This window comes from Phyllobates terribilis, unplaced genomic scaffold (genome assembly GCF_046119375.1).
Source record: "Phyllobates terribilis strain yellow unplaced genomic scaffold, ASM4611937v1 Scaffold_3__8_contigs__length_932513732, whole genome shotgun sequence".
Lineage (NCBI taxonomy): Eukaryota > Metazoa > Chordata > Amphibia > Anura > Dendrobatidae > Phyllobates > Phyllobates terribilis.
This window is the reverse complement of record NW_027362763.1, coordinates 290283881-290354215: the sequence shown is the minus strand read 5'-3', so window position 1 is coordinate 290354215 and position 70335 is coordinate 290283881. Positions and strand designations below refer to the sequence as shown.

At 44.1% G+C, this 70335-nt stretch overlaps 2 protein-coding genes and 1 long non-coding RNA gene across 5 annotated transcripts; 2 read left to right on the top strand and 1 right to left on the bottom strand.

The window, feature by feature from the left end:
- Positions 1-21016: 21016 nt before the first annotated feature.
- Positions 21017-27310, bottom strand: LOC141259248 (uncharacterized). Its single transcript, XR_012318383.1, has 2 exons — positions 26967-27310; positions 21017-21460 (listed from the first exon to the last, which is right to left on the bottom strand). It is a non-coding gene; the product is annotated as an uncharacterized lncRNA (long non-coding RNA).
- EIF5A2 (eukaryotic translation initiation factor 5A2) lies at positions 27174-37735 on the top strand. Of its 2 annotated transcripts, none has more exons than XM_073674883.1 (5): positions 27174-27327; positions 28384-28569; positions 28652-28756; positions 36237-36368; positions 36788-37735. In XM_073674883.1, the coding sequence occupies exons 2-5, from the start codon at positions 28405-28407 to the stop codon at positions 36848-36850; spliced, it is 465 nt and encodes a 154-aa protein (XP_073530984.1). In that variant the 5' UTR covers positions 27174-27327; positions 28384-28404; the 3' UTR covers positions 36851-37735. The 2 variants fall into 2 exon arrangements, with proteins under 2 accessions (XP_073530984.1, XP_073530985.1); XM_073674884.1 differs by lacking the exon at positions 27174-27327 and adding an exon at positions 27349-27463.
- Positions 37736-52980: 15245 nt separating this feature from the next.
- On the top strand, positions 52981-58482 carry RPL22L1 (ribosomal protein L22 like 1). 2 transcript variants are annotated; one of them, XM_073674882.1, is made up of 4 exons: positions 52981-53129; positions 53673-53780; positions 55608-55729; positions 58220-58482. In XM_073674882.1, exons 1-4 carry the CDS (start codon positions 53121-53123, stop codon positions 58359-58361), a joined length of 381 nt encoding a protein of 126 aa, XP_073530983.1. In that variant the 5' UTR covers positions 52981-53120; the 3' UTR covers positions 58362-58482. The 2 variants fall into 2 exon arrangements, with proteins under 2 accessions (XP_073530983.1, XP_073530982.1); XM_073674881.1 differs by having other exon boundaries at positions 53006-53129; positions 53670-53780.
- Positions 58483-70335: the final 11853 nt, after the last annotated feature.

The window sequence follows — 70335 nt, the reverse complement described above, 5'->3', positions numbered from 1 at the left end:
TGATTTAATTTGATTTCACAGTACTGACAATTAATTTTACACATTTGCCATCGATCTGCATATATTTAATGATAGTTATGGGTTTTTGTGCACAAACTCCTTGTGTCTGGTCCAACGTTATCATCCTTATGATTTCCAAGTGTATTTCCTTCTATAATATCAAGTTGTCCAAGTCTTGAAGAAAATAAGTGAAGCAAGCACTGATGTTACCCTTGAACAACAAGATAATCTCTTGTGCTGCAATCCTATGAATACAATTTTGATTAGTCTGTTTTTTTAGGCTTAGGCCTATTACATCTCTATTTTGTATGGTGCCAGGATAGTGCCCTCTACTGTACTTTCTTGGATTTCATACAGAAGCATATAAAGGCTGTTTTCTAAATAATTTCATATGAACATGACAAAACTTTTTTATAGCTTGCTCTCTCAGACTTCTTATATCTGAAGGTTTGTGTCCCTATAGGCTTTGGTCCCATGGAGCCTATGTGCATGAAGGTCGTATGGTAATGCCTGGATTTTGCTGTGTGCATGAGCATTTATTGTGAATTTATGAGAACTGGCATTAGTAAAGGCTATGGATGGAGATCTGAAACTTTTTAGATTTGAAGATTCATCTCCGCTACCAGCCCCCTCCATTTGCCTATAACAACTTTGAACAATAATTACAAACAATAATAATTAACAAACTGTTTTCTCAGGCTTCTCTAAGAGGTTGGAAATCATTCAGTGTAAAAATTATGGAGCAGTAAGACACATATGAGAGGGGCAAATATAAGGTAATTAATGGGAACCTGTCAACTTGGAAATGCAGTTCAGCTTCTCCTGGTCAATGACCATAAATTGAACTGATTGATGTACAGGTTTTGAGAAAGAATTCAGTTATAATTATATGTAATCATTAAGAACCCTGCTCTTTCTATGCTTCAGAAGTCCAAGTTTTGGTCCTACTAACCGATAGACAATCTTCTTTGTATAAGCGTTAAAGCGTGCATACAAAAATAGCCGTCAGTCACAGACTAGGACCATCTCCTAAGCAGAGGATGGGCAGGGATTTCCCTGGAAAAAAATACATGTCACACGGAAACTTTTCCTACAAATCCACCGCATTCTTCTCCTACTCTAGAACATACTTCTGGCAGATCAGACTTCATGCTCAAGTTCCCTTTAAAAGCACCATTTATGCAAATCATCTTTAGGATACTTTTCTTCTAATCCCTATTACAATATGAAATATATGAATTAAGACACATGCTATTAAATCAACCTCTGCGCAAAAGAAATAAATGCAACATCAAAAGAAGGGCTTATACTTTCATTTTTAATTTTTCGGACATGTGTATACTAGACATTGTGAAACTTACATTCCTAACTTTTTATATTGGTACATAGGTTTGAAACTAAGAAAAAAAATAAATCATGTAATTTTTGTATTTAATTTTAAATGTGTGTATGAGATACTTATTGTGACAGGCTACATAAAGAAATGGCAATAAATGGGAATGTAGCACAAGTTTAGAGGAAAAGTAGCAAAAGTTTTTGTAACAATATGCTAATAATGTACTTAAGCATGTTTAAATGTATCAGTATCACGTTTGTTTTTTTTTATTGTTTTTTATTATTAATTCACTGAACCAAGTAAAATAAAAATATGAAACTTTTTAGGTTGTTATTTTTTGGAGTTTACAAATTTCATGTTTCCGTTCTCCATTCCAGGGATGTTACAACGGGAAAAAAGGTGGTATCTTTATTTGTGTAAAATTTTGTGAGCAAATAAACCATTCATGTAAAAGGTGCTCATCAGACCCTGACATGTATACATTATAGTTATACCTGCATTAACCGTTCAAAAAAAGCCTTTACTTCAATATTAAAATAGCAAATGAATAAAGCACAAACCAGGAAGAACTATTCAATGCAGATGGGGAATACCTGGATTCTATTACATTTGCTATTGTTTTACAGAATTGTCCTTGATGTTTTATGCCCAGTCCCAACAGATGTTTCAGTCACATTCTCGCTTGTTTGTTACAGGTAACTGTAGGTAATAATTAAAATAGCTGACACCGGGAGAGCAGGAGTCAGGGTTATTACTAAGCAGGGCTATTAATTGTAGTGATCATGCGCTGAGACAGTGATGTCTGCTCTCACCACGCAGAATATTATTTGCTGCTGTAAGCTAATATTAAACTGGTGAACTATAGACCTGACACTGATCTCTATGTGGCAGGCTTTACTTGATTTCATTGAGAAGTATCTTGATCTAGAAACAGTGGATCCAAAACAGATTCAACATTATTACTGGTCAAAAATCATAATTACCCGTTTCCTTTTCACTGGGAATAACATTAATGATGTTTCAGCATGGCTTCCTTCCATAATAGAAGTCACAACTCTGTGAATCCATTGTATAGTGAATCTAAGTAATTTCCACTAGACCCATCTGAATTAAACTGGGGTTCATTGAAACTCCTCTATGTTTTCTTGATAGCAAGAATAATGGCAGCATGCAAAAATATTACTGCCGTCAGAAATGATAGAACCCCCAACTGAATCTCTGACCTCTGTAATAACACACTAACTCCCGCCTGACCTCTAATAACAGTGTGAACAGAGCCTGAGACAAAAACAACTTGACATTCAGAAGTATAACTTGGATACAGTAGTAATAGATCAAAAACAAGAAATGAACAAAATGACCCATGTAAGTGATAGTATAAGAGGTTACTACTACATGAATTCAGCTGACCGATTGGACCCGTAGAAGCGTCGGATAGACGCGAAATGGCCATCATCCACTTTCTCTCTCCCCCTGCATGTCTCCCTTGCGCACCCTCACACCACTAAATGGACGTCCATATATTTTGAAATAGAGGACTTTTAGCTACAAGGTCTTGACTTACGGCTAGTTTGGAAGATTGTACTATATGGACATGGAATAAAAAGCAGACAGCACACTAACCAATATAATTCAACAGTGCTGTGCTGTGTGATGACAGTTTTTTCACATGGACCATTAAAAGAAAAATAAAATTTGCAGCATGCACAATTCTCTTCTGTATATCGGATGAGACTTTCCTATACAAGTCTATTGGTATGCAAAAAAAACAAAACAAAAAAAAACAAATAAAAGGATCCCATACAGATCATACCCATTGCATCTGATTTATTCTGATACTTTGCCATTATTACTCAAGAAACTGTATTTGATCATGTACATTTTAAAGGGAACCTGTCACCAGAAAAAACACTAATAACCTGCAGATATGGGCATAATCTACAAGTTAATAGATTTATTAACCTGCCAGCAACCACACTTACCCAAATGCTGCGGGGAGAAAATGAACTTTATTCTCCCCGGCAGCGCTTCAGTTTCAGTCACCGTTCTGAGAATACAGAGCAGCGGCTGTAATCACGCCTCAGACCCTAACACTCCATTGGTGCCGGCTGTCAGTCAGGGCCGATGGTGCGGCCGGGGGGTGCTGCCGGGGAGAATAAAGATCATTTTCTCCCCGCTGCGTTTGGCTACATACGGGCACCAGACAGGTTAGTAATGCTATTAACCTGAGGTTTAACCCCATATCTGCAGGTTAATAGTATCTTTTCTGCTGACAGGTTCCCTTTAAACTGTTGATGTGTAAATATGGATGTCACAGAGACTTAAAGGTGGGCACATGGATGACAATACAGATGAAAATCAGATGATTTTTCATACGCTCATCTGACCCTGGCCTAAACTTCAGTTTCTGCAAGTTTAAAAAATTATTTTATGCAACTCTTGTGAATCTTAATGTTGAAGGAATTCACTAACTTAGGCCACGGCCCCACTATCAGTATTTGGTCAGTATTTTTTCTCAGTAGTGGGAGCCAAAACCAGGAGTGGGTGATAAATGCAGAATTGGTGACTTGTTTCTATTATACCTTTTCTCTGCTTGCTCCTCACCTGGTTTTGGCTCCCACTCCTGAGAAAAAATACTGACCGAATACTGACCAAGTACTGATAGTGGGGCTGTGGCCTAACTCAACAGAATTCTGTTTGCAGCCTGGTCTTAGTAGAGCCAAGGACACTAATGCTTTGACCACAGAGGGAGTAAGCTTCTACTGTTTAAATGTTTCCTTCTGCTACAAGTATATAGAGAAGGTTGTCTTTATTACAGGGATAGCCGTGCTTTTCATGCATGTGCAGCATCTGTGGGACTATGTGTAGATCACCATCACTGAGAAGTGCATTTTCATACAACCACTGGTTCTTTCATAAACAATTGCATCCCACAGAAATATATAGTCTTGACATCAAGCACCCCCTAGTGGTGTTTGTTTGATAGAAATGGCAAGAAAAAAAAATCGTAACACATTCCAAAATCCTCATTGTTACATTGGGGGATTGGTAGCTATGAGAGATTTAATTTTTTTACATCACCCTTGGGCTATATGTATTTAAAATCAAAGTATGGGGCAATAAAACTTTTTAAGCAGGCTTTATACACAGTCAAAGAAAGCAGATCTATACCCCATTTTATTTATACCCCATGTGCTGCAGGTATCCAGACCTGCCGCATTCTCTATTCTGATGTGAATTCCACAGAACTAACAACCTCTCATATCTCTCAGGGCCTGTTAGCTCAGGGCAGGAGACCTGCGGTCGGTCTGCGCACTGCAGCTGTAACACGATCATATGAATGCACCCTTATAAAGCAAATCTTACATTTAAATAAATGGCAATCTGTGCATTCTTTTGATGTGAGACAATCTTTTAGCTCACGGCTAGAGATGAGCGAAGCCAAACTTAAAGAGGTTGTCCACTACAATACATAATGTCCCCATTGATTTAAACAGTGGAAAGAAGTGTTTTTGTAATTAATAATAGCTTCCATTGTCATAGTTCCCTTGACCCTGGCTGCAGCCGGCTCTGACATCCGGTGATGTCAAGTAAAGTTCTGGCTGCAGCCAGGCGTGACCCAGTGACGCGCACCCCCTGATAGACTGGGCTGTGGGCGGAGTTTCACCGTACGTCACAGCCCAGCATCCAGCTCACGCTTTCCCTCTCCTCTGCATTCATTGGGAAAGCGCGCACTGGATACTGGATATGTCTATACGTCTGGATACTGGTTACATCTATAAGACGCCCCCATTACTAACCCCATAGTAAAAGTTTTTAAATAAAGACACGGCAAGAATAAAATCCTTTATTTTAAATAAAAGTCCACACCATTTTTTACATATTTATTTAAAAATAAAAAACACAGTTATACTCACCTAACGCCTAGTCCATTTAAAGCCATTGTCACCTCCTATTAAAAAAAAAACAGAAAATAAAAAAGCAACCTTATACTCACCTCAACAGTGTGCTGCCTACCTGGCGCTCGAGTCCGGCACATCGCTGATCGGGTTGACAGATTACTGGGGGGGGCTGGTGAGGACCCAGTGGTCATGGTGCACATTGGCACAAATGACAAAGTTAGAGGTAGGTGGAAGGTCCTTAAAGATTATTTCAAGGAATTAGGCTGCAAGCTGAAAGCAAGGACCTCCAAGGTGGTATTCTCTGAAATACTACCAGCACCACGTGCCACGCCAGAGAGGCAACGGGAGATTAGGGAGATAAATAAGTGGCTCAAGAACTGGTGTAGGAAGGAGGGATTTGGGTTCCTGGAGAACTGGGCCGACTTCTCAGTTGGCTACAGACTCTACGCTAGGGACCGGCTGCACCTCAATGGGGAGGGTGCAGCTGTGCTGGGGGAGAAAATGGATAGAAGGTTGGAGGAGTGTTTAAACTAGGGATTGGGGGGGAGGGTATTCATTTTATAGGTGGGGAAGATAGTGCAGATAGTGACCTGGGCACAAATAAAGAAATTGGGGGTGGGGTTAGAACAGTCAATAAAGTAAGAAGGAATAGAGGTACAGAGAGATACATAAAATGCATGTACACTAATGCCAGAAGCCTCACCAACAAAATGGAGGAATTAGAATTAATTTTGTTGGAAAATAATTATGACATGGTAGGGATATCTGAGACGTGGCTGGACGAGAGCCATGACTGGGCAGTTAATTTACAGGGCTATAGTCTGTTCAGAAATGACCGCACAAACAAGCGAGGGGGGTGTGTGTGTTTATATGTAAAATCATCCTTAAAACCCATCTTGCGGGAGGATATATGTGAATCTAATGAAAATGTAGAGTCCCTGTGGGTGGAGATAAGGGGAGGGGGAAAAAATAATGAATTACTGATAGGGGTTTGTTATGGAAGCAGCGGAGAATATCCTCGTAAAGCAAATAGATGAAGCAGCGACTCAAGGAGAAGTCATTATTATGGGGGACTTCAACTACCCTGAAATACATTGGGGGACAGAAACCTGTAGTTCAAGCAAAGGTAATAGGTTTTTGACAACTATGAGAGAAAATTACCTTTCACAACTGGTTCAGGACCCAACAAGAAGGGGGGCACTGCTAGACCTAATATTAACCAATAGGCCAGACCGCATATCAAATATATGAGTTGGGGGTCACTTGGGTAATAGTGATCACAAAATAATACGTTTTCATGTAACCTTTAATAAGATGTGTAGTAGAGGGGTTACAAGGACACTAAACTTTAGGAAGGCAAATTTCCAACGGTTGAGAGATGATCTTAGTGCAATAAACTGGGACGATATCCTGAGACATAAAGCTACACAAAGCAAGGGAGACATTTATTAGCATGCTGAATAGGACCTGTGCACAATATATACCCTATGGGAATAAACATGCTAGAAATAGGAGGAGACCACTATGGCTAAATAGAGCTATAAGGGGCGCAATAAGTGACAAAAAGAAAGCATTTAGAGAACTAAAGCAAGTAGGTAGTGATGAGACATTAAATAAATATAGAAAATTAAATAAATTCTGTAAAAACCAAATCAAGGCAGCAAAGATTGAGGCAGAGAGAATCATTGCCAGAGAAAGCAAAAATAACCCCAAAATATTCTTTAACTACATAATTAGTAAAAAACTAAAAAATGATAGTGTTGCCCCCCCCTTAAAAATAGTCTGGGTGAAATGGTGGATGAGGATGAGGAAAAAGCCAATATGCTAAATGATTTTTTTTCAACCGTATTTACACAAGAAAATCGCATTCCTGTCAAACTAATCTGATCAGTTTTTATGAGGAGGCAAGTTCTGGACTGGACCAAGGAAATGCAGTGGATGTTGTGTATATGGACTTTTCAAAAGCTTTTGATACGGTTCCACACAAACGGTTGATACATAAAATGAGAACAATGGGGATAGGGGAAAATAAATGTATGTGGGTTAAGAATTGGCTCAGTGATAGGAAACAAAGGGTGGTTATTAATGGAAAACACTCAGACTGGGTCTCAGTTAACAGTGGGGTACCACAGGGGTCAGTATTGGGCCCCCTTCTTTTTAACATATTTATTAATGACCTTGTAGGGGGCATACAGAGTAATATTTCAATATTTGCAGATGACACTAAACTCTGCAGGGTAATCAATACAGAGGAGGACAATTTTATATTACAGGAGGATCTATGTAAACTAGAAGCTTGGGCTGATAAATGGCAAATGAGCTTTAATGGGGATAAATGTAAGGTAATGCACTTGGGCAGAGGAAATAAAATGTATAATTATATGCTTCATTGTAAAACAATGGGCAAAACTGTAACTGAAAAAGACATGGGTGCATTGGTGGACGACAAGCTCACGTTTAGTGGCCAGTGTCAGGCAGCTGCTGCAAAGGCAAATAAAATAATGGGATGCATTAAAAGAGGCATAGATGCTCATGAGGAGAACATAATTTTACCTCTATACAAGTCATTAGTGCGACCACACTTAGAATACTGTGTACAGTTCTGGTCTCTGGTGTATAAGAAAGACATAGCTGAACTAGAGAGAGTGAAGAGAAGAGCAATCAAGGTTATTAGAGGACTGGGGGGTCTGCAATACCAAGACAGGTTATTACACTTGGGGTTATTTATTGTGGAAAAAAGAAGGCTTAGGGGTGATCTTATTACTATGTACAAGTATATGAGGGGACAGTACAAAGACCTGTCTACTGATTTTTTTACTCTGAGGCCAGAGACGGGGACAAGGGGGCATCTTCTACGTCTGGAGGAAAGAAGGTTTAATCATAATCACAGACGGGGATTCTTTACTGTAAGAGCAGTGAGACTATGGACCTCTCTGCCGCATGATGTTGTAGTGAGTGATTCACTATTACAATTTAAGAAGGGCATGGATGCCTTTCTTGAAAAGTATAATATTACAGGTTATATATACTAGATTCCTTGATAGGGCGTTGATCCAGGGAACTAGTCTGATTGTCGTATGGAGTCGGGAAGGAATTTTTTTCCCCAATGTGGAGCTTAGTGTTTGAAACATGTTTTTTTTTTGCCTTCTTCTGGATCAACATGTTAGGCTATGGGTTGAACTAGATGGACTTAGTCTTCCTTCAACCTTAAAAACTATGTTACTATGTAATGCCCAATCCAGTTGAAGCCATTGTCACCTGCAAAAAAACAAACAAACAAAAAAAAACAACAACAATATCCCTGTCCGACGTGATGAAATAATCCATACTGTCCCACGCCGATCTCAGTTGTAGAACAGTCACATTGGCAGATATGACTGCTCTACAGAACAGCCGGCTACACACACAGGCAGTGTGTAGAACTGAGCTGCCGTGAGAGAAGTCACAGAAATTCATCAGCTGATAAGCTCCGGTGATCTCACTTACGGTACCATCGCTGCTTGAGAATTTTCTCATGTAGCGACGTTGCCGAGAATGAGATCACTGGAGCTCATCAGCTGATGAACTTGTGTGACCCCTCTCACAGCAGCTCAGAGCTATACACTGTGGGAGCGATTATGCTCCTGTCAGTGTGTAGCAAGATGTGTCTGCCGATATGACTGTTCTACAAGTGAGATCGGCGTGGGACATTCTGGATTACCTGGATTACGGCAGATAGGTGAGTATTACTTAGGTCAGGACATCCTCCTCATAGACAACTATTATGTGTCTGTACCATCAGTAAACAGTCCACCACTTATAAATCAATAGCACATGAGGCTGTCATATACTGACCGCTTCTAACATGTAATGCTCCCTAAAGAAGGGATTTGTTGTTTGTGTGTCTGTTGTTTCATAAGTGCCATTTTTATACCTCCACATTCTTTATATGAGTCAGATCCTATAACATCACACATCGGCCTTTTCCGTAGATAACATTGCATTGAATTTATCCATTGTAACATCTGCAACCTATTCAAGCTGTAATGTGACTCAATATAAACATACTTTTCCAGTGAATCAACATCTTTAAAGTGAAAAAACCTCATAGAAAAGATGGCATTTACAGCAAGGACTTGGTGCACACAAGGAGGAACTTGTATGTACAGAAACCATCCCTAGCTTATACTAGAATCGGTGTATTGAGATCGGACATTATACACTACTTGCTCCTTCCGCATTTGTCAGAGTGGCACACAAACATTTAAAGAGGACCTTTCACAGTTCAGGACAATACTCATCAGTATACCATGTGTTAGGGCGCCATCACACACTTTTTCAGCTATTTAAATGCTTGTATTATGCTATTTTTTTTCAAGCATTTTTCCATCATTTTTTATTACTTTTAATTTTTTACCTTTTGTGCATGATTTTTTACTTGTGTTTTTAAAGTCCTACTAAAAGGCATATTCCCAACAGAGTGCTTCAGGAGTGCACCGCTCTTCTGAAAGGGGGTGTGAGCTCCGTATGATTGACAGTTTGCACCAGCAGCATTGTCAAGCCTCTTCCTCTAACTGTGCTACGGTCCTAACCTGTCTCTGTCTTTCTGAGCTAAGAACTCCATCTGTACAGCTTCCCATGGTTGGGTGTCTCAGTCGGGCCCTGTCCTGCTCTGTCATTATTTACACTGACATCGTTTGACACATGGTTTGGTTTTAATACCGGAGACCGGTTAGGACCGTACTAGTGGATTCATCTTGTAGGGGTAGGATGACATTTATGCTTTTTTTTTAAATCAAAATAGTTAACTACAGTAAGTATCCTAAGGTATTTACTGTACATGTAATATTACTATTTACTTATTTACTTGCTGTAGGATATATGCTCTTTTTTTTCTTGGGTTTTGTCTGTGAAATGGCTACAGTGTGAACGTGCTCTTACACTTTGCAAGTATACCAGCTTATAGTTCAGTTCAGTTTTTTGGTTTTGCTGTAATCTCTTGTACTTCATACAAACAGGGGTATGGCTCCCCTTTCTGAGCTAAGTACCGTATTTCATTTGCATAGCTTCCCATTTTTAATGGGTTGTGTCTTCTGGTATATCTATTGAAACACTTTTAATAAAAGTTAATTTTTAAGGGGTTATTTGTTCTTTTTCTTTATTTTTTTTTGCCTGATTATACCCCATCATCTGTATCTTGCCTTTTTGGGCGTTTGTTTTTTTTAGGTGAGTATAGGTGTATTTATTTTAACAGGGGCAAACATTCAGATTGATTAGCGGTTGTCCTAGTAGTGGACAACCCCTTTAAGATTACAGTTGTCACGATTCCACCACTCATCGTGTCTTTGATGCAGTGAGTGACAGTTCATCCGTGCAATCTGGGACAAGGGCGTGCTGAGCTGTCAGTATTGTGATTGACGGCTCAGCTGTCCAATCTAGATCTGGGGCGTGCTGAGTTGTCACTGTTGTGACAGTCCAGCTGTCCAATAAGGGCCAGGGCATGCTGGGTTTCCTCGAGGTGTCTTCCGTCCTGGGTTATTACCTGGCTATTTAGATAGCTATCTGTATCTGATTGCTGCCAGTCGTAGCCTTAGATCACTGGTGTTTGTGTGCCTTGTATTTCTGTGCTCTGTTTCTGATCTATTGCTACCTGACCTTGGACCTTGCTTCTGACCATCCATTTGCCTAGCCCTTTTGTCTTGATCGGCTACCTTCCTGTAATTCTGACCTCGGACCGTGACCTGACTACGCCTCTGTCTTTGCTATTAGTTTACGACAAGCTCTCTTGATATCTGACCCCAGACCTCTTGACTACACTGCCTCCCAGCTTGTTAGTGAGTAGTGAATAGCGTAACAGTCATTTCCATCATGTCATAAGAAAGGAAACCTTTATCTAGTGCCTACTGGTAATACTTCCTTGGTGTGTCCCTCATCTACTTGGAATGTCCTTTCTTTGATATAGCCTACTTCTCTCAGGGATCAATCCCTGAATGCCAACCTTCCTCTCTCTTCACCATGTCACATTTGGTTCATGTATACCTTATTTTGGGACTTCAGCTTTTCATTTCACCTTCCAACCTGGAGACACTATCTCACTGTTGATCAAAGTAGTGCTTTGAGGACATTTCTTATGTTGTCAGAAATGTTTGTACTTTAAGGTCCCTGTCAGGGTTTCACAGAGACGACACCGGGGGGATCACACAATATCTCACCGCTGTCGTCACTCTGTAAGGATTTCGTCAGAGATTCGCGAGCACACGATCCCGACTACTCACTACGGAGGTATCGGCAAGCGACCAGTGAGCATATGGCATCACACCTCCAGATTCCAACACATGGAATATGTGTATACACCCCATATGGTTACTGTCAGCTTAACGATAGACCAATTATTATGATTCGCTGCCACCACAGGTCGAGTTTGAAATATAATACAGGCCTCGCCGGACGCCTGCATTCTGGTAGCGTATATGACTTTGGGGGAGGGAACGATTACAGAGCAAAAGAAACAAGACTATTAAATTTTATATTTAATCCAAAAGGGAGGCAGTGTTATGAAAAATATACACGATTTTACAAAAGGGGACAATACAATACATATGTAGTTACACAAAATAATAAGGATTAAAGCAGAAACTTACTATAAGATCGCTGAGAGGATTCAATATAGGTGGAGGGGAGACCCTCCGTTTGATTAGACTGTTATCAAACAGGATCCTTGCTATAATAAATATATACTCCCGGCAATGAATGTGGATCAATCTTCAGTTGGATATTTTATGCCGAAGAGGGGACCTGCCCACACGCCCCTTGTGCTGACATCATGTGAGCTGAGCTCCACCCTTCATGTTTTTATTAAAAAACTTTATCTTCTTTGATAACTCCTCACTTGTTGATCATAGAGGCCCAAAAGTGATACCACTTTGTCCATTATGAATTTACCTTGCTGTAGAGACCACACATGACATTGTTGCGGTCTGCTATTTTGTTACTTTTGTGCCACAGCCCCTCGGTGGGGCTTACAGCGATGGGAAAATATCCATATTGTTCCTTAGCTGACCCTGTCACTAAAAATATGGCTCCCATTATTATCAGAATTATGGAACTTGAGATATTCCATATTTCGTATCGGTGCCTGCCAGACTGGGGCTTCGGTAAAATTCCGTTTGACATCCTGGGAACCAAGCCTCCCTCAACAGCTAGATGTAAATTGTTGCGGGTCTGAGTCTAATTATCCCCTGCCTCTGCCAGGGGGAAATACACTCGCATTTTGATTGGGTTGGTAGCACCTTCTGTGCCAGCATTTGTTTATAAGTCACTTCTGCTGTAGGTGATAATTTGCAGAGAGATCGCTCTTTAGATTGTCAGCTCTTCTCTTGTGACAAATACTATAGGGGAGGGATGAGAGGGGCTTCAGGGAGAGATTGTTAATATTTTCTTAATATCTCCATGAAAGTCCCACAAACATTGATATGGAGCATCCTGATTACCATTTCTAAAGTCCTTTTAAAAACTGACAAAAATTGACCCAAGACCTAGTGATTAGGGAAATGTTAGCTATAGTAAACTATTTTGTTATATTACGAAATTATATAAACCAATATTTCCATATTTTATATCTGCATATCTTATAGCAAGGATGGGGAATCTTTTTTCTGAGGGTGCCATTTGGATATTTAGACCATCACTTGAGGGCTGTACAAAATTATCAACTTGAAAATTACCCTGCTATATTTGGTCAAACATTTAATTAACTCATCCTAATGTGATGGCTGGAGCTGCTTCTCTTTGGTGCATTTGCGGTATGAATGATGTTGCTACTCATAACTGCTTTTCCAAATTTGCGTCGGTCTGGAGCACAGGCGACTCTGCGCTGATGAGTTTTGTAAAGAACTCACAGCAGTAAGTCATACCGAACACAGATGTATATTACTCTGCAGGTATCCTCAAAGTGCGAAATTCATCACTGCTTACATAATGTTTATAGAACTCAAGCAGTGGGAGGTCTTCAATATACAGTGGGTACGGAAAGTATTCAGACCCCTTTAAATTTTTCACTCTTTGTTACATTGCAGCCATTTGGTAAATTCTAAAAAGTTTATTTTTTTTTCTTATTAAAGTAAACTCAGCAACCCATCTTGCCTGAAAAAAAAAGAAATGTAGAAATTTTTGCAAATTTATTAAAAAAGAAAAACTGAAATATCAAATGGTCATAAGTATTCAGACCCTTTGCTCAGACAATCATATTTAAGTCACATGCTGTCCATTTCCTTGTGATCTTCCTTGAGATGGTTCTACTCCTTCATTGGAGTCCAGCTGTGTTTAATTAAACTGATAGGACTTGATTTGGAAAGTCACACACCTTTCTATATAAGACCTCACAGTTCACAGTGCATGTCAGACCAAATGAGAATCTTGAGCTCAAAGGAACTGCCCAAGGAGCTCAGAGACAGAGTTGTGGCAAGGCACAGATCTGGCCAAGGTTACAAAAGAATTTCTGCATTACTCATGGTTACTAAGAGCACAGTGGCCTCCATAATACTTAAATGGAAGAAGTTTGGGACCAACAGAAGTCTTCCTAGACCTGGACATCCAGCCAAACTGAGCAACCGTGGGAGAAGAACCTTGGTGAGAGAGGTAAAGAAGAAACCCAAGATCACTGTGGCTGAGCTCCAGAGATGCAGTAGGAAGATGAGAGAAAGTTCCACAAAGTCAACTATCACTGCAGCCCTCCACCAGTCGGGCCTTTATGGCAGAGTGGCCCGACGGAAGCCTCTCCTCAGTGCAAGACATATGAAATCTCGAATAGAGTTTGCTCAAAAACACACGAAGGACTCCCAGACTATGAGAAATAAGATTCTCTGGTCTGATGAGACGAAGATAGAACTTGTTGGTGATAATTCTAAGTGGTATGTGTGGAGAATACCAGGCACTGCTCATCACCTGCCCAATACAATCCTAACAGTGAAACATGGTGGTGGCAGCATCATGCTATGGGGTGTTTTTCAGCTGAAGGGACAGGACAACTGGTTGCAATTGAAGGAAATATGAATGCGGCCAAGTACAGAAACATCCTGGATGAAAACCTCTTCCAGAGTGCTCTGGACCTCAGACTTGGCCAAAGGTTCACCTTCCAACAAGACAATGACCCTAAGCACACAGCTAAAATAACAAAGGAGTGGCTTCAGAACAACTCTGTGACAAATTCTTGACTGGCCCAGCCAGAGCCATGACCTAAACCCAATTGAGCATCTCTGGAGAAACCTGAAAATGGCTGTCCACCAACATTCACCATCCAACCTGATGGAACTGGAGAGGATCTGCAAGGAAGAATGGCAGAGGATCCCCAAATCCAGGTGTGAAAAACTTGTTGAATCATTCTCAAGAAGACTCGTGGCTGTACTAGCTCAAAAGGGTGCTTCTACTCAATAATGAGCAAAGGGTCTGAATACTTATGACCACGTGATATTTCAGTTTTTCTTTTTTAATAAATTTGCAAAAATTTCTACATTTCTGTTTTTTTTTCAGTCAAGATAGGGTGCAGAGTGTACTTTAATGAGCAAAAAAATTTACTTTTTAGAATTTACCAAATGGCTGCAATGAAACAAAGAGTGAAAAATTTAAAGGGGTCTGAATACTTTCCGTACCCACTGTATACATCACATAGGATATACTGGAACTCTGCTGTATATTCATCACATAGGAGACACAGAGACTGCCGTATACATCATATAGGAGACACCGAGACTGCTGTATATACATCACAGAAGACATGAGTCTGCGCTATAGACATAACAGGAGACATGGGGCTGCGGTACATATATACATCACAGGAGCCATGAGACTGTGGCAAATACATCATAGGAGACATGGGGCTGGAGTAAAGACACCACAGGAGGTATGGGGCTGTAGCACAGACATCACAGCAGACACTTTGGGGCTGCAGTATAGGCATCAGGAGGAGATGCTGCCACTGTGATCCCCAGGAATCTGCCCGGGGGCTGGAGAAAAGGTCATCGAGGGCTATTTCCTCGAGCCTGAGGTTCCCCACCCCTGTGTTACAGTATGATTACAGCAATACCAAACTTGTCTATTTTTTTATTACTTTAGTGGTGAAAAAAATCTGAAATTTAAAAAAAATATATATTTTTTTATTGAATCACCATTTTCTGAGACCTGTAGCGGCTTTATTTTTATTAGTCAATGGAATTGAACTTTGTTAGGCCTTTTTGTGAGAGGTGAGCCAATATTTTATTGATACTATTTTGGAATTTTAAATTGTTTTCTCTTTTCGGAGTTTACCAATTGGGTTAATTAATTTTATATTTTGATAGATTGGACTTTTATTGGCGTAGTGATACCACATATGTGGATTTTTTAAATATATATTTTCTTAATGGGGGAAAAGGGTAGGAATCAAATTTTAATGTATTTTAAATTTTTTCAGATTTTTTACTGTATGCTAGTCCACTTAGGAGGCTTGAACTAGTGATTATCTGATTGCTTCTGCTATATACAGCAATACAAGAGTACTGCAGTACACAGTAAAAATCACAATCTCCTTTCAAGCCCAGCCAATTGCTCCCAACTAAGGCTGTACATGTATGGGAAATGTTGGGAAGGTGTGAAACAGTTCTATGCTATGTGCAGTTACGGCAATACCAAATGTGAGGGACTTTTTAGAACATTCTCCCCTTCATATACCCCAAATATGGTAACACATTTTTCAGTGAGTTTTTGGACGTTTTTGATTAACACAATAATTCATAGGACCATAAAGGAACTGGAACATGCAACCTTTTGATAACTTAAATAATACACTACTTATTACACTGGCAGGATCTGGTAGACTATTGTACTTGGCAAACCAGTAGGCCATTTTAGGCCACTGCCTGCAATGCTCATAGAAATATACTTAAAATCTTAATCTTTATTAAAAACACAAATAACGGGCAAATTAATAGTGCAAAAGACATAAGACATCAGACTATGTGTCGCTAAATGAAAGCCAGTTACGGGATAGATCTTTCCATACAGCAGGAGCAGGACAGATATAGACACACATGCAAAAAAGGGGCCTTATTCAACCCTATATGTCCCTATGTATAATTGGTAAAGCATATCTGCACCTTAATAATCGCGGAGGTTGGTACCCTCTTAAACGCATATAGTGCCCCCACATATTGTGGATGTCCCTAATCTCCTGTCTAACCCTATTCTTGGATTAATAATAATGTAAAGCTAGAATTGATAGAACATCCAATGAATAGATATTAAATAACCAAACTGTACCGCAAATGTAAATAGCTATATGTGTATAAAGGGGGTAACCCTAAAATGCAAGGATACCCCTGATTATTGTACTTCATTTACTTATTTAACATTTGTGCATCCAAGCTCAATGCATTTCTCCCTCCTCATGGAGCGTTCCTCGGCAGCTGCTAGTGGGGTCTTGTGAAAGAAGGGGAGTCAGTGGGCATGTCAATTAGTTTGCTCCAAATGGGTTCCATCAGAAGTATACATTGCAAAAGAAAAAAATTCTGAGTGACAGACAGATGATTCCTCAATGGAAGACGTGCATTCCAGCTGCACCGCGCATGTCCGAATATATCCTAGAGAGCAGTCGTGTACTGGCACCTCAGTGTGCTATTGCGCCGGCCGGCGTGCATTTCACCTATGCGTGCCACCTATACTGGGCATGTCCGAAATAGGCCGATATCTGGAAATGATGTGTGTCCATTACAACTAGTGTCTCCACATGATATGATATTAAAGGGAACCTGTCACGTCCTAGTTGCTATGTACCCTGCCCCCATTGCTTTGCTAGTGATGCAATGTGCATCACTAACAAGCTTTTTTCATTAAAATCGGTGGTAGTATAATGATTTTATAACTTTATATATACTTTGTCCTACCTGCTCGTATTCAGTCGTAGGGGTGTGATTCTCTCATTCAGTCGCTGCTGGCGCTGCCCATGTATGTGAATACTGCTCCCGGCGAGGTTGCGTGTAGATCGGAGGTGATTTTTTGTGCTCCTCACTTTAGCCTCCGATCTAGACACTTCACTGCTGAGGAGACTAGATCGGAGTTGCTGGAGTGAGGTCCTCAAATAATCTCCTCCGATGTAGAGAGTTCAGCACTGGCAAAAACTATGTATCTTTGGTATTTCCGGAATCTTACTGACCTGAATAATCATATTGTCAGGGCATTTTACGGTAAAATGAATGCTGTAAATAAATAAAACAAAAAACAATTGCAGAATTACACTTTTTTTTTGCTATTTCGCCACACTTGGAATTTTTCTCCCACTTTCCATTACATGATATGATAAAATGCATGGTGTCATTCGAGAATACAACTTGCAAAAATCAAGCACTCACATTGCAATCTTGATGAAAAAATTAAAACGTTATGGCTCTTGGAATACAGGGACGAAAAAACGAAAGCACAAAAATTAACAATTGCCTGCTCCTTAAGGGGTTAAAATTGAAGGGTATCACATTTGGGTGAAATGTTCAGCTGGCCTTGATAGATGTGGAGTCATTATACAGTAGCATCCCACATGACTTTGGTCTAGAAGCAACTGATTACTATTTGAGATCAAGAGGAACTGATTCCCTATAATATCTTTCTCCATGAATTACTTGAATTTGTATTAACACAGAACTATTTTATCTTCAAGTTTTACCACCAGCTCAGGAGCACAGCAATGGGGAGCTCCTAGCCCCAACCTATGCTAACCTGCTCCTGGGCTGGTGGGAAGGCATGGTAATTTTTCAGGATGACAATCTAGCATGGTGGGGTCCCCATATCACTTTTTGGGGCTGCTATATATAGACTACTTCTTTTTTCTGATACGGAGATAAGTTTTCCTTCCAAAAATTAATTGAAGAGCTAAATAGAAATATGCTGGGGCAAAGATTTACGTTGGAAATCAGCCATTCTACGATTCATATTCGTCTTTCAACTAAAACATGTCATAAACCTACATCTACTAATACTCTGCTTCACTGGAACAGCCATCATCCATATACTATTAAAATAGGTATACCCAAAGGCCAATACTATCGGTCTAGAAGGAATTGTTCTTCTTTTCAAACGTTCTGTGATCAATCACGATTTCTCAGAAACAGGTTCCTCAAAAATGGATATCCTTTGAAGATTCTCAGCAACTCTTTCAAAAATGCAAGTAGACAGAATAGAATGGATCTCCTGAAACCCCAAAGGAAATTAGGAGAAGAGGGGGTTACTCAATTGGCACATTTGATGATCAGTCTTATTTCAAAGATAATTCTGCACTCTCCTCTAATTACTTTCAGAAATGGAAGATCAGTAAAATATCAGCTTGTACACAGCTTTTATGCACCTAAAAATGATGTACAATACATAGTTATATTGTGGTGCCGTGTTAGCCAGAAAAATCGATGTAAATACTTTTATGCCAAAAATGACAAAAGTATTCTCGGAGTGATACCTTTATTGGCTAACCAGAAAAAAAAAAAATATATATATATATATGCAAGCTTTCAGAGCACAGAGGCTCCTTCTTCAGGCAAGACTTTCATTTTCATTTCATTTTCATTTGTAATCTTGACTGAAGAAGGAGCCTCTGTGCTCCGAAAGCATGCATATATATATATATATATATATATATATATATATATATATATATATATATTTTCTGGTTAGCCAATAAAGGTATCACCCTAAGAATACTTTTGTCATTTTTGGCATAAAAGTATTTACATGCACCTAAAAACAAACTGAAACATGGCTGAACAAAAGGAACTGTGGTACTTTCAAATGCGGCAAATGCAAATTCTGCAGCTATGTGAGGATACCTAACACTTTTCACAGTGGGGTGACCACCAAATCAAGTAAATGCTTACATTTTGAAAATTGCCGCACCTCAGGGGTCATTTATCTATTCAAATGCACATGTCCATTAGACTATGTGGGTAAACCTAAAAGGGAGCAAAGGAGAAGAACTGAAGATTGCCTAGGGGATATAAAACAAATGTGCAACAAAACATGTGGGAGAGGTACATGGGGGGGAAACTAGATACATTTTCAGTGTAGGTGAGGTTATTACACCATCTCTAAGAGCAGGCAATTGGAATAAAAAGATCCTTTATAGGAGGCAAAATGGATTTATCGCATGACTACTGTTAATCCTGTGTCTTAATGAACAGCTCAATTTTGGTTGTTTTTTGTGAACCTACTCTGTGACAGAGGCACTTTCTGGCGGGGGGCGTCATTCCACATGCCCATCGGCGTGCCCATGACATGGTTGCCGGGCGCCAATGGGTTGCCATGATGCCCGGAGGTATGCTGAACAATTACTTTTCTTTGGCCACTACAACAAGGCAATAAAATGCAATAAGTGCATCCCAAAATGCCATCAGTAAAAACGACCGATCAGAGCACCAGAAATAACAATAACACCAGCAACACAAGTAAAAACTTTTTTTTTTTTTTTTAAATTTCCGATTTTTTTTCCAACACTTAAATAAAAGAAAACTATACATGTTTGGCATCTGCGTACTCGTACTGACCTGGAGAATCATATTGCCAGGCCACTTTTACCGTATAGTGAACATGGTATATAAAAAAAACAATTGTGGAATTGTTTTTTTTTTTTTGCAATTTCAACGCACTTTGAATTTTTCTTCAGCTTTCCAGTGCATCTCCTGATAAAATAAATGGTGTCATTCAAAAGTACAATTCGTTCAGCAAAAAAGAAGCCATCATATGGCTAAGTGTACGGAAAAATAAAAAAGCTATGGCTCTTGAAAGAAGGGAAGAAAAAAAAAGAAAAGGTAAATCGCCCGTTCATGAAAGGGTGAAAAATTCTGAAAATGCTTAAATGGCATATCGGAGATATCGCACATACAGAAGGCAGGAATTAATATCGTATTATGTGGAGACACTGGTTGTCATGGACGCACAATGTGATTTCTGGATATCGGCCTATTCCAGGCACATGCATAGGTGGAAAGGACGCCATTCGATGCGATACCTCATTTCCAGATATCGGCCTATTTCGGACATGCCCAGTATAGGTGGCACACATAGGTGGAATGCACGCCGGCCGGCGCAATAGCACACTGAGGTGCCAGTACACGACTGCTCTCTAGGATATATTCGAACATGCGTGGTGCAGCTGGAACGCACGCCTTCCATTGAGGAATCATCTGTCTGTCACTTAGAAGTTTTTTCTATTGTAATGTATACTTCTGATGGGACCCATTTGGAGCAAACTAATTGACGTGCCCACTGACTCCCCTTCTTTCACAAGACCCCACTAGCAGCTCCCGAGGAACCCTCCATGAGGAGGGAGAAATGCGTTGAGCTAGGATGCACAAATGTAAGATAAGTAAATGAAGTACAATAATCAGGGGTATCCTTGCATTTTAGGGTTACCTCTATTATACACATATAGCTATTTACATTTGGGGTACAGTTTGATTAATATCTATTCATTGGATGTTCCAGAATTTCTAGCTTTATATTACATGAATCCAGGGATAAGGTAAGACAGGAGATTAGGAACAGCCACAATGCGTGGGGGCGTCATATGCGTTTAAGCGGGTGCCAACCTCCGCGATTAGTCAGGGGCAGATATGCTTTACCAATTATACAGTTGAAACCAGAAGTTTCCATACACTATATAAAAAGATACATATGCATGTTTTTCTCCATATCTGACATGAAATCAGAATAAACTTTTCCCGTTTTAGGTCCATTAGGATTACCATAATTTTTAATATTTGCCAAATGGCAGAATAATGAGAGAGAATGTTTTAAGGAATTTTTATTACTTATTACAAAGTCAAAAGTTTACATACACTAAGATTACTATGCCTTTAAACAATTCTGGACTGCCCATATGATAATGTCATGTGTTTGGAAGCTTCTGATAGTTTTTTTGGCAACATCAGAGTTAATTAGACACACCTGTGGTGTATTTTAATGCACTGAAACACACTGCTTCTTTATGTAGCATCATGGGAAAGTCTAAAGAAATCAGCCAACATATCAGGAAGAGAATTGTGGACTTGCACTAGTCTGGCAAACCTTGGGTACAATTTCAAGATACCTGAAGGTGCCTCGTTCATCTGTACAAAAAATTATACGCAAGTACAAACAAGATGGGAATGTCCAGCCATCATATCACTCAGGAAGGAGAGGGGTTCTGTGTCCCAGAGATGAACGTGCTTTGGTCCGACATATGCATATCAACCTAAAGACAAAAGCAAAAGACCTTGTGAAGATGATGGCGGAAGCTGGTAGGATTGTGTCAATAACCACAGTGAAATGAGTACTGTACCAACATGGGCTGAAAGGCCCTCTGCCAGGAAGAAGCCATTACTCCAAAAGAAACATAAAAAATCTAGATTAATGTTTGCAAATGCACACAGGAACAAAGACCTTCATTTTTAGAGATGTCCTGTGGTCTGATGAAACTAAAATTGAACTTTTTGGGCATAATGATCATTGTTACGTTTGGAGGAAAACGGGAGAAGCTTGGAAGCCTAAGAACACCATCCCAACTCTGTTAAACACGGGGGTGGCAGCTGCAGGGGGGACTGGTGCACTTCACAAAATAGATGGCATCATGAGAAAAGAAGATTATGTGGTAATACTGAAGCAACATCTCAAGACATCAGTCAGGAAGTTAAAGCTTGGGAAATAGGTCTTTCAAATGGATAAACCTGGATCAGTTACACCAGTTTTGTCAGGAGGAATGGGCCCAAATTTCAACCAACTATTGTGAGAGGCAGGGGCGTACATAGAAATCATGGGGCCCCATAGCAGAAGCTTTAAATGCCCCCCCCCCAAAAAAAATAAACAAATATTTGTCTGTGTCACAGAAGAGCAGATCTCACAACTTTCCAGCCTTTACATAGTCATTTTCCTCCGGCTGAAGATTCCTCTTTCATAGCCTCATAAAGTATGATGCCAATAAAAGTGCTCCCCAAACACAGTATGATACCCCTATGGTGCATTCCTCAACATTAGCCTCCACATGCACAGTATGATGACCCTACTATACCCCACTTCAACTCCCAAAGCAAAGTATGGTGACCCTAACACATTATAATCCCCCAACTGTGACTCCCACACAGCATAATGGCCCACACTAGCCCTCCAAACAGTATGATGGCCCCCACACAAACCTTCACACGGGATAATTGCTTTCATACAGTATAATGGCCCCCCACATAGCCCTCAAAATATTATAATGGCTCCACATAGTATTCCATATAGTATTATACGCCACCCATAATCCTCCGTATAGTATAATGTGCCCCCATAATCCTCCATATAGTATAATGCGCCCCCCCATAATCCTCTATATAGTATAATTAACTTCCCATGGTCCTCCATAGAATATAATGCACTCCCCATAGTCCTACATACAGTATATTACACACCCCATAGGGTAAAATCCAGCCCCCATATAGTATAATGCACCCCACAGTCCTGCAATATTATGGGAACTATGTACTCACTGATTTAAAAATACCGTATATTTTAAATAAGCCGACCCGAATATAAGCCGAGGCCCCTAATTTTACCACAAAAAACTGGGAAAACGTATTGACTCAAGTATAAGCCTAGGACTGATTTAAAAATACCATATATTTTAAATAAGCCGACCCGAGTATAAGCCGAGGCCCCTAATTTTACCACAAAAAACTGGGAAAAAGTATTGACTCGAATATAAGCCTAGGGTGGGAAATGCAGCAGCTACTGGTAAATTTCCCCATCCTGGTATGTATGGCACCCCTCATCCCCCAATCCTGGTACGTATGGCCTCCTCATCCCTCAATCCTGGTACGTATGGGACCCCTAATCCTGGTACGTATGGCATCACTCATCCCCCAATCCTGGTACATATGGCATCCTCATCCCCCAATCCTGGTACGTATGGGACCCCTCATCCTCTAACCCTGGTATGTATGGCATCCCTTATTCCCCCAATCCTGATAAGTATGGCACCACCCATCCCCCAATCCTGGTACGTATGGCACTCCTCATCCCCCAATCCTGGTATGCATAGCCTTCTCATCCCCCAATCCTGGTATGTGTGGGCCCCCTCATCCCCCAATCCTGGTATATGTGGCCTCCTCATCCCCCAATCCTGGTATGCGTGGCCCCCTCATCCCGGTAATGCGTGGCCCCCTTATCCCCCAATCCTGGTATGCGTACCCCCCTCATCCCCCAATTCTGGTATGTGTGGCTCCCTCATCTCCCAATCCTGGTGTGTGTGGGCCCCCTCATCCCCCAATCCTGGTATGCGTGGCCCCCTCACCCCCAATCCTGATATGCGTGACCCCCTCATCCCCCAATCCTGGTATGTGTGGCCTCATTCCCCAATCCTGGTATGTGTGGCCTCCTCATCCCCCAATCCTGGTATGCGTGGCCCCCTCATCCCCCAATCCTGGTATGCGTGGCCTCCTCATTCCCCAATCCTGGTATGTGTGGCCTCCTCATCCCCCAATCCTAGTATGTGTGGGCCCTGGTATGTCTGCGTACTGTGTGTGCATGTCTGCGCACTGTGTGTGCGTACTGTGTGTGCATGTCTGCCTACTGTGTGTGTGTGCGTATGTCTGCGTACTGTGTGTGCATGTCTGCGTGCATGCGTATGTCTACGAACTGTGTGTGCATGACTGTATACTGTGTGTGCGTGCATGTCTGCGTACTGTGTGTGTGCGCAAGTCTGCGTACTGAGTGTGTGCGCATGTCTGCATACTGTGTGTGCGCATGTCTGCGTACTATGTGCGCTCGTCTGCGTACTGTGTGTGCGCATGTCTGCCTACTGTGTATGTCTGCGTACTGTGTGCATGTCTGCCTGCTGTGCGTGTCTGCGTACTGTGTGTGCATTTCTGCGTACATGTCTGCATACTGTGTGTGTGCATGTCTGCGTACTATGTGCATGTCTGCCTACTGTGCGTGCTTATGTCTGCATACTGTTTGCATGTCTGCGCATGCGTATGTCTGCGTACTGTGTGTGCATGTCTGCGTGCATGCATATGTCTGCATACTGTGTGTGCATGACTGCATACTGTGTGCGCGTGCATGTCTGCGTACTGTGTGCGCATGTCTGCATACTGTGTGTGCATGTCTGCCTACTGTGCGTGCGTATGTCTGCATACTGTGTGTGCATGTGTCTGTGTACTGTGTGCATGTCTGCGTTCTGTGTGTGTGTGTGCATGTCTGCATACTTTGTGTGTGCGTGCATGTTTGCATATGTGAAGGATGAGAGCACAGGCTGGGCCCTGTGTTGTATACCCATATTTCTCTCCTGTATCTGTGCATCATTAATGGTGGTATGTATTAAAGGGACCCACTGAGACTCTTCGCCAGGGGCCCACGAAAACCTGGAGCCGGCCCTGGTTGAAAGCAATGATGGAGGAGGGAGCGTCATGTGACACTCCCTTTCTCATCATTCCTCCTCTGCGTCTGACCCAGTGGCATGATGATGCGCCACACTGTGTCAGACAGTGGTGCTGGCAGCGGCGGAGGTGATGAGAGAGACGCACTGCAGAGACTGAAGCAGCGTGTTACGAGGAGCGGTCAGTATGTATTTATTTTTAAACCAGTGTGTACTGATAATACTGGAGGACTGGGGCTGCATTTTACCCTATGGTGGGGGCCGCATTTTTACCCTATGGAGGAGGCTGCATTTTACCCTCTGGGGGCTGCATTATACTACGTACAGGACTATGGGGAGTGCATTATACTTCGTACAGGACCATGGGGAGTGTCTTATACTGTGTGGAGGACCATGGGGAGTGTCTTATACTGTGTGGAGGGCCATGGGGAGTGTCTTACACTGGGTGCAGGACCATGGGGAGTGCATTATAATGCGTGGAGGACGATAGAGAGTGCATTATACTGCATGGAGGAACATGGGGAGTGCATTATACTGCGTACAGGACCATGGGGAGTGCATTATACTGTGTGGAGGACCATAGGGAGTGCATTATACTGTGTGGAGGACCATGGCGAGTGTCTTATACTGTGTGGAGGACCATGGCGAGTGCCTTATACTGTGTAGAGGACCATGGCGAGTGTCTTATAATGTGCGGAGGGCCATGGCGAGTGTCTTATAATGTGCGGAGGGCCATGGCGAGTGTCTTATAATGTGCGGAGGGCCATGGCGAGTGTCTTATACTGTGTGGAGGACAATGGGGAGTGCATTATACTGTGTGGAGGACCATGGTGAGTATCTTATACTGTGTGGAGGACCATGGGGAGTGCATTATACTGTGTGGAGGACCATGGCGAGTGCATTATACTGTGTGGCGGACCATAGGGAGTACATTATACTGTGTGGAGGACCATAGGGAGTGCATTATACTATGTGGAGGACCATAGGGAGTGCATTATACTGTGTTGAGGACCATGGGGAGTGCATTATACTGTGTTGAGGACCATGGGGAGTGCATTATACTGTGCTGAGGACCATCGGGAGTGCATTATACTGTGTTGAGGACCATGGGGAGTGCATTATACTGTGTTGAGGACCATGAAGAGTGCATTATACTGTGTGGAGGACCATAGGGAGTGTATTATACTATGTGGAGGACCATGGCGAGTGCATTATACTTTGTGGAGGACCATGGCGAGTGTCTTATACTGTGCAGAAGAACATTGCGTCTATTACTGTGTGGAAGATCATGGGGAGTGCATTATACTGTCTGGAGGACCATGGGGAATGCATTATACTGTCTGGAGGATCATGGGGAGCGCATTATACTCTGTGGAGTGTGAAGGTTTGTGTGGGGGCCATTATACTGTATGTATGTCCATTATACTGCATGGAGAGCTGTGTGGGGATCATACTGTGTTGGGGTCACCATACTTTGCCCTGGGAGTTCAGGTTGGATATAGTAGGGTCACTATACCGTGCATGTGGAGGAATTCACCATGGGGGTATCATACTGTGTTTGGGGGGCACTTTTGTTTGCATAGTACTTTATGGGGCAATCAAATAGGAATCTAGGACTTCAGCAGGAATAAAATTACTATGTAAAGGATGGAGAGTTGTGAGATATGTTCTTCTATGACCCAGACATTTAAAACATTTTTTTTGGGGGGGGGGGGCAATTAGAACTTCTGCTATGGGGCCCCATGATCCCTATGTATGCCCATGGTTTCAGCGGTGTGTGCACTCGCATTCTCGGGCTCACGTGAGGTTGTTATGACACGCGAGTCCTGCGCCCAATCAGCGCTGGCGTCACTGTCTCCGCATTCGAACGTATAAGTAATCAACAGGAAGTCGGAGCTCAGCCGCAGCGCTCACCTCCTCTTGATTACTTACAGGACGCTGATTGGGCGCAGGGCTCCAGAATCATTACAGCCACACGTGATCCCAGGGAGCACGAGTGCTGACACTGCTGGACTGGCGCTGGAGGGGAGTATAAGAGGTTTTATTCTCACAGGGGCAGATCGAGAATGGGATGTCCTAGTAATGGAGAACCCCTGTAATACCTCAACCCACAGAAAGAGCCTAGGAAGCCCTAGTGGCCAGTGTGAAAACTGCAAGCTTTCTAGTTTTTATATAGATAGGTAATAAACTTGCCAAAACAAATACATGGACCACAAACCACATGACTTAAATAAAAGGCCATTTTCTGATAATCACTATCCCTTTAAGAAGGAGGTTCAGGACCCCTGCGATAAAGACTGGTGGGGTCTTGCGCGGGATAGACGGCACGTTGTTTCTGCGGGACCACCTGTTGAGGAGTGCTTGGCTAAGCTGCGGCCAGGCCAGTGAGGGGTGCACTCCACACTGCTGTAGCCCATGCCGCCCTCCTCGCTGGCCGCCCTGTTCCATCCTCTCCTGCGCGTAGCCACCACGCCATAGCGCTGACGCATTGCGTGCCCAGGCCGCGTGTATTCCTCCGCGCCGGATTTTCATGGTAAGGCTCCACCCACCCCAGGAGCGAGTCCAAGAGAGAAGCAAGTCCCTCCCTCCATAAAAACGGAAGCGGAGGGGCCGCTCTGGGTGAAGCCTATGTTAGCCCCGCCTCTCCCGGGCTGCCGCAGTGAAATTGGGCGCGTTTGCGCAGTGACGTTCCTTTTTTTTGTTGGAAGGTAAGGAAGGGATAGCATGGCGCCCGGGTTCTCGTGTAATCAGGCGGCGGTGTAGGCGGCTGTGTACGCGTGTGCAGGAGGCTGGCCGGGCGGACGTGGCGGGGCACAGGCTAGCGTCGAACTTAATTCTCTGGTGGTGAGTAGGCCGCCTCAGTCTGGCGGGAGCTCCAGGCCGGACCGCGCCATGCCGTCCGCAGGCTGTGCGGTAGGTGGCCGAATAGCGGCTCTGGGCGAGGCTGTGGGTTGGCGGCGGGCTACGACCTCAGACTGAGGCTGTAATTGGGGATGCGCCTAGCGGCTCCGCACAGCTGCTTCTCCCCGTGTGATCCAGCTGTGTGCGGCCGCCATGTCTCGCCAGGCCTGTGGAGAGCAGAGTCATCCCGGCTGGGGGAGGGGGGCGCTCCATGCCGACACCACTGGGCGATGCCGGCGGAGGGCCAGCTTTGGCACCCTGCAAGCGGCTTCCGTTTCCTAGGGCGGTCGGTCCTCACACGTGGACAGAAGGCAGCGCTGATTTCAGGGAGGGAGGCTGCCATAGAGGGGCACATGTGTGATTAGTGGCGGGGGCTGGGTCAGTCCTGGCTGCAGGGACCTCCATAGTGGGGGCTGATCAGTGTCCTAACCTGTGCTATTTACTACTCTCCACCCCACTGTAGGAGTCCTGGCTGCAGGGACCTCTATAGAGTGGGCTGATCAGTGTCCTAACCTGTGCTATATACTACCCCCACCCACTAACAGTCCTGACTGCATGGACCTCCAGAGGGGGCTGTTCAGTGTCCTAACCTGTGAAAAATATTTCTCATACTCCCACCACTGGCTGCAAGGACCCCTTCATTGCAGACTGATCAATATTTGCTAATGACCTTATTTGTACCTATGTACATTAGAGTGAGCATGTAACCTATAGTCAGTTCTGACTGCATGGACCACTACAGGTGGTGGTTCAGTATGTATTAGTTTTAACCTATGTATATTGGTGTGGACATGTAACCCTTGGTATATAAGCTGTGACAGCAGGGGGTCCACTACATGCGTCCTAACCTGTTATTTCCTCAGTACTCGTAGACACCCACCAATATGGCAGATGAGATCGATTTCACCACTGGAGATGCCGGGGCTTCCAGCACTTTCCCCATGCAGTGCTCTGCCCTGCGCAAGAACGGATTTGTGGTTCTGAAATCACGTCCGTGCAAGATTGTTGAAATGTCAACTTCCAAGACTGGCAAGCATGGTCATGCCAAGGTAATAAGATGTGCATGAATTAACTCTAAAGTAGCTTGCTTTAATGTTACATCAGCAGAGTTATTTTTTTTCCCCCCTAAAGGTTCACCTTGTTGGTATTGATATCTTCACTGGTAAGAAGTATGAAGATATCTGCCCTTCTACCCACAACATGGATGTCCCAAATATTAAGAGACATGATTACCAGGTAATGTTTTTTGCTGAAACCTGTCCAGTATACTTTCTTCTAAAGGGACACTTAAACTACACGGTTATTGGAAATAAGCATTCCTAAGAACTCTCATTTCAGTGTTTGTGCAGTGTAAATAGTCTGCTGACCAACAATCAAAGCAAATGCTTGTTCCTATGGTGATACGATCATCATTCTCGGCAGCACATTGTCCTGTGTAAACAGGACCTGCACCACCGAGAACAATAGCAGGCTATGTGTTGGAGCGATATTGAAGATCAGTGTGCATGTGAATGAACGGCAACCAAAAAAAGTGTGGTGGGTCTGCAGTCATATACAATGAATCACACAGTTTAAAGGGAATCTGTCACCCCCTGGGAGATATCAGACCTCTACTATGGCAATACAGGGTATAGAAAAGTAAATCTATGCATATCTGTATGGCCCATAGTAGAGGTCTGATTGCAGAGAAATCTGGTTTTATAAAGTGTTTTTCCAGAGGCTTGGCTCCGCTGGCAATACGCAGCCAAACTGGGCAGGAGGGAAACAAAGGAGCGGCGCTTTGCACGGGAGGGGAGGCAGAACAGGGTACATCACAGGGCCCTGTGATGTGCAGGGGAGGGGGGATATGGTAATTTAGCACAGAGGCGGCGATTTAGGGGAATAGTAAGCAAATAAGAGGGGTTTGCTTGGTGTCCCTGGAACCCAAGCCTGTGGAAAACAGACTTTATAAAACCAAATTTCTCTGCAATCAGACATCTGCTATGGGCCATACAGGTAAGTATAGATTTACTTTTCTATACCCTGTATGCCCATAGAGGTCTGATATTGCCCAGGGGGTGACACATTACCTTTAAATTGAACTTTAGTTTATAGGTTTTGTGCTGTATTCATGTTTTGTATGGCTTAAAACAGGTAAGTGCCATACTTGTATAGCGGTTTAATGGCTCCCATTGAACCTCTAATCTGGTGGGCACAAGATCTTCATCCAGTGATTGCAGTAAGCAATTGAAATCCCAATGGAGACTTTTTTTTTTTTTGTGTGACTACCTAGGAATAGCTGGTATCACTTGATGGCTTATTATAGCGCCAATTATTCCATGGCGCTTTACATGTGAAAAAGGGGTATACATAGCAAAAACTATAATCATCACCATAATAAGCAATTGCCCCTTTGTACAATTTAGAGTGGTTGGCTGAGTTATTCCAACTTGGCATGATATCGCCTATCCAATGGATGGTAATAGGTGATTGCTGGGACCGTCACCGATCCAGAGACAATGGCTCTGAAGTACCCAGTTTGAACAGGGGCAATGGCTGTGCATGTTCACCAATTCACCATTCATTGTCTGGGACTACACAAGATGGGCACGTCCTAAGCTTGGATAGCTTAGTCCCATAAACCATATAGTGGTGTACTGAAAGTTATTACCATCATGTAAAGTTTGGATGAGGTGTTTAATGTTGAGCATAAAAACTACAAAAAAAAGTTGGGTATAGTCCTGATCTGTGGACAGTTCAAGCAAGAAACTCAGACAACCATTTTAGACCAATTGGAAAGCAATGAGTTTAAGGGTGCTTTCACATTTTGTTCTGTTTCCCTGTCGGGGCATACGTCTGAAACCCCCCACAAAACTGGCTCCGTATGCATGTGCTGACAGGGCCATAGACTATAATGATGCAGACAGAGTGAACTTGTGCTCTGATATGCATCATTTTTGGGAGCGTAGGGCAGCACTGTGGCTCAGTGGTTAGCACTGTTGCTTAGCAGTGCTGGGGTCCTGGGTTCAAATCCCACCAAGGACAACATTTGCAAGGAGCTTGTATGTTCTCCCCGTGTATGTGTGGGTTTTCTCTGGTTCCCTCCCACACTCCAAAGACCTACTGATTGGGGCTCACAATCTAGATTCCCTATGGGGACAGTGATCATAGTGTATGTAAAGCACTATGTTAGCACTAGTTAAAGATTATTAGAGCGTACACCTACAGGACACTCAGATGTAGTAAACGGCGTCTGAGTGTCCGCCTCCAGTATGTGTACGCTCCCAAAAAGTGCACGGCAGAGTTCACATTTGATCTGTCATTAGTCTTATTGTCAGTGTCGGTGCATACATCTGGACCCCGTTTTGGACGTATGCCCCGATGGGGACACAGAATGCAATTTGAAAGCACCTTAAGGCTTAAGTCTGAATTTAACATGTGAGTAACATTAATTGTGAAGTGGAAAATTGTTACTACCATAACAGGGTACAAGTCTGAATTACTCGGAATGTAGCTACTAATATCAGCATATCTGGTCCTACAGAACTGCCTTCCACTCACTAAAAATGTGGCAATTTTTGTTGGCATAACATGCCTATTGCTAATATAGCAGTGACGCTGAACTTCACGCCTTCCTTTTTTCTGGATCCCAGAGGTTAACGTTCAGCCCCTTCATGATTTTATAGTTGGGTAAATCCTGCCTAGTTTAATGGAGAAGGCTGACTAATGTGTATGGGAGCTTTAAGTGATGTTGGAAGAGCTTAAACGGGAATGATTGGATCCTAGTTTTCTGCAGGATACCTCCCCACCAGAGCTGTCTGCCAGCTGTTTACCACAATCCCCATACAGAACACATGCAGACTCAGCTGAACAAAGGGTATGGAGAGATGAGGTGATTGCTATCTGAGGTATATGGTTAGACTGATCCTGCCACTACCAGTGGTTACATGGACAGCTGTAAGGTTTTGCAATATCTGATAGCATAGACTCTTCCCCTGCTATAAAATGCTTTAATCCAGGTCTCCATAGAGACATGAGACTAGGGACATATAACATCAGAATATTCCACTATATATTCCCCTCTGCAGTATTGGTGACATTTTGTCCTGTATATATCCAGCAGCATTGTCTTACTATGGGTAACTTTATTTTTACTTTGACTCCTATAACCCCCAGTCATTCAGCACCCCTTTTGTGGGATTTTAGTGGCTTGCATGTAGCCTGTATTGATGGTGGTTTTCTGCTATAGTTTTAAAGTTTTATAGATGGGTGTGGGGGGGGGGGGTGTTGACAGGTGCATCTCACTAAATTAAATTAACTTTGAGGGTATTCTATTTCAGTTCTTCAATACAAAAAGTGAAACTCGTGTTTAGTCATTACAAACAGTGATCTATTTCAAGTGTTTATTTCTGTTAATGTTGATTATGGCTTACAGCCAATGAAAACACAAGTCATTATCTCAGTAAATTATAATACTTAAAAACATTTTGCAAGCTGTTATAAAAATCCGAAATACTGGCCTACTGAAATGTGTGTTCAGTAAATGCACTCAATACTTGGTCGGAGCTCCTTTTGCATCAATTACTGCATCAATGCAGCGTGGCATGGAGGTGATCAGCCTGTGGCACTGCTGAGGTGTTATGGAAGCCCAGGTTGCTTTGATAGCAGCCTTCAGCTCGTCTGCATTGTTGGGTCTGGTGTCACTCATACTCTTGACAATACCCCATAGATTCTCTATGGGGTTAAGGTCAGGTGAGTTTGCTGGCCAATCAAGCACAGTGATACTGTTTTTAAACCAGGTATTGGTACTTTTGGCAGTGGGGACAGGTGCCAAGTCCTGCTGGAGAATGAAATTTCCATCTCCAAAAAGCTTGTTGGCAGAGGGAAGCATGAAGTGCTCTAAAATTTCAAAGTCAGCGCAGCTGTCTACTAGGGTCTTGATAAAAAACAGTGGACCTACACCAGCAGATGACATGGCTCCCCAAACCATCACTGATTGTGGAAACTTCACACTAAACTTCAAGCAGCTTGGACTGTGTGCCTCTCCACTCTTCCTCCAGACTCTGGGACCTTGATTTCCAAATGAAAATAGGAACTCTGGGACCTTGTGGAGTGTGACAATGACTGCCTTCTGGACATCTGTCAAGTCAGCAGTCTTCCCCATGATTGTGGGGCCTACTGAAACAGACTGAGGGACCTTTTTAAATGCTTAGGAAGCCTTTGCAGGTGTTTGTTAATTATTCAAATTTACTGAGATAATGACTTGTGTCTTCATTGGCTGTAAGCCATAATTATCAACATTAACAAATAAACACTTTAAAATAATTACTGTTTGTAATGACTGAGTTTCACTTTTTGTGTTGAACTGAAATTTTGATATACAGGTGCATTTCACTAAATTAGAATATGCTCACCGTTGGATCCCCTCCCTCATCTAGTGCTGCTCTGCTAGGCTAGAATCACTGACTGGCCACAGGGTCAGGATGTTATTGCTTCTGTTTCAGCTTGCAGTCATCAGGTTTGCATACTAATAAAGGAGTTTGTTTTAAAGGGATTGTCCATTACTCAGACAACCCCCTTCTCCAGCTGTACGTTTGCCCCCAGTAAAACAACTTTTAGTCCCCTCCGGTGCTGTTGTCGTTCCATCTGTTGGCTTTCGCGAACTTGTTACGTCATGCGATCCCTGTGGCCGCTTCATTCTCCCCGTCTTCGGACAAATCGTATACATCAGGAAGTGAGCGCAGCGGCAAGTGATGTAACAAGTTCATGCGAGCCCCAGGAGAGCCAGTGCTGCCACCACAGGTGAGTATGTGTTGTATTCCTTGGTGCAAACATACAGATTGAGAGGGGTTGTCTTGGTAGCAGACAACCCATTGAACAGAACTGGTCTCGATAGCGTTACACATGTAAAGTAAAACGGGTACTAACATGACAGATATTCATCAGCTTTCTGCCACTCCTCCAGTCTGTCTTGGCTGCAGTAGTGACATGACTACAGCACACCTCACCGCTGCAGCCAATCACTAAACTCAAAAGCCTATGCTATGTAAATCTGCTGAGCTCAGCTATTGGGTGTATTGGTGATGTGACTAGTTCACGTCACTGCTGCAGCCAAAACACACAAACTAGACCAACGGCAGAGGGCAGCTTTTGAAGACCAGTTTTGTTAATGAATAATCTTTAACTTTAAAAACTAAGCAGAAAACGCCTTTAAGGTTTAATTGGATGCCATTAAACTTATTTTGGCTAATATTGGTGGAAGTTTCTTCGGAGTTTCCATATGTTCTTTTGTGCCAGTCTAAGCAGGTCCATGTTGTTGGCAGGTCTGCTGGTAGCTTTGCAATATCTAATGTTGTTGGGCAGCCCCCTGTGATGGCATCTGGGCACTATTTAGTCATGTGGAGAGCAGGTGCTGCTCTGGAGATCTAGATATTAACATTGCACATGGATGCCAGTTTGGGTGTCCACTGTTCACCTCAGTTTCAATGAGGCAGTGGATTACACTAAAGCAACCCCAAAAGTCTGAGGTGTGCAGTGTATGGCAGTTATTGATGCTGGATTTTCCAACTTTTTTTTTTTTTTTTTTTTTATTTGTCAAAATGAACAATGCATTTTAAAGGTGGATGTCTCATTGCTGTTACAATTGGTTATGATTTTTAAAAATCATATCTAAAAGGAAGCATAGTGACGCACCTTATAAGCACATAACCTACTTTGAAGCATGCAAAGTTTTTATGGCTGGACTCTGGTAAGGATTGTATTATGAAGATTTGGATTTCAGAAGCCAAGCCCAAAACTTGTCAGGCAGCTTTCAGTGGTTCCAGTTGTTTGGGGAAACAGGTTGGGTTTATCAAGCCAAATATGGATTCAAAAGGAAGGACTTGTACTACTTGTAGCAGCCACTTCTAGCCTTGGCTCAAACTGCATGGTCCCCCCCCCTCCTAAAATCCACCCTTAGGCTGAGTTCACACGATGCGTTTTTCATGCGTTTCCGCAGCGTTTTTGCAGTTGCGGAAACGCATGAAAAACGCATGGTAGAAGGGCAGCAATGTTCCCCAATTGAAATCCGCATGTGCTGTGCCCATGATGCGGATTTTTCCGCAGCGTTTGCGGTCAATTAATTTTGCGGAAACGCTGCTCTTTTGCCGCCATTGACTTGCATTAGACCGCATGGAATCTGCATCACTGTATATGTTGATGCGCTTTTCATGCGGTCTAATGTGCAGATGGTACCCAGGTGTGGATGAGAGGACTCTCATCCAGACCCAGGTACCATTAAAAAAAAAAAAAGTAAAATAAAAAACATATATATTCTCACCTTCTGACGGCCCGCGCAGCGCTCCTGCTTGATTCCCCGCACTTCACGGTTGAATGAAGAAGGACCTTCGCTGACGTCAGAGTCATGTGACGGGTCACGTGACGCTGACGTCGGAAGGTCCTAAAGTCTTCACTGCCGGCAGCCGGGACCGAGCGAAGCAGGACACCGGGGGCCATCAGAGGGTAAAGTATATATTTTTTGACATTCACACTATATAAATCCATGCCGGTTGCATGGATTTATATAGTGTGAAGATGACAAGCACTTTCCAAGTGATGCCAAAATCGCTTGGGAAGCACTTGTCAACCCGCATGTGGAAATGAAAGTGAAGACAGCTTCATTTCCGCATGTCCCTGGCAGGAAACCGCATGTACAATCCGCATGCGTTTTTTCCTGCCAGAGATGCAGAAACACTCAGGAAAAAATCCTGAGCATTTCTGCATCGTGTGCACATACCCTTAAAGAGGCTACAATATTACAAGCTATGTCTACACTGTTTGACATCAGATATTTTTTCACTGTCTTTTGACAAGTTAGCAATTGAATACCTTACAGTAATGAATAGCATAGCCTGCCATGCTCTGTAGCACTAAAGTATTTTCTTAAATGGGTTTGTATCTGCATTTACCCAAGCTTGCATGGAAGAACATAACCACTTATGTTTTAAATATATATCCTATGCAATATTAGACTGTTAAATTAAACAATTGATCGTTTTGTGAGTACATAGTACTTGTTTTAATAATTTAAAGGGGTATTTCAATCTCAAAGATCCTATCCCCATATGTAGTAGGTGTAATGGTGATAATGAATACCTCTAATTAGGAACGTGGTAGTTTTTGATTCACTCTTTCCTCATGTGCTGGCATTGTAGGACCGTTAGGTGCCCATGGTTATGCCCACTGATATAGTGAGTTAGCTAGTTGCTAGTGGTCCTAACCATGGGTACCTAACGTCCTGCAGTGCCTGCACATAAGGAAAGACATGGTGAATCAGAGGTATTTTCTAATATTACACCACCTACATATTGGGATAGGATCTAGTAGATGGGAATACCCCCATTAACCCTCTGATCTTTCTGGATTTTCAGTCCAGTGGGCGGTCCTATCAGTAACTGACATCTATGCCTGTGTGCACGCTTGTACAAAGAAAGCTGTCAGTCACTGATGGGACCGCCCACTGGACCAAAACTCCCAGAAAGAGCAGAGGTTAAATGATGAGCACAAGTTACACTGAATTTCCCACACAACTATAAATCAATCCACTCACCACCCTGTGCTTTATAACATGGTGTCTGCAGGTTGGATTGGTGACAAGTAGCATGCACATCCATTACTTGCAAGAAATTACATCTGTCTGGTAAATGTGTACTCTGTAATTGTGTGGTTTTTTTTTTTATTACTTTTTATACACACCTAGCTGATTGGTATTAACGATCGATACCTATCCCTGCTGACTGACAGCGGTGATGTTCGTGATGACCTTAAGCTTCCAGACGGAGACCTGGGAAAGGAAATAGAATGTAAATTTGAAGCAGGAGAGGAGATTATGGTAAGGAATATTTTATTCTCTATCTGGTGTGAATGGGGAAACTGACAATAATCTGGGCCTCCCTGGTGATGAAAGCTATCCCAATGACTAGATTTGGTCAACATTGAGCACAATTTGTAAAGGCAGCTTGGATCGGATTGTCCACAGCAAATTGATTGCTCTTCTTTTTCAAACTTGCACTGTGTAATAGCAATATAGCATCTAATCCCAAGTAGAGCGTACAATGATTTGTGAGAATAAAATGGCTAAGTAAGGGGGTTTGTTTTGTGAGAATTCAGAGGATGTGTACAAAATTAATGTTGAGAGCTATGCCACCATATAATATAGCGTGTGTGCCAATTGCACCCCCCCCCCCCCCATATGCCCAATGTGACTGAAATATGGCAGATCTATTCTAATATTGCCCTTTTGTTTTGCAGGTCTCGGTCTTGTATGCAATGAAAGAAGAATGTGCGGTAGCCATCAAGGCCATGACCAAATAAACAGGGATCCCCGGCTCGAGCGATCTGCTCAGGTCAAGATAAACAGATCTTAAATTTGGTTCTGATTGTCACCAAAGCTATGGCCTTCACAAAAACCTCATTTCTTTTTGACTTGACTTGTTTGCAAATACTGCTGGATTCTAAATTTGGTTATGCAGGTTAACTGGTAATTTCCAAATCGCTGCACTGCAGAAATTTCTTGAGTTACCTTTCACATTCCTAGAGGTGTTCGTTTGAGGGTCCAATGAAGTGACTCTTTGAATGAGGTGTTCTGCATCAGTTTGTCCATGATGCATAGTTTAAATCAGGCTTTTAGTTCAATTGGGGGGAAGCACCTGGAATTATAAAGGTAATTTAATAAAGCAAATGTAACGATGCAGAGCTGTCTATACCTTACTAATATGTAGAACGAGAAGACTTAGAACATTAAATCTATTGCATGTTAGACTGAAACACAAAGTGCCAAGTATCACTTGGACAGAAGAAATGTGAGTGATTTAGAAATGCCAGTTGATGCTCTGTCTCCTGCCCTTCCTTATTAAAATAAAAAAAAGTTAATCCTGGTGGCCATGTGCAAGTAAATTGTATTACCTCTGTATTCTCTGCCAACATGTTGGCTGCATATTGTAACCTTATTAAAAACAAATGGTGTCAAAGCCTGCCTACAGTCTAGACAGGCACTTGGTATGTTGGGTGATTCTACATAGCAGGCATACATGGCACAAAATGAGGATTAGAGTTGTCAGATTTTCACTCGAGGCCTTTGTCATCAGACTGAAAAAAAAAAAAAATAAAAATAGAAAAATGCAGTTCAGTTGCTTTTTTTTTCTTTTATTGTATTTATCTTGAAATATTAAACATAGTAAACACCTTCCCAGGAATTGATTTTGCGGTGCTTCCAGTGTGATTTCTTTACAATTTTTCTTGTTTTGTAATACAAATGTGGATACTAAAAATGCAATTTGAGTAGCATTTACCCAAACAACCATCATAAAATCAGTTTAGTATTTGCATCCCATGTTTATCAAATGTATTTGTCCAGGGCCTCTTTAGGGACTACAGGGTATCACTTCTAAATCTTGGATGGGTGAATTGTTTTTGGCTTACTGTGCCTTTTCGGACTAAGTTTTCAGGTGCACAGATTAGGCATTGTCACTGGGACACAAATATAGTGTTATACTTCACAATCACAAATGTGATTATTACAAGGCCATTTACCCCTGCAAACACAGCTGTAAATCTGAACTTTGGTGGTAAATGGGGCTTATAGTAAAGGACTTTCCAGTTATCTTCCCCAAGTAGATCCTGAGCAAGCAGTTTGATTCTCTTCCATTAGTGTTGCTCAAACATACCTTGCATGCATTGCTAATCAGGTTTGTCATGGTCCCTGATACCTGAAGGTGTCCTGCTCTTCTGTCCTTGACTTGAATATATCATTCCTGTCATTGACTTGACAATTTGCATGAATTAAAAGTTAACTGAACAATAGAAATGATAGTTGAAGGGTTAAGACCTAAAAGCTGCACATGGTATATGTTGTGGTATGAAGGCCTTTGGATATAGTGAATGTTACATCAGAGGTAAGTACACCAATTCCTAATGTTGGGGGAACCACTGTGCTGTTACATTGCACATGTGTTTGATACTGCTGGAAGGAACTGCTTTAGATGCTTCAGGGATTGGAAAATAATGGCATGAAATTCTGCAGTTTGGGGGTCTCATCTGCCACTTAGTACATCACATTGCCATTTATTGGCCCCACAGTACTGGGACTTTGTGCTTAAATCTGATTTGGACTTTTCAATAACTTTTTTTTGTTTTTAAACAATCACTGTATGCTGCTAAAATGTAACACTAGCCCTTCTGAGGATTCATGAGGGTTAGGTCACTGTCCGTTTCCTGTGGTGGGTTTTAAAGCTGATCTTTTGTCATCTGACTGGTTAATTTGTGTATGGCAGAATGAAACACTTCTGTTTGGTGTTCTGGGTGTTTGCCATCATGGGATTGCACAGCGGTTTGCAGTGTAACTACATTATGTAGTATGCTGAACTTTGATGCAGCACCAAAACTTACAATTCTGGTTACTCTTAAAATTTTATCACTAGACTCCAAGCAATAATATCATATAGCAAAAAATATCCTTGGCTTCTAGTTTAATGCTTTGTGGCATACATTTTCGTTATGCAATGATTGCTGAATAGATCATACTCAAAGGCCTATCACCATAACTTGTTCAGTGTTTCTCTGCTTCCAGTTTAACTGCGTATGTTGTAGGTGGCTGCATCATGCCATTATTTTTCCTTTAAGTTGGTGTGACTAGATAGCAGAATGGGTGGTGACATGAAGTTTGTGCTTTTAGTCTTTAATGTTACGTGTTTGCCCTGCATGCTGTAACACTGACATTGCAGTTCACAACAGAAGATCCTGTACACAAATTTATTTTTTTGCCCATTTTTTTTTTAAATAAATGACTTTGTACAGGAGTACATAGACCATTCTAAACACTATGAGGGAATTGCAAATGTCTGCTTTTTAAGCCTATTGTAGGTTTCATGTCTTGTATTGGTTTTGACATTTCACATTGTACAGAAGAGTCTAGCAGCCTTGTATATTTTGCATTTCACTGTAAAGTTAAACCTAACTGGTTAATCAAAACATGTAAAGTTTCAAGATTGTGTTACTAGGTTATAAATTGTGGATTGAACAAATTAATAAGATCAATAAAATTTAGGTGATTTCTGATGTCTATATCTAGTCCGTTTTATTTAAGTGTACTCGTATGCTGCATCAAACAAAGTCTGGCTACCTCACTGTAGACATATCTCTGGCTGTGGGAAAAAGTCCATCTGTTTCTTTAACACGCCAATGTCTGATTGTGCAATTAACTGTTACTAAAGATCAATGGGGAGAAAAAATAACTAGCACCAGAAACATTGGAGCCTTGGCTTGCTGAATAGTGAAGGGGGTATTAGATCTTAGACATTAGTCTGGTTAAAAATTAGCACTTTCATGTCATGTGGGTAAAGAAAGCTGTATCAGCTGCCAAAAAGTGTTAAGGTTGAGAAATAAGATGCAATAGTACTACCCCATTATTTGTAAGGAGTGATAACCTGCATGAAACGTAGTACTTACTGCCTGCGTACCTGAAAAATATCCAATATAATGGAGTTAAATGTGCTAATTCACTGCCGTATGCCCAAAGCTGTACATGTAATATAAAGTGAAAGATATTATGTATAGGGAGAAAGAGAACAGGATTGCAACTGGTGTATAAAATCTACTTTTATTGAAATATAAATTCATATATAATACAGGACTATCAAATAACATGTGTAAAGACAACAAAAGTGCAATGTGCCCGGAAGCTGCAGAACAAATGAGCCTGAAATCGAGCTGCCAACATGGTAAGACAGGAACCATGCCTTGAGGCATTTCTCTTCCACCACCTGCAGGGCTCCAGGACTTGCTCTGCCTGACTTTGGTAAGACTCTAGGGGCTCATACCCACCTTTGGGCAGATTGTCTTTTCGTGCCTAGCCATTTATTAGGCTACATAGACAGGTACCAAGACTAGCTGTCTTTTACCATATTGGCTGCTAGATTTCAAGCTCATTTGTTCTGCAGCTTCCTGGCACATTGTACTTTTGTGTCTTTATACATATTATTTGATGGTCATGTATTATGAATTTATATTTCAATAAAAGTAGATTTTTACACCAGTTACACTCCTGTTCTTTCTACATATTCTTCCGGAGTTAGCATTTTTCATGCTGGTCCTAGCATATTTATTAACTGGATACCTGGCATTTTCTTTTTACTATGCATTGGGCCTTTTCTCTTTCCCCATGATGGCACCACGGAGAGAGGGGATCCGCCCTTCAAGGACAGGAAACCTACAGATAAAAAGGGCGGCACCTCTCTCCCGCATCAGTTGGTTTCCTGTCCTTGACAGGGACATACGGATGAAAAATCCTGAAGAAAGAAGATTTTACTTACCAGGCCCGACCAGTCCGACGCAGGCTGCGGGGGTTCCCTGCCTTGGCTGGTGCGGTGTCCTGAAGCGCCACAGCTGGGGTCAGCGGGCCTCCAGGGTGGCAGGGAGACGTGAAGCTGAGCCGCGGTCTCCTGTGGCGTCGGGCCCAGGCGGTAAGTATAGGGGGTCCGGGGCTCGGGTTGGAGTAGGCCTGAGTAGGCCCCGCATGCTTGCCGGATAGCGATTCGGCAGGTGCGCGCTGACGCTCCCCCACGCGCGTGTGCTGGAAGTAACGCGGATGCAGATCCCTATGGGAGCGGCGCGTTCAAACGCGTGCGGGAAAGGGGTAACATGTAGGACACAGCGGTGCCCCGGCCAGAGGGGGGTGCTCCCCGCATCGGTGTTGGAGGGGGAGGGGGGCGGTCCCCTGCATAGCTTAAATAGCCAGGGAAGCAATGGGAAAATGCTTCCTGGCATACGTTGAGATCAGCAGTATGAGTGACCAGGAGGTGCAGTCCCTGCGCCCCCACTCACCATCACTTCAGAGGAAACGCACGAAAGGACCCTCCAGCGGCCCTTCGCGTCAACATACTCAAGGTGATGGAGGAAGCGGTCGGTCCGGCAGGTCTTCTCAGTGTGGCAAAGATTCCGGCACGGCATCAGCCTCGGCGAAAGACCCAGCTACCAGAGCAGGTTCCTCTTCGAATGCGGTATTCCCTCTCTCTTTCATCTTGGCGGTAAGTGATCTTCGTGAAAGTTCACTTGTAACTTGGGCCCTCCCTTTTTTCTTCTTAGGGAAGGAAGAGCACGGGGAAGTTTAAACACAGGGCCTATGTAGCTCATGCATCGAGCAAACCATCTGTGAGGAGACACCTAAGTTTGCTACCGAGCTCAGATCCCTGATAAAATCGCAAGTCGAAGATACCTTTAAATCCCTCCAAAAGGGGGGGAAGAAGCATAAAAAAACTAGGTACCTTTCCCCGGTGTCAGAGTCTAATAAATCAGATGAGGAAGTTGCGGTATCTGAATCATCCTGTTCATCATCTGCTTCCTCATCTTCAGATCTTCAGAGGACGGGGGTCGTAACTGTTTCCCTATAGACGGAACAGATAGCTTAATCAAAGCAGTTAGGTCCACCATGGGGTTTGTAGACCCTCACCCCAAAAAGTCCATCTAAGAGATAATGTTCAGTGGCTTAGGTCAGAAAAGAAAGAGATCCTTCCCTCTTAATGATCAGGTACACGATCTGATTAAGAGAGAATGGAAGAAGCCAGAGAGGAAAGGGTTGTTGGCCCCGAAAGGAAATACCCCTTTGAGGACCCTGTATGCTCTTTCTGGAATAAAGCGCCAAAAATTGATGTGGCGATAGCCAAAGCCTCTAAAAAATATTCCCTGCCGTTTGAAGACATGGGGGTACTCAAAGACCCTATGGACAAAAAAGCGGACTCCTTTCTGAAAGGAGCCTGGGAAGCGGCAGGGGGGGGGTTAAAACCTGCAGTGGCAGCCACTTGCACAGCCAGATCCTTGATGGTTTGGCTGGACCAGGTGGAATCTCAGCTAAAAGACAAGGCTTCAAGGGAGGATATTATAGGGGCCATCCCTGTGATGAAAGGCACAGCGGCTTTTCTGGCAGACTCCTCAGCCGACTCCGTCAGACTGGCAGCCAGAGCAGGGAGTTTTTCAAATGCAGCTAGGCGGGCCCTATGGCTCAAATGCTGGCCAGGCGACCTCCAAACAAAATCCAAACTGTGCTCCATCCCATGTGAAGGGGAATTTTTGTTCGGATCTACCCTGGATGACATCCTGGATAAAGCCGGGGATGACAAAAAAAACGATTTCCGGTCCTCTCCGGTTCATCATTCAGGAAGGGTTTTCGGAGCAAACAATTCATGCGAAGGAGGCCCCCCAGAGATCAGGATAGGGGGAAGATAGGAGACAGAGGAAGGCCAAGGGGTTTATGTTCAACAGGCCCCTTAGTGACAACAAGAAGCCCGCCCAATGAAACGCAGCCCCAGGTGGGGGGAAGACTGTTCCATTTCCTCCCAGCCTGGGAAAAGATTTCAAATGTGGGCTGGATTTTGGGCCTGATAAAATCTGGGCTAAAACTCCAGTTCCTCTCCACTCCTCGAGGAAATTTCACAGTAACCACCGTAAGGTCCTCAGTGGTAGAGCAGTTGACTCTAGAACAGGAAGTCCTAGACCTAGTGGACAGAGCAGTCCTGCTGGAGGTCCCAGCTCAAGAGGCAGACGAGGGTTTTTACTCTCCTCTATTCCTCAGGAGAAAACCGGACGGTACACTCAGGACTATCGTGAACCTGAAGAAATTGAACAAGTTCTTGAATATACAACCTTTCAAGATGGAATCAATAAAAACTTGTGTGAAATTACTGTTTCCAGGCTGTTTCATGACGGTCTTAGACCTAAAAGACGCCTACTATCATGTCCCCATTCACAGAGACTACCAGAAATTCCTGAGGGGCACAATCAGACACTTTCAGTATGCGGCTCTTCCCTTCGGGTTAGCAATAGCCCCAAGAGTCTTCACGAAAGTGGTGTCGGAAGTCATGGCTCATCTGAGGGAGAGGAACATCCTGATAGTCCCATACCTAGACGATCTACTGGTTATAGGCTACTCGTTCAGCCACTGCAAAGACCAGCCAGCAGTAGTCATGGATTCTTTGACGAGTTTGGGATGGCTTCTAAATCTAAAAAAATCCAGATTGGAGCCAGTTCAGCTACAGGAATACTTAGGTATCCTGCTTGATTCAAGGAGTCAGGAATGCCGTCTTCCGGAAGGGAAAGTCCAAAATATGATAGCCCGTGTGTCCTATGTGGAAAAGCATCCGGTTATGACACTAAGGGGAGCAATGTCCCTCCTAGGTTCTATGACTGCCTGCATCCCGGGTGTCCGCTGGGCTCAGTTGCACACCAGGGTCTTACAATGGGAGATCTTGGGGGCGGAAAAATCTCTAAGAGGGCACTTAGAAGGTCGACTGACCTTATCCTCAAAAACTTTACTTTCCCTAACATGGTGGACAAAGGATTAAAATCTAGGCGGGGGCGTCCCATGGACAATATCGGCACCCCAGATTCTGACGACAGATGCAAGCCCCAGGGGGTGGGGGGCTCATCTAGACGACCGAGTGGCTCAGGGGGTCTGGGCAAAGGGGGTGGAAGGTTCTTCCTCCAACATGAAAGAACTTCTGGCGGTGAAGTATGGCCTCTTGGAATTTCTAAACGTGTTAAAAGGTCACCACGTGAGAGTGTTCTCAGACAACCGGGTAGTGGTGGCATATCTAAATCACCAGGGGGGTACCCTGTCCATCTCCCTTCTTCAGGCGTCAAGCTCCATCCTCCACATAGCAGAGAGACCCTCTGCACATAAAAGGGTCAATGAACGTCACGGCGGACTTCCTAAGCTGGACCCAGTTGAGACAGGGCGAATGGGAGCTGAACCAGCTAGTGTTCAAAAAGATCACGAGGGCTTGAGGAATCCCATGTATAGACCTATTCGCCAACTGGAAAAACAAAAAGGTGGACACGTTTTGCTCGATCGACCCCAGAGGGAACCCAGTAGCACTAGACGCTTTTTTGATTCCATGGGACCACCAGCTAGTATATGCCTTTCCTCCGATTGCTCTCATTCCGGCAGTTCTGAGGAAGATCGGGGAAGACGAGGCGAATGTGATCCTGATCGCCCCCTTCTGGCCAAGAAGGCCTTGGTTTTCCTGGCTGAGGATCATGTCCGTCTCCGACCCCTGGGTCCTTCCGGAAGTTCCGGACCTGCTGTCTCAGGGTCCAGTACTCCACCCGCAGGTAACAAAGCTGCACTTGACAGCTTGGAATTTGAGAGGTCACTCTTGAGGGATAAAGGGTTTTCCCCCAATCTAATCTCTACCTTGCTGCAGAGTAGGAAACCTGTAACTACTAGGCTCTACGGGAAAACTTGGAAGAAATTCCTTTCCTTTGCAGGTACGGATATAGTAGGGGAGGCCCCTGTGGTTACCATCCTGGAGTTCCTTCAGAGGGGGTTGGAGCTGGGGTTGGCCACGAGCACGCTGAAGGTTCAGGTGGCAGCTCTGGGAGCCCTGTATAACTGCAACCTGGCAAGGGATAGATGGGTCTCCAGGTTTATCAGGGCATCTCATAGATCCAGGCCCATCCCCTCTCGGAAGGCTCCTCTGTGGGATTTAAATCTTGTTCTTTCAGCCCTGACCAGAGGCCCATTTGAACCACTAGGGGAAGCGTCCCTTAAAATCTTGTCCCTTAAGACGTCCCTTCTGGTAGCCCTCACCTCGGCTCGCCGCATTAGTGACATCCAAGCATTATTCGCGGGACCCCCCATTACGCAGATTCTAGACGACAGAGTGACGCTTAGGAGCGACCCAGCGTACCTTCCTAAGGTGGGATCCCTTTTTCACAGGTCACAGGAGGTCACCCTCCCTTCTGCGCAGCCCCAAAAAACAAGGGGGAAGAGGCCCTTCACGCCTTGGACGTCAGGAGGTGCATTATGCAACATTTAGAGGCCACACGGGAGTGTAGGAAGGACAGGGCTCTTTTTGTGTGCTTCCAGGGATCTCGGAAGGGACAGAAAGCTTCCAAGGGAACCCTGGCAAGGTGGATAAGGGAAGCCATTTCCCTGGCTTATTCCTCAAGCAGGGAAACAGCGCCAGTCGGCCTAAGGGCTCACTCGACGAGGGCAATGGCAGCCCCCTGGGGGGAGAAGGCCGGAGCTTCAATCGAACAGATATGTAGAGCGGCGACCTGGTCTTCTCCCTCCACGTTCTTTAAACACTACCGGCTGGATCTAACATCGTCTTCAGATCTTACCTTTGGCAGAAGGGTTCTGGAAGCGGTGGTCCCTCCCTAATCTTCACAACTCTGCAATCTCTCCGTGGTGCCGTCATGGGGAAAGAGAAAGAGTAGTTACTTACCGGTAACGAAATTTCTTGGAACCCATGACGGCACCCGTACATTCCCTCCCCCTTTTTTCTTACACATGGGTGTGCACAATCATTACTACCTGTTTGTTTAGTCACAGGGTCTGTCTGAAAAAAAATAAATAAAAAATACATATATAATATATATAAATAAAAATGCCATATTTGGTGTTACTAACCTGGCGGTCCTCTCGGTGCTCTGTAAACAACTGATGCGGGAGAGAGGTGCCGCCCTTTTTATCTGTAGGTTTCCTGTCCTTGAAGGGCGGATCCCCTCTCTCCGTGGTGCCGTCATGGATTCCGAGAAATTTTGTTACCGGTAAGTAACTACTCTTTTCGTCTTCTAGTAATGTAGTGGTTGCCCACACACATGCATTTGGAGCCAACTATACCTATGTGTATGAATGTGGTCGCGATGAATAATGTAATGAAGCGTCCCTGAATCTGTGGAACAAAGTAGATCCACTTGAGTAACTCTTCAGTCCTGAGTATATATTGTAATGTTCTGGTGGCTAGCGCTGTGGCTGGCTGCACTCAGACATGCTGGATGTGAAAAAGGCTGCAGCTTTCACCATATTAATCTCGTCCACCTACAGGTAAGCGTATTGGCCCATACCCATGAAGTCAATCACTACATTACTATAGAGGACATCTTCACTTTATGTATATTACATGTACAGCTTTGGGCATACAGAAGTGAATTAGTGCATTTAACGACATAACATTAGTGTTAAGGTTGAATACATGTTCACTTGCATGTAAAATGCTTTAATATGACCAGAGAAGGTGTAAATTCGCTTTTCTTTGGGGAACCGTTTAAGTTCCGCTACACAATTTTTGACTAAACTGATCTAACTGTCCTTGTTCACATGCTGCATTTTTGCTGTGGAATAACCAGCAAAGTAAGATTTCTGAATTCTTGTGCACATACTGGTTTTACTTGTAGATTTAAACCATCAAAAGTTTTTTCCATATCTGCAGAAACTTTGGTGTGGTTGCAGCACTTTTCACTCATTTGAATAAATGGGGGGGGGGGGCGCCAAACACCAGTGTTTTTTTTTTTTTACACCTTTTTTCTGTTAACAGTCTGGTATTTCTGCAGAAAAATCTGCTGATACCAACATGTGCATATATCTTAAGTTGGGGTATGTGCACACATTTAGTATTTGCAGTAGATTTTTCTGCAGCAAAAGTGTGTTAGCAGGAAAATGCATGCGTTTTTACCTCCTTTATTTTGATGAAAAATGCTTTAAGAATTGACTGCATGACATCTGAGAAATCATTCACTTTAGTGGCACTATAAAACATGTTTTCCACTGCAAAGATGCAATTTGAAAAAGCCCCTAGGTGATTCATTTGTCTAGGCAGAATGGCTAGATTCAGTCTTGAAAGGCTACTGCAGGTAGTGGCAACAATAAAGGCTTGTCCCCGACTGTCAGATTCCCTTCAAGGGTGTGTTATCGCAGTACCTTTTTGCTTGTGGGTTTGCTCACATTTCAGCCTCTGCATTGTAAAGGATTGTATCCACAGTATAAAATGCCATGGCTTTTCTCTGCAGCGACTAAATACAATTTTGTGAAATCAGTGCTGTTACTGAACTAAATGTGAAAATTCACTGGCTGCTTCCTGTGCTGATGTACAATAAAGGTGGATTCATATGTGGGCTGTAAGTTTGCATCCCCGATAAGTGGCACAATCCGCATATGACATGTAGGTTTTGTCCTTAGCAAGTCCACCATGTAAGAAACGTGGGCTTTATCGTTTGTCAGGGACCCACATATAACTAAACTAGTGATAACTCACGCTGAACACACTCTCTTTTTCCCCTGCACTATAAGGGTATGTGCACACACGTGGCTTGCTGCTGATTTCTATGTAAATTTTCAGCTGCATCTGGCTGTACCAGCAAAGTGTATGGGAAACCAGAATTCACACGTCGCTTTTTGTTTGCTGTGTATTTTCAGTGATTAGAAAAACGCTGAAAGAAGTGACATGTCAGTGTTTTTTTTCACCCATAGGAAGTAATGGGGGGGGGATTAAAAACGCTACAAAAATGCACCTGCGTATTTTGCTGCGTATTTGCAGCGTTTTTGGGCCAGAAATGACAAAGACAACATTTTTTTTTCCCCTGTAGTCACTAAACTTTATTAGCATGAACATGAAACAGAATTCAACCAAAAAAACGCAACTAAAAACCATAGCTAAACATGCGTTTTTGACGTAGCTAATCTGCCAGAGAAAAATTATCAGCAGATTTTGGTGCAGAAAAAACACATGTGCACACACGTTGTCTTTTTTTTCTGCATGTTTTCTCCTCCAAATCTGCTGATAACTTTTCTCTGGCAGCAGATTAGCTGCGTCAAAAACGTGTGGATTTTCTGCGTATTTTTGACTACCAATTACTTCCTATGGTTAAGAAATGCCACAAAATAAGCGTGTTTCTGCTGAAAAACACTGAAAGAAGTGACATGTCACTTTCGGCGTTTTTCTAATCACTGAAAATACGCAGCAAACAAAAAGCAACGTGGGAACAGTGAATTCTGGTTTCTCATAGACTTTGCTGGTACTGCCAGACGCAGCTGAAAATCTACATAAAAATCTGCTGCAAAACACAGCGTGTGTGCACAAACCCTAATGGCTGCAAGGCATCATGCAGCTTTGATGTAAAAGCACAAGTTATGGCTATCGCAGTATGGAACATGTGTATTAAAATATATGCAATGTGTATGGAGAAAACCTCTCTAACTCTATATTGAAGGGGTTGTACACTACAAAACTTTTTTTTTATTTTTTATAAATACCTGCAGAACAAAATAAAAGAAAATGATATACTTACCTCAAGAAAATGATACTTACCTCTCAAACAGTTGCCGCTGCCGATCAAATGATTGCTGCAGCCAATCAGTATTGTGCTGGCTCAGAAGTCTGCTTTAATGGAACAGAGAAGACTGTGGCCGCTGATTGGCTGCAGTGTTCACATGATATCCAGGAAAGACCATGCCAACTTTGGGAAGCTGTCGGCCCAAGAGAGTGTGTGTTTTTTGTTTTTTTTTTACTTTGTTTTAATAAGGGGTTGTCCGATTGTGCTCAACCCCTTTTAACCTACTTCATGTAGATACAATCTAATGGACACCCAGAATTGTGAATTAGGCTGCGTTCACACATTGCGTATTTTTGCGCGCGCTTTTTCAAAATACGCAATGTGCCTTGTGTCTGCCAGCAAAGTGAATGGGAAATTCACTTTGCCGTTCAGACACTGTGTGATTTTACGCAGCTGCGTAAAGAATTGACATGTCAATTCTTTACGCAGCTGCGTCCTGCGCTTTCTCCTATTGTGCCCATTATAAGCGATGGAATTACGCAGCGGTGTTCACACACTGCGTAATTCCAGCGCTTTTTTATGGAGGCCCAAGAGAAGCTATGGATACTCACCTATCTGATGGATGGGAGAGGCGTCCGGTTCCGCGCTTCCAGCATCTGCCGGTGAAGCGATCAGGTAACTGTAGCTTACCAGCTTCCGGTCAGCTGATTTACAAGCCGGTCACCAGACAGTCAGCTGATCGCTTCACGGCAGATGCTGGAAGCCGTGGGACCGGACGGCTCTCCCATCCATCGGATAGGTGAGTATCCATAGTTTTTTTCTTTTAAAGCAGTGTATGTACTGCAGCCAGAAGCTGTGTGTACATACACTGCTAGGGGGACACTCACACACGACACATAGACACAGACAGTACACACAGGACACACAGACACATACATTACATACAGGTGTCCATGCTCCTCACACTTCATTTTTGTCCTGCACCTCCTTAAAAAAACGCAGTGTGTGAATGGAGGTGCTTTTTTAACCTGCATAAAAAAACGCAGGTAAAAGAAGCAGGAAAATACGCGCGTAAAAAAAACGCAGGGAAATACGCAATGTGTGAACGCAGCCTTAGACTTAGGTTTGTTGTGATAAATATACAAAGTGTACACTAGCATGACCTTCCTTACATTACGAGTTAAGTAAAGGTGTTTGGGTGTAATTCTTGTATCTGTTTTAGTCTTTATCTCAGAATGTAATATCCGGTGTGTTTACACCAAAAACATGAGAAGTAAAAACAAGACACAAAGGACACATTGTTCACTGAAGTCCTCGATCTGACAGCTGAACTAACAGTTCACATAGATTTGTAACTTGTACCCATAATGTATTTATTCTGCCACAATATACACAAAGTATGCTATTGTCTCAATACCCCACAATTGGGGAAAAAATGGCAGAACAAAATGTTTGCGGTTCAACTAAATCAATCAGCGATAAACACTGCCTGGTCAAGTGAATAACAAATTCATCTGACCAGGGCTGATATATCAAGCAGTGTTCAGTATTAGGTTTCTTTGCTCAAAGCAGGGAACATGGACAAGTGTAAAGATCTGAGGGCCAAAAGGTCAGGGCGTCTTCAAGATATCTAACCCTCTTCATGGGAATACAAATATGGCAGAACTTTGTGGCCTTCAATAAGGCCCCGTCATACTTAGCGACGCTACAGTGATCCCGACAACGATACGACCTGTCACGGATCGTTGCTGCATCGCTATGTGGTCGCTGGTGAGATGTCAAACAGTCAGATCTTCCCAACAGCAGCAGCGATGCAGCGACCCGTAACGATCTGTTTAACGATGCACGCCTATGTGTTTCTGTGTCTGAGTCGTCAACAAGGTCGTTGGAAAGGTGTCAAACACACCGATACATGCTACCCAGCGGGGCCTCAACGATCAAAGTAATGTCCAGACCATTCCGACACAACCAGTGATCTCACAGCAGGGGCCCGGTCGCTGCTAAGTGTCAAACGTAGTGAGATCGCTACTGAGGTCGATGTTGCGTCACAAAACTTGTGACTCAGCAGCGATCTCGCTTAGTGTGACGGGGGCTTAAGTCTTCTGGCTTCCATGCCAACCCCTCAGATCAGCACCCCATGCCTTGTGGGGAGGGTTTATCGGGAGCCCTCACACCCTTGTGGAGACCCTTAGGGGCTGCAGATGCTATTGACCACTCATCTTGCAAAAAAAAAAGCCCCCATACAGCTACCTCTGGGAATGCAGATATGAAAAATTAGGGCCTGATGTGTTGCTTCAACTATCCCTGCAAGTCAGTCCAAGCATGGACCACTATGTATGGACTGGCCACAGACCCAAACGTGACTGCTTCATGGGTGTATGAGGCTATGACACTTGGGTTGGGAGAGCCACACCTAATCTGTGCATTTTTGTATTTGCTAAGGCAGCCCTAAGGGGTTAAAATATGGAGCTCAATTTAGGGAAATGCTCCTTGATACCAATTTTCCTCTAATTTGCTCCATGGACAGATTGGATAAAATCCCCTTTAGCCATATGCGTGTAGGGACAAGCTGCAGATTTCACACGTTTTATACATGGTGTGTAGATGAGATTAAGGAGAATCTGATCCACAGAGCTGCAGCTGTAATCACTGCACATTTCCCACACAGAATTACCAACCGGATTTATTTTTTTCTAGAAAATTGAATAAAAGCAAAGACAATCAACATTTTTTTCATGGACACATTGGAAAACCATTGCAAATTATTAAAGCACCACTGCAGCAGTTTTTATTTTAGGGTGCCCACTAATGTAAAGTCCTGCCAGCACCGCTCCGGCTGTGTCCAGCAGGTTGTGTTGTGAGCTGCCGGATCGCTCCAGTGTTTGCTGGGTGATCTGGAAATCACATCTCAATGTAAGTCTATGAGGACCAGAACAAGGACCGCATAGACTGATCTTGTGGCCGTTACCTCTGACTTTGTCAGTCACAAGATGGCAGGCTGGGACTGGAGCGGGGCCAGGGACCTTACTTTAGTAGCAAAACTCCAATAAAAACAAACCCTGGGGTGGCGCTTTAGGATGGACCATTTATACACAACAGCCCCTCACACTGATGCGCACAGGCACCTGCGCAGGAAAACTGAAAGGGTCATATGCTGCAGAAAGGGAATAAGCGCCCCCCTCCGGGCGGTAGGACGGCCGGCACCTGCTTCTACCTAGGTGACTGCCGCCCCCTCTGCAGATGGCAGGAGCACATACATGTCTGACAATGGACACTTTCCGCACAGTAACCGCCATACGTGCACACCCTGCTCTCCACAGCAGGGACGGTTCTGACGCGGATTTTTCAGCCTCTTTAGGCTGTGTGCCCACGTAGCCTTTTTCAAGCGTTTATGCTGCGGAATTTCCGCAGCGGAAATGCTTGTAAAACGCTAGGTAATCCGCACCCCATGGTCCCCAAGGGGATTCCGCATGTTCTATGCACATGCTGCGGATTTTTCCGCTATGCTGCGTACAAAAATCCGCAGCATGTCATTTAATTTTGCGGAAGCGCAGCGGAACTCCCCCCCATTGACTTGCATTGAGACGCACAGAAACCGCGACTGTACATTTTTACAAGCGGCTTCTATGCGTCTCTATGTGCGGATGGTACCCAGTTCTGGAGGAGAGGAGACTCTCATCCAGACCTGGGTACCATTGTACCTGTAAAAAAAGAATAAAATAACAAATAAAGTTTATACTCACCTGTCCGGCGTCTTCTCTCTGAATGCCGGCAGCGCTGAAGGACCTTCGGTGACGTCACAGTCATGTGACCGCAGGCCCTTCACCGCTCTGTCTCGCGATATGCCGGCAGCCGAGAACCAGACAGGAAGCAGCGCTGCAGCCACACCGGGGCCTCGGGGGTGAGTATAGCTTTATTTGTTTTCATTTTTACGGTTCACACTATATAAATCCATGCCGGTTGCATGGATTTATATAGTGTGACCTAGTTGTCAAGCACTTTCCAAGTGATGCTATCGCCTGGAAAGCGCTTGTCAATCTGCATGCGGAAACGCATGTGAATCCGCATGTGGATCCGCATGTATTCTGCAGGAAAAACGCATGCACAATCTGCATGCGTTTTTTTCTGCCAGGGAGATGCAGAAATGCTGCAGAAATTTTCTGCTTCATTTCTGCATCGTGGGCACATAGCCTTAAACGAGAACCAGCACAAAATTAAGATTCCACCACGTGTGGCGCCTACTACAGGCTGTGTGCGGCTATGACGCTCCAGTCTGTTATCATTCTCTTGATATACAGCCCTTCGCGTCGCTCTCCCCTCCCCCCGCCGTCCCTCGGCCTTCCCTCGGCTCTGCAGACAGCCCCGGCCCCTCCATATTAATCATTATGCCGTCTGACTTGGCACCATGCGGCCACTGGGCATACCGGATATGACGTAACCACGCACAGAGGCAGCCTGCACCGTGACGTCACTAGCTGCTTAAATACCGGTTGCGGCGAGTCACTCCCTCTCTTTTTCACCGCACTGGCCTGAGAAGATGGCGCCGGTGAGTGGCGAGCATAGCGCTCGTAGTCCCGCCTGTGCACAGTATTAATGTGTCCGTTCAGCACATGTCCCCGCCATGAAATGCTATGTCAGGTCTAGTAGTATCCCTGTGCTGCGAGCGGATTATGACCGCAGGAGAGAGAGGTTACATAGATATGAGCCGCTGTATTTGACGGTGGCGGCGCCTGTGCAGTCCCTCATTAGTCATTATATAACCAGAGCGGGACAGCGAACTGACCCAGCTGATGTGAAACTACAACTCCCAGCATGTCCCGGCATCGGCGTTCAGAGTGCCCAGAGTTGTAGTTTCACATCCCCTGCAGGTTGCTGCCCCCTAGTGGCTCGGAGGGTGAAGGATTCTGTGTTACCCGGGGGCTGTTATCTCTTGTATGGTGATGTGAGGTTATGAGCCTCTGCCAATCCTCAGGGGCTTCTGCTATCTGTGATGGGATCCTGATATTCCCCAGGGACTTCTTCCACTCACTGTAATTTCCCTTTTCTGTCTGCGGTCAGAGTAAATTCATAATATCATTTCTTTCAGCAGAAAATTAAAAAGGTGCAGAAGGAAAGAAGATCCAAGAAGGCTGCCTGGAGGTTCACTCTGGACCTCACGCATCCCGTGGAAGATGGGATCTTTGATTCCGTCAACTTTGTAAGTGTTCCCGAGTGTCTTGTAGACAACTCCCAAACCAGCATTGTACAGGGTGGTATTAGGGTCTTACTCCCAAACCAGCATTGTACAGGGTGGTATTAGGGTCTTGCACCCAAACCAGCACTGTACAGGGTGGTACTAGGGTCTTGCGCCCAAACCAGCACTGTACAGGGTGGTATTAGGGTCTTGCGCCCAAACCAGCACTGTACAGGGTGGTATTAGGGTCTTGCGCCCAAACCAGCACTGTACAGGGTGGTATTAGGGTCTTGCGCCCAAACCAGCACTGTACAGGGTGGTATTAGGGTCTTGCGCCCAAACCAGCACTGTACAGGGTGGTATTAGGGTCTTGCGCCCAAACCAGCACTGTACAGGGTGGTATTAGGGTCTTGCGCCCAAACCAGCACTGTACAGGGTGGTATTAGGGTCTTGCGCCCAAACCAGCACGGTACAGGGTGGTATTAGGGTCTTGCGCCCAAACCAGCACGGTACAGGGTGGTATTAGGGTCTTGCGCCCAAACCAGCACGGTACAGGGTGGTATTAGGGTCTTGCGCCCAAACCAGCACGGTACAGGGTGGTATTAGGGTCTTGCGCCCAAACCAGCACGGTACAGGGTGGTATTAGGGTCTTGCGCCCAAACCAGCACGGTACAGGGTGGTATTAGGGTCTTGCGCCCAAACCAGCACGGTACAGGGTGGTATTAGGGTCTTGCGCCCAAACCAGCACGGTACAGGGTGGTATTAGGGTCTTGCGCCCAAACCAGCACGGTACAGGGTGGTATTAGGGTCTTGCGCCCAAACCAGCACGGTACAGGGTGGTATTAGGGTCTTGCGCCCAAACCAGCACGGTACAGGGTGGTATTAGGGTCTTGCGCCCAAACCAGCACGGTACAGGGTGGTATTAGGGTCTTGCGCCCAAACCAGCACGGTACAGGGTGGTATTAGGGTCTTGCGCCCAAACCAGCACGGTACAGGGTGGTATTAGGGTCTTGCGCCCAAACCAGCACGGTACAGGGTGGTATTAGGGTCTTGCGCCCAAACCAGCACGGTACAGGGTGGTATTAGGGTCTTGCGCCCAAACCAGCACGGTACAGGGTGGTATTAGGGTCTTGCGCCCAAACCAGCACGGTACAGGGTGGTATTAGGGTCTTGCGCCCAAACCAGCACGGTACAGGGTGGTATTAGGGTCTTGCGCCCAAACCAGCACGGTACAGGGTGGTATTTGCGTCTTGCGCCCAAACCAGCACTGTACAGGGTGGTATTTGGGTCTAGTGTCACGCTATGAAGTACACAAGCTACCTGTAAGGAGTCATGCAGTCTTAGACCCTCCTGGCTTCATGTCCCTCATGCTTTGATTCATTACAAGCTGGCTCCAGTGCATGTGAATTGAAGTGAGGTATGCGGACCTGGATGGAGCTGCTGTGGAATAATGGATCCTGGCCTGTGCGGTGCCTTTCATGATAGGACGTCTGCTAAGGCACCTGAGACCATAATGAAATAGATTACCTATCTGTAGACCGTTCTCCAGCTAGGATCCTGTGCCCCTCGTATGACCGGAGCGTGGTCCAGCCTGCACACTGCGTGCCTGACAATATCTTCAGTCCATAAACCTGTAAAGAGATGTCTGTGCCTTCTGAACCAAATGTGAGAAAGGAACCCCCATACTTGTGATCAGATTCTCTAGCTATGCTTCCATTATTAGATCAGGGCTATAAGTACTGCGATGAGTTGAGCCGTTTTCTTAATGCCTCCTGTAACTAGGGTTCTCTTCCCTAGTTTGTACCTAGGGTTTCCTTCCCTAGTGTCTACATGTTTGTTTTTGTAAAACAGGAGCAGTTTCTTAAAGAGAAGGTGAAAGTCAACGGCAAAACCGGAAACCTTGGAAATACCGTTCACATTGAACGTTCAAAGAACAAGATAAATGTGGCGTCCGAGAAGCAGTTTTCTAAAAGGTTTGTTTTACAGTGGACAATAAAAATGTTAAATTAGTTTCTATTTGCTGAATGTCAAATTGGATTTTTTGTATGTGCTTTTCTTCACTAGTTTTGAGGGATCATAAGTTTTTGTTTTTAATCTTGAAGTGTTTATGGCTCCATTTTTGTAGACATGGGATTATTTTCCTATCATGCTTATATTAAGTGACGTCAGGAGTGTAACAGACCTAGAGAAAGCCATGTGTTCAGGAAATCCTACTTGAGAAATGTTTTCAAAAGGATTGTCCAGTCTAAAAGTTTTACCATCATATTTTAGTCATCATACTATACAGCACTGTGCACTTACAATTGCTCATTTTGCATTTCCACCTAGTTTAGGCTGTGTGCCCACGATGCGTTTTTTAAGCGTTTCCGCAGCGGCAATTCTGCTGCAGAAACGCTTAAACACTTGGTAGGTCTGCCATGTTCCCCAATGATAATTCTTATGTGGTGTGCACATGCTGCGGAATTTTACGCTGTGGATTATCATTGCGGAAAAATACGCAGCGCTACCAATTATTTTGCGGAAGCTCTGCGTTTTCGCCGCCATTGACTTGCGTTGGAACGCATGTCATCCGCATCATTGAATCTGTATGTGCGGAATCCATGCGTTTCAATGTGCGGATGGTACCCGGGTTTGGAGGACAGGAGACTCTCCTCCGGACCCGAGTACCATAGAACCTGTAAAAAAAAGAATAAAATAAAAAATAAATATTATACTTGCCTTCTGATGGCCCCCGGTGTCTTTGTCTTGGCTTGCCAGCAGCTCGCGGTGGACTCAAGGACCTGCCATGACATCATTTAGTCATGTGATGGGTCACGCGACCGCTGACGTCAGCAGGTCCTTTAGTGTACCACGAGCTGCCTTCAAGCCGAGACGCATCGAATAAAGACTCCGGGGGCCATCAGAAGGTAAGTATAATATTTATTTTTTAGCATTCTTTCGGTCACACTATATAAATCCATGCCGGTTGCATGGATTTATATAGTGTGACCATGTTGTCAAGCACTTTCCAAGTGATGCTAAAATCATTTGGAAAGCGCTTGACAAACCCGCATACGGAAATGCAAATGAAGAACGCTTCACATCCGCATGTACAATCCGCATGCGTTTTTTATGCCAGGGAGATGCAGAAACGCTCATGAAAAAATCCGGAGCATTTCCGCATCATGGGCACATCGCCTAATTCTTCTTTTCTCTGCTCTATGTAGAAACAGGAAGTCTCCTCTCCCTGAATAAATCTTTCCCCTCTTCAACTCCTGACCCTGCTGCTCCACCCCTCCCCCATTCAAGGGGACTCTTGCAGTGATGACTGATGCAGGGAAAATTAAATCCTACAGGAGGTCAATCAGTTTTTAATCACGTGATGTCATAGATCAATGGAAAAGAGAATTTAACTGGGTAGAAAGGCAAAATGAGCAATTGTAAGTACACAGTGCTGTATAATATGACTGCAATATATTAAAAGGATAAAAACTTATGATGGGAGGAGTGCTTCTTTAACAATAACAATTTTTTTGCAGTCACCTAATGTCACATTTGGATCCAGTGCAGGTCGCTTCAGAGGGTCTGTTCTAGCATCAGCAGCTGTGACTGCAATGTTCTTGTGTCACTGCACCGCTGAGGCCTGTAAATTGGCTGAAGTGTTCTGGTGACTAGGACAGCCCATCATCTGAGTGGCCTCTGCTGGATCAATAGAGGTAACAGCCAAGTCACCAATGCCAAGGTTAACATTTTTATTAAGACTGAACAACCAGCTCTGAATTTTGTAGTCCAGTTATCAGGAGCTGCCTACTATTTACTTGCACTAGTCTGTACATCGGATCAGACTATCACAGGCTGCCTCCCCACCCCCATATGGGATTCATGTGTGGAAAATGGCCTCGAGCACCAGCTCGTAGGCTGCCATCAGGGAGAGCAAAAAAATTGTATACCCAAAGGGATAGAGAAACTACAGAGAGCATGAAATGTTTTTAAACCTGCGGGATCAAATGTAAAGACCATTATTGTGTTGAATGTAGTGTTGAGAGAGTGTTTCATTAACCCTTTTGGCAAGCACGAGTATTTTGGTGTTCTCGGCATTCTTTTTACTGTTGCCGCAGCTGCAAGTGTCACGGCTGTTAGACAGGCAATCGCTGCATGTGTCACTGCTGTCTTAATAGCTGTGACACTTGCAGCCGCGGCGACAGTAAAAGAAATGCAGAGCATGCCAAAATATTCGTCGAGCACCCAAGTGTGCTTACCGAAAGGGTTAATGAAACCTACTCGCTCATCACTAGCTGCATGTACTGAGCCTATACACTAGTACTTCTCTTGAGATGAGGGGGGTCTTGTGTATACATACGGTGTCCGTTTCCTAATGACTGACTATTGGTACTGCTTTTAATGTAGGAATTATTTCTAGCAGAAATGTTATTGTTGTTGAAAATTCCTAATTGTGTAACCCCGCTTCTTATTTTGTATTTTAGGTACCTTAAATACCTTACAAAGAAATACTTGAAGAAAAACAACTTGCGTGACTGGCTACGTGTAGTTGCTTCTGATAAGGAAACCTATGAACTTAGGTACTTCCAGATCAGCCAAGATGATGAATCTGAAACAGAAGAATAATTGTCTCTACAAAATAAAGCTATTTATACATAATGGTGTGAGTTTTCACTTATCCCAAATATTGCTGCTTTCTGATGCTTTGTTTCAGGTTCTGACTATTTAGTAAAAAATTTACACAATGTTTGGGGAGTTGTTTTTGACGCTGCATATGTTTGTTGCAGGATATTGCAGTTCCAGAAAAGTGGCTGGTATTTATAAAAATCTCAGCCCACTGTGCTTTTTTTTTTTTTTTTTAATACAGCCTAAACTGACCAGTGCGTGCTTGTAATTTGCAATAGGTCAATTTCTTTATTCTTAATGTGCATTTTCTTTGTAGATGTTCTCCATCAATACACAGGTAACAAAAAGCATGCGTTTTTAGTGCATGTCTGCAGCAGCAACCCACCAAAACCACATGTAATCTGCACATCACTGTAGCAAAGTTTTATCAGCGCAAAGTAACAGGTAGTTTCCAAAACAATGCAATTTTGTTTAAAAAATGACATGGAATCAGACGCACCTGATTCATGAAGAGGCATATGCCTTTTCATGCATCTGACGAGCGGAATACGCCTTTGTGTGCCTCTCCATCAAATGCACTCCAGTCCCTGCTGGAGTAGGACTTGTGGCGGGGCGAACGCCGCTGCTTATCATGCCACCATCCCTGCCCACTTTGGAGCTAGGAGAAACTGGCGTGAAGACTCCCAAGTCTCAATTTAGGTGCAACGCCAAGTTGCGCCTAAATTCTGCAACTTCAACGAATTTTGACGTGGAACTTTGATGGATCGGGCCTATACTCTATCTGCCTACTGGATAAGCAAGATATACAGACCCAGTTTTTGCAAAAAACAAAACAAACCCAAATGGCTGTTTTATCCTAACACCAATTATAGTCTGAAAATATACAAGGCCTCATGCGATGGATACAACAAACCTATCTATAAAGCATAAAAGATGACCAAAAATAGGAAATCATAATCTTTATTGATAAAATTAGAATAAAAAAAAAAACTATAAAAATGAATGAAAGGGGTGAGACCACTTGAAACCCTATAGATCTGTATGTAAGGCTGGTAGCATACCACAGTAGTATCACAGAAAAATGCCGTATCCAAACATATGTATACATGAGGGGTGTTATTAGTAATAACATACTAATTTACCTCATGTATTGATAACCTATCGTTGTATTTTATATTTGTTCATGAAGGTGTTTGTATACTGATTTTTCTGTGATGCTACAGTTATGCTTCCAGCCTTCCATGCAGATTTATAGGGTGGTAGGTGGTCTCGCCCCATTCCATTGTGACTTCATTTTTTTTTCCCACTTTTTTTATTTCTATTTTCTGAAAGATTGCGATTTTCTGTTTTTGGTCTTCTTTCATGCTTTCTTCATAGGTTTATTGTGTTTCATCCTAGTCACAAATCAAATTCACCCATGCAACTCTGTGAGTCACTAAAAAAACTTGGACAGCACATTGATGGAACCCTAATGCGGTCTGTTTTTCACTGACTGCTAGAAGAAGCTTGAGACCCTGCCGTACAAGTAACATGTAAAAACTGACACTACTGTCTCATGTGTCTTTTCCCACGAACAAAAGTAAAAATTGTCTGTGTCTGACCATGTACAGAACATATAACAGCTCCTGGGGAGGAAGCAAAAGACAATAATAATCTTTATTTATATAGCTCCAACATATTCCGCAGCGCTTTACAATTCAGAGGTTCATATTCAACAGTCATAAGTAACATAGCTAAAGATAATATAATAAAGCAAAAATGACAACCCTGCTCGTAAGAGCTTACAATCTACAATGAGGTGGGGGTGACACAAAGTACAGGGGCTTATTTATAATGATGGTCTGGCCATCTTGAGGGGATGAGGGATAGATAAAGACTGCATGAGCTCATCACCAGCCAGTATCTGTAGTGCTTTTGGGTTCGGGGGAGACTTATGTTTGGAGAAATAAATAATGGGCTATAAGAATATAAAAGGACTTCGATTAGGGAATGTGATAGGCTGCCCTAAACAGGTGTGTTTTTAGGGAGACATTACAGCAGGGGATCACAGAGTATTAATTTTGTGAGGTAAAATATTGTTTTAAAACAGGCAGCGAAATGTTTTACCTCAAAATGAATCCTCTGTGATCCCCTGCTGTAATGTCTGTATACTCTTTTGCTTCCTCCCCTGCCCAGGAGATGTGGTATGTTCTGTACATGGTCAGACACACAATTTTTAAAATGAACTTTAATTCGTGGGAAAACTCCTTTAAAACACTTGTAAGCTGCTGTTTTACCCCTCTGGGCAGTCACTGCCTATATACACAATGTAAGTGTGGATAGTGGCAAGGATACATAGGAAAGGATCACTGTGAACAATGTGACTTCAAAAATATAAATGGTCTAGTACTGTATTTTGTAGTTCCTTTTTTTCTACATTTGAGACCATTGGTCTGATTCATCAAGTCAAGTGATTTTTCCCCTTCTCCCATGACAGCACCACCTGAGAGAGGGTATCCGCCCACCAAGGACAGGAACCTACTGAATAAAAAGGCGGTACCTCTCCTCCCATCAGTTTTGGTTCCTGTCCCTGATGGGGGCCTCACCAGGTGGTACCTCACGTACCTGGATTATGGACGGTGCGGCCTGGAGGCCGTGGAAGCAGCAGATGGTCCCTGTTTCCAGCCCGTCTGGCTGCTGCCCGGGTCTGCGTGTGGGGAGGAGGTGCTGTTTTTTTTTGGATTCCTCCCCGCGTGCGCCGGGGCCTGCGGCCGGGTCTGCGCATCGCAAAGATGAACTGAGCGCGCCGGCCGGCAGGTCTTCCGGGCTGCGCACGTGGGGGTCGCGTCGCACCCTGTGACGGAGCGCGCCGGAAGTCCGGGCTGCGCACGCGCGGGGTGCTGACGCGCCCTATCACGGAGTGCGCCGGAAGCCGGGTCTGCGCATGCGCAGGTGGGAAGCTGTCATCCCGCTGCAAGCGCGACGGGTGCCGCTGGGCTGCGCACGCGTAGAGGCAAGTGGATCTGCGGGTAGCGCGCCAGCTAGCTAAAATAAAAAAAAAAAAAAAAAAAGAGATTGAGATGAGCACGCTGCCGGAAGGGGAGGAGCCTAAAGGAGGTGGAGCCCTACTGCTTTTAAGGATGGGGAGCAATCAGGATGGCGGTGTCTGCATCCCCGCCATGATGGATGAGGAACCGCAGTCACCTGGGCAGCAGCTGTCACCGCCACAGGAAGTACAGCAGCAGCCACAGCCATCAAAGCAGCGCAAGCAGCTCAAACAAATGGAACAGGAATCTTCCCATCGACAAAGTCACAGCAGTGAGGGGCGTATGAGTTCCGGCAAGACTGGTCAGAAAAGACTTCGTCAGTCCACCTCCGCCAGATGGGAGCCCTCATGTGAACGGCAACCACCGCCTCCGGAGGCGAAGAAGTGTAGTGCTAAAAGTAAAAACAGGGAGTGTGCTTTATGCAAAATCGGTCTTCCCACCTCCTATGCCAAAAACCTATGATCGGACTGTATTCATAAAACCATTGCAGAGGAGTCCCCCAGGTTTTCTTTAGAATTAAAGGATCTAATCCAGACAGAGGTCAGAGAGTCTTTAAGAGGCTTAACCTCACTCAAAAAGAAGAAGCGAAAACTAGTTTCTTCAGAATCAGTGGAGTCCCGTTTTACGAGAGAATTGCCTTCCTCCTCTAATCACTCCTCATCGGAGTCTTCGGATGATGATGGGGGGGCAGACCTTGTTTTTCGGTTGATAATACTGAGAGACTAGTTAAAGCCGTCAGAAGGACTATGGGTATTACCGATACCAAAGTGCCCAGAACAGTCCAGAATGTTATGTTCGGGGGCTTAGACCAAAGGAGGAGACGCTCATTCCCGGTCAATGACAGGATTAAATCTCTGATAGAAAGGGAATGGAAGAAACCGGAGAGGAAGGGTCAGCTGCCGTCATCCTCCAAGCGGAGGTACCCCTTTGAGGATGAGGATGCGGCTAAATGGGACAAAACCCCTAAGATTGACGTGGCCATTTCAAAATCTTCAAAAAAATCCACTCTGCCCTTTGAGGATTTAGGAGCCTTAAAAGACCCGCTGGATAAAAAAAGCGGAGTCCTTCCTTAAGCAAACCTGGGAGTCGTCAGCAGGGGCCCTTAAACCGGCAGTAGCAGCGACCTGCACTGCTAGATCTATGATGATCTGGCTTCAACAATTGGAAGACCAGATCAGGGGGAATGTGTCCAGGGAGAAAATTCTATCAGACCTTCCTCTTGTGCAGGGAGCGGCTGCATTCCTGGCAGATGCATCGGCAGATTCAGTTAGGCTGACTGCCCGGTCTGCAAACCTCTCTAATGCAGCCCGTAGGGCGCTATGGCTCAAGAGCTGGCCAGGGGATGTGCAGTCAAAGTCTAAACTGTGCTCAATCCCTTGTGAGGGGGACTTCTTGTTCGGCAAAGGTCTAGATGACATCCTAGATAAAGCCGCAGACAAAAAACATGGATTTCCCACGGTGTCTGGTTCCCGATTTAACAGTTCCTTTCGGAAGAGAAAATACAGCCGCAGTAAAGCTCCCAGAGACCAAGGTAGCTGGAAAGACCGAAAGCCGTATAACAGAGGCTTCATGTTTGGGGGTCCCTCCTCCGAGAATAAGAAAGCCCCTAAGTGACAGTTCCCCCCAGGTGGGAGGAAGATTGTCCCACTTCCTGCCTGCCTGGAAGGAAATTTCATCCAATTCTTGGATCTTAGGGATAATCAGGAGGGGGCTCACATTAGAGTTCAAAAGCAGGCCCAAGAACACTGTCAAAATATCAGCCCCCAGAGGTTTAGCGGAACAGATAGCCTTACAGCAGGAAGTTCTCTCTCTGCTCATGAAAGGAGTTCTGGTGGAAACACCTGCACCCGAGCAAGGAAGAGGATTCTATTCGACTCTCTTCCTAATAAAGAAGCCGGACGGCTCCTTCAGGACCATTGCGAACTTAAAGAGACTGAACGACCATTTAATCTACAGGCCGTTCAAGATGGAAACAATAAAATCGGCCATAAAGATGTTATTTCCGGACTGTTTTATGTGCGTCCTCGATCTGAAGGACGCCTACTACCAAGTCCCGATTTTGCCAGATCATCAACAGTTTCTAAGAGTAGCTGTACAATTCGGCAGGCACGTAAGGCATTTTCAGTTCGCAGCTCTTCCCTTTGGCATTTCCATGGCACCGAGAGTCTTCACAAAAATCATTCTGGAGGTCACAGCGCACTTGAGGGAAAGAGATATTTTGGTCATCCCTTATCTGGACGACTTCTTAGTAGTGGGCAGATCAAGTCAACTCTGTGCTCTAGCCCTGGCGGACATCATGGCCAGTCTAAGACGCCTAGGTTGGCTGTTAAATCTGGAGAAGTCAAGGCTGGAACCAAAGAGGGTTCAGTCTTTCCTGGGTCTCATTCTGGACTCAGAAAACCAAACTTGTCTTCTGCCAGAGGAAAAGAAGCTGAAGATCAGATCCCTAACATCTCAGGTTGTCAGCAATCCGACCATGACCCTGAGGAGTGCAATGTCTCTGTTGGGTACAATGACGTCTTGCATCCCGGCGGTTCAGTGGGCCCAGCACCATTCCAGATGTCTTCAACAGGAGATTCTGGCAGCGGACAGGCGGCTCAAAGGTCGCCTGAATGGGAAAATATCTCTTCCAGATGTTGTGATCAACTCCCTGGACTGGTGGACATCTCCGGTCAACCTATCTTTGGGGGTTCCTTGGACCTTCCAGGTGTCGGATACAATTACAACAGACGCAAGTGCGGAAGGTTGGGGAGCTCACCTAAGGGATCGTTCTGTACAAGGCCTCTGGTCGGACAGCGAGACAAGTCTCTCTTCCAACATGAAAGAGCTGTTGGCAGCCAGAAACGCGCTAAAAGAATTCAGTTCTGTTCTTCAGGGTCCTCACGTCAGGATAATGTCAGACAACAGATCAACAGTTGCCTACATCAATCATCAGGGGGGTACCAGGTCTCTCCCTCTGATGTTAATAGCGGATCAAATCTTCAGGTTTGCCGAGAGTCGGCTGGTTACGCTCTCGGCACTGCATATAAAAGGGGAAGAGAACATAAAGGCCGATTTCTTGAGTCGTCACATCTTGAAACAAGGAGAGTGGGAGTTGAATCCAGCCGTTTTTCAGCAGATTGTGGATCGGTGGGGACAGCCCCAGATAGATCTGTTTGCAAACAGACACAATCGGAAGACCGAAACCTTTTGCTCCCTGAATCCAAAAGAGGGGGCGTTTGCGGTGGACGCGCTGCAGATTCAGTGGGATTTCACTCTAGCTTATGCCTTTCCCCCTTTAGTACTGATCCCTACTATCCTGAGGAAGATCCGAGAGGAACGGGCGAGGGTTATATTGATCGCCCCATTCTGGCCCAAGAGACCATGGTTCACTTGGATGAAGAGAATGTCCCAAGCAGATCCATGGGTTCTTCCGGACATCCCGGATCTCCTCAGGCAGGGCCCAGTCTGTCATCCCCAAAGAGCGGGCCTGCATTTGACGGCTTGGATTTTGAGAGGTCGCTATTGACGCAAAGGGGGTTTTCTCCGGATCTTGTTACTACCCTTCTAGCAAGTAGAAAGCCGATAACAACTAGAATCTATGGTAGAACCTGGGCTAAGTTCTTGTCTACCTCGGGTCAGTCTGCCAAAGGGAGGATTCCTATTGAGGCCATACTAGAATTCCTCCAGAAGGGGTTAAACATGGGACTAGCCACCAGTACTCTTAAGGTACAGGTATCGGCTCTGGGGGCACTGTATAATTATGACTTGGCAGCAAATAGATGGATCATTAGATTTATTAAAGCCTGTCATAGATCCAGACCTATTCCTGTTCCAAGAATGCCTCCTTGGGACCTTAATTTAGTTCTGGAAGCATTAACCAAACCTCCCTTCGAGCCCTTAGAGAAGGTTTCAGAAAAAATCTTAACTTTAAAGACTGCTCTATTGGTGGCCCTGACATCAGCTCGTAGAGTCAGTGACTTACACGCACTATCCGTTAACCATCCATTCACTCAAGTATGTATGGATAGAGTAATCTTAAGACCAGACCCGGCCTATCTTCCAAAGGTAGCCTCCAAGTTCCATAGGACGCAAGTAATCACTCTCCCTTCCTTCTATCCTAATCCTAGGGATTCTGAGGAACATAAGCTTCACACCTTAGATGTTAAGAGGGTGTTAGTCCAGTATTTGGAAGTGACAAAAGCCTGGAGAAAGAGTGACGCTTTATTTATATCCTTTCAGGGGGCTAGGAAAGGACTTAAGGTTACAAGGGGGACCATAGCTAGATGGGTCAGGGATACTATTACCTTAGCCTACTCTTCTAGCAATCTGCCGGTTCCTGAGAACCTGAAGGCCCATTCCACCAGAGCGGTAGCTGCTTCCTGGGCTGAGAAGGCGGATGTGCCCATCGACATTATATGTAAGGCGGCAACTTGGTCATCCCCCGCTACATTTTACAAACATTACCGTCTTGACCTTTCCTCTTCTACTGATCTGTCCTTTGGTAGAAGGGTGTTGCAAGCGGTGATCCCTCCCTCTGGTATTTGATCTCTATAAATCTCTCAGGTGGTGCTGTCATGGGAGAAGGGGAAAAGATCCTAGTTACTTACCGGTAACGGGATTTTACAGAGCCCATGACAGCACCCTATTAATTCCCTCCCCTTTATCACTGTGGTGTGCACTTTTTTAAGGTGTTTAGTACATATGTTGAGGTGGTGGTTATGTATTAACCTGTCTTCGGAGGCCCTCTCATGCTCTGAAACAAAACTGATGCGGAGGAGAGGTACCGCCTTTTTATTCAGTAGGTTCCTGTCCTTGGTGGGCGGATACCCTCTCTCAGGTGGTGCTGTCATGGGCTCTGTAAAATCCCGTTACCGGTAAGTAACTAGGATCTTTCTTGCTGGTCGTGACGAGAGCGTGTTCGTGATAGATGCTCCTGATTCATTAAGAGGCTCATGCATCTTCAAGGGGTTTTCCCACTAGCAAAGTACAATTTAATCAATAGATCTTGGAATAAAAACAAGTTCCCCAACTGGATGTGTTTAAAAAAAATGTTGAAAGAGAAAAAACAAAAACGGCTCACCTCCATGAACCAGCTGGGTGTCTCCGGGATCCGTGATCAGCGCTGCTGCTTGCGCTCAGACAGGTAATAGGAAAGACGATGATCCAGCTCCACAGACTTACATTATTGCCATTTGGATATTTTTTAAAAAAAATTCTAAATAAAAGATATTTGTTTTTACTATTGGTGTCTGTGGAGCTGGATCATCATCTTTCCTATTACCTTAAAAAAATGTTCTTGTATCTGAGAATCTTCTAAATGTGCCCCTGTGTAATGGTTATTTCTGATTGTGCAGGGACATGGTCTGATCATACCACAGCTCCTGGGCAGTGGATGAAGGAAGAGAGTATACAGACAGGACAGCCGGGGATCACAGCTGCTGCTTTCAGTGAGGAAAAACATTTCTCTGCCTTCCCTATTTAAAAACAATTTGTTTTCCCTCACAAATAAACAATGTTTTACCTTACAGAAATAACCAGTTGTGATCACCTTCTGTAATTTCCATACACTCTTTTCCTTCCTTCCCTGCCCAGGAGATGTGGTATGATCAGACCATGTTCCTGCATGGTTAGACACAGCCATTACACAGTACACAGCAGGGGCACATTTATAAGATTATCTCAGCACAGGAACATTTTTTTTTTTTAAACATCCAATTGTAGAACTTATTCCAGGATCTAATGATTTAACCCCATTCTGACATGCTAAGTAATGATACATCCCTGGGCCTTATGGACCAGGTACGTATTATTATGGCAAAGCGATCGCCGCCGGGTGTCTGCTGATATTAACAGCTGACACCGGCACTCAGTGCCAGGAGCGGTGCCTGCACCGCTTCCGGCACTTTAACCCCATAAATGTTGTGATCGCAGCATTTAGTAAGTGAGAAGAGGGACAGAAGCCCGTCTGTTCTTGGATCGGAGACCCCGTGATGTCATTGCAGGCTCCCAATCGTTGTCATGGTGACCCGATGTTAACGGATGTACACCAGGCACTAGCAAGCTAGTTTGATCATGGGCAGTGCGTGATCAAATTAACTTGTGTCTGCAGGGTTGACAGGTTGCACTTCTGAGCTTCGCACTGTGCCTCAAAAGTAGTTTTTGACCACATATGGGGTATGTGCGTGCTCAGGAGAAATTGCACAACAAATTTTGGGGTCCACTTCTGTTACCCTTGTGAAAATAATTTTTTGACTAAAATAAAATTTTTGTGGAAAAAAAATAGTTTTTTTTTTTTCTATTTTCACAAGTTAGCTATATAATTTTCTGTGAAGCACCTGGACTTTCAAGGTGCTCACCACCCATCTAGATAAATTCATTGGAGGGGGGGGGTCTAGTTTCCAATAAGGGGGCACTTGTTGGACATTTTCACTGTGTAGGCACATCAGGGCAACATGACGGCCGCAATCCATTCAATCAAAGTCTGCATTCCAAAACGTCACTCCTTCCTTTTCGAGCCCTGACATGCGCCCAAACAGTAGTTTTCTCCCACATATGGGGTATCAGCCTACTCAGGAGAAATTGGACAACACCTTTTGGGGTCCATTTTCTCTTTTTACCCTTGTGAAAATAAAATAATTGGGGCTAAAAGATAATTTTTGAGGAAAAAAATAGATTTTTATTTTCACGGCTCTGTTATAAACGTTTTTGAAACACTTTGGGGTTCAAAGTGCTCACCACAAATTTAGATAAGTACCCTGAGGGGTCTTGTTTCCAAAATGGTGTCACTTGTGGGGGATTTCTACTGTTTAAGCACATTAAGGTCTCCCCAAAGCGACATCGTGTTGGCCAATTATTCAAGCAAATTTTACATTCAAAAAGTCAAATGGCACTCCTTCCCTTCCGAACCCTGCCGTGTGCCCAAACTAGTTTTCCCCCACATATGGGGTATCGGAGTGCTCAGGAGAAACAGCAAATTTTGGGGTCCATTTTTTCCTGTTACCCTTGCGAAAATAAAAAATAAATTTGGGTCTGAAGTAAAATTTTTGCGAAAAAAAGTTAAATGTTTTCTACCACATTCCAAAAATTCCTGTGACGCACTTGAAGGGTTAAACTTCTTGAATGTGGTTTTGAGCACATTCAGGGGTGCAGTTTTTAGAATGGTGTCACTTTTGGGTATTTTGTGTCATAAAGGCACTTCAAATGTGATGTGGTCCCTAAAAAAAATCGTTTTGTAAATTTTGTTGGAAAAATTAGAAATCGCTGGTCAACTTTTAACCCTTATAGCTTCCTAACAAAAAAAATTTTTGTTCAAAAATTGTGCTGATGTAAAGTAGACATGTGGGAAATGTTATTTATTTTTTGTGACATATCTCTCTGATTTAAAGGTATGAAAATTAAAAGTTTGAAAATTGCGACATTTTTGCCAACTTTCCAATTTTTTCGCAAATGAACACCAGTCGTATCTAATAAATTTTACCACTATCATGAAGTACAATATGTAACAAAAAACGATCTCAGAATCAGTGGGATCCGTTAAAGCGTTCCAGAGTTATTACCTCATAAAGTGACACAAGTCAGAATTGCGCACCCCTCATCGTGGTATGCATGGCACCCCTCATCGTGGTATGCATGACACCCTTCATCCCTCATCCTGGTATGCATGGCACCACTCATCCCCATCCTGGTATGCATGGCACCCCTCATACCTCATCCTGGTATGCATGGCACCCCTCATACCTTATCCTGGTATGCATGGCACCCCTCATACCTTATCCTGGTATGCATGGCACCCCTCATACCTTATCCTGGTATGCATGGCACCCCTCATACCTTATCCTGGTATGCATGGCACCCCTCATACCTTATCCTGGTATGCATGGCAACCCTCATCCTGGTATGCATGACACCCGTCATCTTGGTATGCATTGCACCCTTCATCCCTCATCTTGGTATGCATTGCACCCTTCATTCCTCATCTTGGTATGCATTGCACCCTTCATCCCTCATCTTGGTATGCATGGCACCCTTCATCCCTCATCTTGGTATGCATGGCACCCCTCATTCTGGTATGCATGTCACCCCTCATCCTGGTATGCATGGCACCCCTCATCCCGGAATGCATGGCACCCCTCATACTGATATGCATGGCACTCCTCATCCTGCTTGGCATGGCATCCCTCATCTTGGTATGCATGGCATCCCTCATCCTGGTATGCGTGGCACCCCTCATCCTGGTGTGCATGGCAACCCTCATCCTGGTGTGCATGGCACCCCTCATCCTGGTATGCATGGTACGCCTCATCCTGGTATGCATGGCACCCTTCATCACTCATCCTGGTATGCATGGCGCCCCTCATCCTGATATGCATGGCGCTCCTCATCCTGGTATGCATGGAGCTCATCCTGGTATGCATAGCGCTCCTCATCCTGGTATGCATGGCACTCCTTATCCTGGTATGCATGGCACCCCCCATCTTGGTATGCATGGCACCCCTCATCCCCATCCTGGTATGCATGACACCCCTCATCCCCATACTGGTATGCATATGGCACACCTCATCCCCATCCTGTTTGCATTTCACACCTCATCCCCATCCTGGTATGCATGGCACCCTTCACCCTGGTATGTATGGCACCCTTCATCCTGGTATGCATGGCACTCATCCTGGTATGCGTGGCACCCCTCATCTTTCATCTTTGGTTGCATGGCACCCCTCATCGTGGTATGCATTGCACCCCTCATTCTGTTATTCATGGCACCCCTCATCCAGGTATGCATGGCATCCTTCATCCAGGTATGCATGGCACCCCTCATCCACGTATACATAGCACCCTTCATCACTCATTCTGATATGCATGGCTCCCCTTATCCTGGTATGCATGGCACCCCTCATCTTGGTATGCATGGCACCCCTCATTCTGTTATTCATGGCACCCCTCATCCAGGTATGCATGGCATCCTTCAT

Excerpts from the sequence above, each read along its gene's own strand:
- RPL22L1 (XM_073674881.1), top strand. Across the intron at positions 53,781-55,607 it reads TCTTTGATTCCGTCAACTTT|GAGCAGTTTCTTAAAGAGAA; the intron begins GTAAGTGTTCCC and ends TTTGTAAAACAG. Across the intron at positions 55,730-58,219 it reads GAGAAGCAGTTTTCTAAAAG|GTACCTTAAATACCTTACAA; the intron begins GTTTGTTTTACA and ends TTTGTATTTTAG.
- EIF5A2 (XM_073674883.1), top strand. The coding sequence starts at position 28,405 with ATGGCAGATGAGATCGATTTCACCACTGGAGATGCCGGGGCTTCCAGC. Across the intron at positions 28,570-28,651 it reads GCAAGCATGGTCATGCCAAG|GTTCACCTTGTTGGTATTGA; the intron begins GTAATAAGATGT and ends TCCCCCCTAAAG. Across the intron at positions 36,369-36,787 it reads AAGCAGGAGAGGAGATTATG|GTCTCGGTCTTGTATGCAAT; the intron begins GTAAGGAATATT and ends TTTGTTTTGCAG.